Source organism: Aegilops tauschii, chromosome 2, assembly GCF_002575655.3.
Source record: "Aegilops tauschii subsp. strangulata cultivar AL8/78 chromosome 2, Aet v6.0, whole genome shotgun sequence".
Lineage (NCBI taxonomy): Eukaryota > Viridiplantae > Streptophyta > Magnoliopsida > Poales > Poaceae > Aegilops > Aegilops tauschii.
Genome location: NC_053036.3, coordinates 592,619,343 through 592,691,431, shown reverse-complemented (window position 1 = coordinate 592,691,431; position 72,089 = coordinate 592,619,343). Strand labels below are relative to the sequence as shown.

Genomic DNA, 72,089 nt, shown 5'->3' with positions numbered 1-72,089 from the left:
CCCCTCGGCTTCGGCCTGTTGGCTGGCTTCTTCTTGAATTGAGCACTTGAGGAAGCACCCGCTGGCGGCGGTGGAGTACTAGAGGAACCACCTACTGACTCAGAAGTGCGGTAACGCTTTGACTTTGAACGCCCGGGGTTGACACAGCGGACTTGCTGCTCAGGATGTTCATCACCTGGAACCAAACACACGAGCAGAAGAAACAACACGAAAGAAAAAGCATAAGCCACCAAACAAAACAACATGGATCAAAATGTGGTAGGAAATGATGGAACTGGGCATCCAGCGGTAGTACCGTGACCCTCCCACGGCAGTACCGCTCGCGCGGTAGTACCGCTCAAGATGGGCGGTAGTACAGCTTAGGGCCGCTCGCGCGGTAGTACCGCTCAAGATGGGCGGTAGTACCGCTTGAGACGGGGAACGGCGGTTCCTATTGCCGTGGACAGATCCGGCACTACTGGGGATGCCAAATTCAAAAATAAGCCTACCAAACATCAATCCAAAGAGTCTAGTTGCCTTCTCCAACCTACTCAAGCCTAGATTTAGCCAAAAATCGAGAGATGCAACCACTATTGCCCCTAAAACACTAGATCTAAAATCTAGACAAGAAGAGAGGAGGAACGGGGGCAATACCGGCATCCATGGCAAGAGGACGAGGTGGGGATCGACTCCACCGAAGGAAATGGAGAGGGACGGCCCGGAGATGGAGGCCCGCCGGAGCCTTCCCGCGGCGAGACGACGCTGGAGAGATGAAGAGGAATGAGGGGGCGAAGCGAATGGGTATGGGGGAGATGGAACCTCCCCCTGCCTCGACATAACCCCTGGTCCCGCCCCTCAGCGGTAGTACCGCGCTGATGGGCGGTAGTACCGCTTATCAACATAAGCGGTAGTACCGCGCACCACCAGCGGTAGTATCGCCCAGCATGACTCATAACTAGACACAAACACTCGGCTCAAAAAGAAGGGAAAAACGACGGCAAGAAGAAGAAACTAAGATCCAGCAAGGAACACTAGCAAGAGGACAGGAAGCACACCTCTTCAAGAGAGGGGCGATGGCCGAGGCCACCTATGTTTGAGTCAAGAGGTATGGCGCCGCGAAGATTTTAACCTTGGGCCCATGACCAAAACTCGTCTTTTAAGCACAAGTACCATCAAAAATGGCTAATGTGAAAGAGTTTGATTAGTTTATGCATTATAGGGAGAGGGAAAGCTCATTGAGAGAACAACACTCCCCCTACGTCCATGCCTACACCTAGACAAGAAAGCATGATGAATATGGTGGGGTGTGCAAAGGTTCAAACCACATTGCTCGAATCAATGATATTTAGCTCATGCCTTAACTCGCGAAATCTTGCTTCATCCAAGGGCTTCGTGAAAATATCTGCGAGGTTATCATGAGTGTTGACATACTTGAGCTTGATCTCCTTTCGCCTAATGTGATCCCGGATGAAGTGATACCGAGTCTCAATATGCTTTGTCTTGAAGTGTTGCACCGGGTTGAGAGAGATCTTGATGGCACTTTCATTGTCACACCAAAGAGGCACTTCGTCACAAGTGACACCGTAATCCTTTAAAGTTTGCCTCATCCAAAGAAGTTGAGCACGACAACTACCGGCAGCCACATACTCTGCTTCGGTGGACGAGAGAGACACACAACTTTGCTTCTTCTAAGACCAACTCACTAAAGAGCAACCAAGTAATTGGCACCCTCCGGAGGTGGACTTCCTATCCACTTTGTCTCCCGCCCAATCTGAATCTGTATAACCCAAAAGATCGAAGTTGGCTCCTCTTGGGTACCATAAGCCAAAGTTTGGGGTATGAGCCAAATATCGAAAGATTCGCTTGACCGCCACAAAGTGGCTTTCCTTAGGTGCGGCTTGAAAACATGCACAAATTCCCACACTCAACATGATATCTGGTCTAGATGCACAAAGGTAAAGCAAGGATCCAATCATGGAGCGATATACCTTTTGATCCACCGATTTACCATTGGGATCAATGTCAAGTTGGCATTTGGCGGGCATTGGGGTGGAGGCCGGCTTGACATCACTTAACTTGAATCTCTTGAGCATGTCTTGAGTGTATTTGGCTTGGTTGATGAAGGTTCCTTCTCTTCTTTGCTTGATTTCGAACCCGAGAAAGAACTTCAACTCTCCCATCATAGACATCTTGAACTTTGAGGTCATGAGAGCGGCAAATTCTTCATTGAAAGCTTTGTTAGGGGAACCAAAAATAATATCATCAACATATAGTTGGCACACAAACAACTCCCCTTTGACCTTCTTAGTAAAAAGAGTGGGGTCGATTTTCCCGATTTCGAACCCACGATCTTGTAACAACTCCGTAAGATGCTCATACCACGCACGTGGGGCTTGTTTAAGGCCATAGAGCGCCTTGTGGAGTTGGTACACATGATCGGGGAAATAGGGATCTTCGAACCCGGGGGGGTTGTTTGACATACACCCTCATTTATGGGACCATTAAGAAAAGCATTCTTCACATCCATTTGTTGCAACGTGAAATTATGATGAGAAGCATAAGCAATCAACAAACGAATAGATTCAAGGCGAGCAACGGGAGCAAAGGTTTCACCGTAGTCGATCCCCTCAACTTGGGAGTAGCCTTGTGCCACCAAACGAGCCTTGTTGCGAACAATGATCCCATGAGCATCTTGCTTGTTCTTGAATATCCACTTGGTTCCAATGACATTATGATTCCCGGTTGGCCTTGGAACTAATTTCCACACTTGGTTATGCTCGAAGTTGTTGAGTTCTTCATGCATGGCATTGAGCCAATCCGGGTCCTCGAGCGCCTCATAAACCTTTTGGGGTTCGACACAAGAAACAAACGCATGATGTTCACAATAGTTTGCTAATTGTCTACGAGTGCTTACCCCCTTTCTTAGGCTTCCAACCACATTCTCCATGAGATGACCTTTGGTGGTGAGCTTGGAAGCGATCTTCGCGTCACGACGCTCTAATTCCTCCTCGGATGAGAAAAGAGGAGGGGTAACTTGATCATCTTGAGCGCCGTCTTGAGCTTGTTCTTGATCTTGAGCTTGCTCGTGATCTTGAACTTGCTCGAAGGGGAGAACTTGACCTTGGGCATCATTTGGTGGTTCACCACCATCTTGAGGTTGAACTTGCCCTTGATCTTGTTCATGAGGTTGAGGGCCTTCACTTTGTTCTTCGGAAGCGTGTGGGTCTTGGGTTGGTGATGGCTCCACTTGAGTGGCGCATTGTCCTTCTCCTTCGGCCACAAGGGGTTCCTCAATGGGTAGGATATGACCAACACCCATTCTTCTTATGGCTTGGGGAGGAATTTCATCACCTACATCACAAGTACCGCTTTGCTCCACTTGGGAGCCGTTATTCTCATCAAACTCCACGTTACACGTCTCCTCAATAAGTCCCGTGGACTTATTGAGAACACGGTAAGCATGGGAGTTTGTAGCATAACCAACAAACATGCCCTCATGAGCTCTAGCCTCAAATTTAGACAAACGAACGCCTTTCTTGAGAATGAAACACTTACACCCGAACACCCGAAAGTACTTGAGGTTGGGCTTGTTACCGGTGAGTATCTCATATGGAGTCTTGTTCAAGCCTTTGCGGAGATAGAGCCGATTTGATGCATGACACGCGGTGTTGATGGCTTCGGCCCAAAAGTTGTATGGAGACTTTAACTCCGCCATCATGGTCCTTGCCGCATCCATCAACGTCTGGTTCTTCCTCTCCGCAATACCATTTTGTTGAGGGGTGTATGGTGCGGAATATTGATGCTTGATCCCCTCATCACTAAGAAACTCATCCAAGGTGTAGTTCTTGAACTCGGTGCCGTTGTCACTCCTTATTGTCAAGATCTTTGCAATGTGTTGACGTTGAGCTTCATTTGCAAAGTCGATGACGGTTTGTTGGGTCTCGCTCTTCCTCTTGAAGAAATATACCCAAGTGTATCTTGAATAGTCATCCACAATCACCAAGCAATACTTTCTACCTCCAAGACTATCAAAGGATGGAGGCCCAAAGAGATCGATGTGAAGGAGCTCCAAGGGTCTCTTCGAGTAGATGATAGTCGTGGGAGGGTGAGCCTTCTCATGAAGCTTTCCTTCGATACAAGCACTGCAAGCACGATCTTTGGAAAAACTAACATTTGTTAGTCCACGGACATGGTCCCCCTTGAGAAGACTTTGCAAAGATCTCATAATGACATGGTCTAGACGGCGATGCCAAAGCCAACCCACGTCAACTTTAGCCATTAGGCACGTCGCGGTCTTAGTGGGTCGCTCCGAAAAGTTAATCACATAGAGACCGTTCTCGACATGCCCAACAAAGGCTACTTTAAGAGTCTTGCTCCACAAGAGGGCCACGGTATCAATATCAAAGAATGTGGCAAAACCCATGAGTGCAAGTTGACGAACGGAAAGTAAATTGTATGCAAGGGACTCAACAAGCATGACTTTCTCGATCGTGAGATCATGAGAAATGACAACCTTGCCAAGTCCCAATACCTTAGAAGATGAGGCATCACCCCACTCAACATTGGTGGGCATAGATGGAATCTTGTGAACGTCCACCACCAAGTCCTTGCTTCCGGTCATATGATTTGTAGCTCCACTATCGAGCAACCATGATCCCCCACCGGAAGCAAACACCTACAAGAGATCAATGCTTGGATTTAGGTACCCATGTTGTAATGGGTCCTTTGATGTTAGTGACAAGGGTCTTAGGAACCCAAATAGACCATTCAATGTACTCATAAGGAGAACCAACAAATTTGGCATAAACATGCCCATCACTAGCACGACACAACACATAAGAAGGGTTAAAGTCGCCGGATTTGTTGGAAGGGGTGGCATTGCCCTTCTTGACACCACCACCCTTCGCATTGTTCTTCTTCTCCTTGGGAGCACCCTTTGTTGGAAGGTTTGCTTGAGAGGAGGAGGTCGTTTGGTCTTGTCATTCTTCTTCTTGTTCTTGGGCTTGGGTGCGAACCCAATCCCCTCCTTGGCTACAACTTCCTTTTGATTCCTCAAAAGGTCGTTGAGGTTCTTCTCACCTTGTATGCATGACACAAGGCCTTTCTCAAGTTGCTCCTTTAACTTAGCATTCTCCTCAATAAGATGCACATGCTCACAACACAGGTTAGTGGCATTTGCATTATCAATTAAAACCATATGAGGAAAGGTGGCTTTCTCCTTAGTTAGCTTCACTTGAAGTTGATCATGAGACTCTTTAAGATTAGCATGAGTACCCTTCAAGACCTTGTGAGCCTTGTCAAGTATATCAAACTCCTCCTTGAGTCTAGCAAGATCAATCCCAAGTTTGGCTTTCTCGGAGTTTAGCACACGAGATACAACAAGAGCATGATCAAGATCTTTCTTTAGTTTAGCATGATCATCGTTGTATGACTCCTCAAGAGCCAAACGAAGACCACGCTCTTCCTCAAGAGCATTGGAAAGATCCGAAATCTCATTAGAGATGGTATCTTCGTGAGCCTCGATCATGTCATTGGCTTCACCAAGTTGTTCCAAGAGAGCAACAAAGTGCTTCTTGGATTTACCCTTGAGTTTACCCATAAAGGATTCAAACTCATTTTCCTCCACAATAGATCCCTCATGTTCATCAATGCAATCCGTTAACGAAGGATTATTAATGATGGTAGTTTTGATGTTGGGGGTTACCTTGTTGGTGGCTTTAGCCATGAGGCACTTGGCGGTGATGTTCTCATTGGGTGAGTCAAAGAGAGACACCCGTGGAGTTGATGCAATGGCAACGGAGGCCATGGCAACCGACTCACCATCTTCATCATCATCATCATCCTCATTGTACTCTTCTTGTACCACCAACGCCTTGGGAGGAGTCCTCTTGGTGAAGTTGTTCTTGTTGGGGAAAGACTTGGCCTTGTCCTTTCAGATGAGCTTGCCACCATTGTCTTCCCTCTTCTCATACGGGCACTCCGCAACAAAGTGACTCACATTGCCACAATTAAAGCAAGTCCTCACACGTTGCTTGCCCTTGGCGCCACTTGAATTGTTCTTGTTGATGTTGGGCCTTGAGTTCTTCTTGCTCCAAAATTGCCTTGAAGCAAGAGCCATGTGTTCATGGTAGGCATACTTTGTATCTTCGAGGTTGCTCTCCTCTTCTTCCTCTTCGTCCTCTTCCTCCACACTAACCTTGGCCTTCAAAGCAAGGTTGGGCTTCTTTGCTCTTTTTGAGCAATGCACCGCATTGTCGGCGGTCTTGTCCAAGATGCTCATAGCCACAAACTCATCCAACACTTCACTTGAGGACAAGGTGTGGAAGTCCGGTCGTTGACGAATGACGGAGGACATGGCCTTGTGGTAAGGCATCATTGCCTTGAGAAACTTGCGCTTGATCCAATTGTCATCCGTGTCCTTGCTCCCATGATCTCGGAGAGAGACGGCGAGTTTGGTTACTCTTCGACAAAGCTCACGAGGTTCTTCATCTTCTTTCATTGCAAACTCGTTGGCTTCATCTTGCACCACTTCATAGTTGGAGCGTTGAATGCTTGCGCTTCCCTGGTAGAGGGAAACGACTTGGTGCCAAGCATCTTTGGCCATGGCGTAGGGGCGGAGGTGAGGAAGATCTTCGGGTGGAATTGCATCTTGAATGATGAAGAGAGCATTCTCATTGAATTGATTGTCCGCGGCTTCTCTAGGTGTAAAGTTGCTTCGGTCATGCGGATTGAAACCTTCTTCAATGATTCTCCAAAGATTAGTATTCACATGATTCAAATGATGCTTAAAGCGATAAACCCAAGAATCAAAATCCTCAGTTTTTACAATCTTAGGGGGAGGACCGACATGATTCAAATGAGTAGAAGGAATCAGTCCACCATAGACAGGTGGAGGTTCCACATGGGCAAAGATGCCGGTGCCGATCTTACCACTAGTAGAGGGAGCTTTTTCCCTAGTAGCTTCCCCCTTGTCGGAGTTAGCATCCGTCACCTTGTTAGTGGGATCACCCACTTTCAACGGTGCGGTAGATAGTTTAAGCCCTTCAATGAATTTATTAAACATGCTTTCAACCTCGCCCGTCATGGAGGTTTTCAATGTGTCTGAAGCCACATTGAATTCCTCGCGAGAGATCGCGGTTCCCCCATCGGCCGTAGACGAGGACGGATTCACACCGGAGTGCTCCTCCCCACCGTCTACGGTGTCAACCATACTATTCGGACGACAAAGTCCTTAATAAAGAGAAGAGGCTATGATACCAATTGAAAGGATCAATATAGTTGACTAGAGGGGGGTGAATAGGCAACTAACAATTTTTAGCTTTTCTTTACCAAATTACACTTTGCATCAAAGTAGGTTGTCTAGATATGCAACTAGGTGAGCAACCTATATGATGCAATCAACAACAAGCACACAAGCAAGCAAGGGATACAACACAAATAAGCTTGCACAAGTAAAGGCACGAGATAACCAAGAGTGGAGCCGGTGAAGACGAGGATGTGTTACCGAAGTTCCTTCCTTTTGAAGGGAAGTACGTCTCTGTTGGAGCGGTGTAGAGGCACAATGCTCCCCAAGAAGCCACTAGGGCCACCGTATTCTCCTCACGCACTCACACAATGCGAGGTGCCGTGATTCCACTATTGGTGCCCTTGAAGGCGGCGACCGGACCTTTACAAACAAGGTTGGGGCAATCTCCACAACTTAATTGGAGGCTCCCAACAACACCACGAAGCTTCACCACAATGGACTATGGCTCCGCAGTGACCTCAACCGTCTAGGGTGCTCAAACACCCAAGAGTAACAAGATCCGCTAGGGATTAGTGGGGGGAATCAAATTTCTCTTGGTGGAAGTGTAGATCGGTGCCTTCTCAACCAATCCCGAGCAAATCAACAAGTTTGATTGGCTAGGGAGAGAGATCGGGCAAAAATGGAGCTTGGAGCAACAATGGAGCTTTTGGGGGAAGAGGTGAGTCAACTTTGGGGGAGAAGATCCCCTTTTATAGTGGGGGGAACAATCCAACCGTTACCCACCAAAGCAGACCCGTAGAGAGCGGTACTACCACAGGGGCAGCGGTACTACCGCTGGCCCCAAGCGGTACTACCGCTCCCCCTCGCGGTACTACCGCTGGACCCAAAGCGGTACTACCATGGTGGTAAGGGTGGTACTACCGCCTAAGAGCGGTACCGCCGCCTCTACTACCGCAACTAGTACCGCAAAACCCGACACGAGAAAAGAACCCTCGAGTCGAGGCGGTAGTAGCACATAGCTGCAGCGGTACTACGGCTGAGAGCCCCAAGCGGTACTACCGCTTGTGGAGCGGTACTGCCGCTTGTAGCACTCAAGCGGTACTACCGCTGTGGCCCGCGGTACTACCGCTGGGACCAGAAGAAGCACAAACAAAAGGGGAATGATCTCTCCATTGAGGCGGAAAGGCTCGGAGGGTGTGCAAGGGATGTGTACGTGTTGATTCCACCCTAGCCAAACCAAAGCGGACCCCCTCTTGATAGTACGGTGACTCCTACGAAACTAGTCCACCAAACTGAATCGAAAGGACTACATCGTCTTCGCTTCAAACTCCGAGGGGAGGGAATCGTCTCGTGCCAAAGGATGAATATCTGAAAAACTCAACGCACACGATTAGTCCGCAAAAGCATTGTCATCAATCACCAAAACATCTTAGGGATAAATATGCCCTTACACCTGTTTCGAGTTGCAAATATTAGCAACCGAACCAGTATCAAATACCGAAGGGCTACTGCGAGTATTAGTAAGGTACACATCAATAACATGTATATCACATATACCTTTGTTCACCTTGCCATCCTTCTTATCCGCCAAATACTTGGGGCAGTTCCGCTTCCAGTGACCAGTCCCTTTGCAGTAGAAGCACTCAGTCTCAGGCTTAGGTCCAGACTTGGGTTTCTTCTCCTGAGCAGCAACTTGTTTGCTTTTCTTCTTGAAGTTCCCCTTCTTCTTCCCTTTACCCTTTTTCTTGAAACTGGTGGTCTTGTTGACCATCAACACTTGATGCTCCTTCTTGATTTCTACCTCCGCAGTTTTTAGCATCGCGAAGAGCTCGGGAATTGTCTTATCCATCCCTTGCATATTATAGTTCATCACAAAGCTCTTGTAGCTTGGTGGCAGTGTTTGAAGAATTCTGTCAATGACACTATCATCTGGAAGATTAACTCCCAGTTGAATCAAGTGATTATTATACCCATACATTTTGAGTATATGTTCACTGACAGAACTATTCTCCTCCATCTTACAGCTGTAGAACTTATTGAAGACTTCATATCTCCCAATCCGGGCATTTGCTTGAAATATTAACTTCAACTCCTGGAACATCTCATATGCTCCATGACGTTCAAAACGTCGTTGAAGTCCCGGTTCTAAGCCGTAAAGCATGGCACACCAAACTATCGAGTAGTCATCAGCTTTGCTCTGCCAGACGTTCTTAACGTTGTCAGTTGCATCTGCAGCAGGCCTGGCACCTAGCAGTGCTTCCATGACGTAATTCTTCTGTGCAGCAATGAGGATAATCCTCAAGTTACGGACCATGTCCGTGTAATTGCTACCATCATCTTTCAACTTTGCTTTCTCAAGGAACACATTAAAACTCAACGGAACAACAACACGGGCCATCTATGTACAACAACATAGACAAGCAAAATACTATCAGGTACTAAGTTCATGATAAATTAAAGTTCAATTAATCATATTACTTAAGAACTCCCACTTAGATAGACATCCCTCTAATCATCTAAGTGATCACGTGATCCAAATCAACTAAACCATGTCCGATCATCACGTGATATGGAGTAGTTTTCAATGGTGAACATCACTATGTTGATCATATCTACTATATGATTCACGCTCGACCTTTCGGTCTCAGTGTTCTGAGGCCATATCTGCATATGCTAGGCTCGTCAAGTTTAACCCGAGTATTCTGCGTGTGTAAAACTGGCTTACACCCGTTGTATTTGAACGTAGAGCTTATCACACCCGATCATCACGTGGTGTCTCAGCACGACGAACTTTCGCAACAGTGCATACTCAGGGAGAACACTTATACCTTGAAATTTAGTGAGAGATCATCTTATAATGCTACCGTCAATCAAAGAAGAATAAGATGCATAAATGATATACATCACATGCAATCAATATAAGTGATATGATATGGCCATCATCATCTTGTGCCTTTGATCTCCATCTCCAAAGCATCGTCATGATCACCGTCGTCACCAGCGCGACACCTTGATCTCCATCATAGCATCGCTGTCGTCTCGCCAACTATTGTTTCTGTGTCTCAGCACGACGAACTTTCGCAACAGTGCATACTCAGGGAGAACACTTATACCTTGAAATTTAGTGAGAGATCATCTTATAATGCTACCGTCAATCAAAGAAGAATAAGATGCATAAATGATATACATCACATGCAATCAATATAAGTGATATGATATGGCCGTCATCATCTTGTGCCTTTGATCTCCATCTCCAAAGCATCGTCATGATCACCATCGTCACCAGCGCGACACCTTGATCTCCATCATAGCATCGCTGTCGTCTCGCCAACTATTGTTTCTACAACTATCGCTACCGCTTAGTGATAAAGTAAAAACAATTACAGGGCGATTGCATTGCATACAATAAAGCGACAACCATATGGCTCCTGCCAGTTGCCGATAACTCCGTTACAAAACATGATCATCTCATACAATAAAATTTAGCATCATGTCTTGACCATATCACATCACAACATGCCCTGCAAAAACAAGTTAGACGTCCTCTACTTTGTTGTTGCAAGTTTTACGTGGCTGCTACGGGCTAAGCAAGAACCGTTCTTACCTACGCATAAAAACCACAATGATATTTTGTCAAGTTAGTGCTATTTTAACCTTCAACAAGGACCGGGCGTAGTCACACTCGGTTCAACTAAAGTTGGAGAAACTGACACCCGCCAGCCACCTGTGTGCTAAGCACGTCAGTAGAACCAGTCTCGCGTAAGCGTATGCGTAATGTCGGTCCGGGCCGCTTCATCCAACAATACCGCTGAACCAAAGTATGACATGCTGGTAAGCAGTATGACTAGTATCGCCCACAACTCACTTGTGTTCTACTCGTGCATATAACATCTACGCATAAACCTGGCTCGGATGCCACTGTTGGGGAACGTAGTAATTTCAAAAAAATTCCTACGCACACGCAAGATCATGGTGATGCATAGCAATGAGATGGGAGAGTCACTAGTAAAAAAAGACACATCCGTGACATTTTGGGCCGAACGATTTTTTTTTCTGTCATACATATGACACTTCTATGACGATAATTGTGACAAAACCCGGTATCATCATAGATGTGGTGGGCTCCTACTTCTATGACAAAAAATCATGATAGAAAATGGGCTTTTCGTCCTAGGCGGGCCGGAGACGCAGCTGCATGACATTCTTTGGGCTGTCCATGACGGAAAAAGCCGTGGTAGAAGCGAGGGGGAGGAAAATTTCGGGGAGTTCCCGGTTACGGTGGGAGGTCGGGGGCCGAGCGATGCGCGTTTCTCTCGTACACGTACGCGCGTGTGTGCGAGGCGTTGGCTCTAACTGAACCCGAGCGAGGCGTTGGGCTCTAACTGAACCCGAGCGATTGCACTGCAGGCTACGCGTTACTGAACCCGAGCGATGGATCGATGGCTGTTAACTGAACCCGATCGAGCGATTCCTTCGCTACTGCTGCTAACTGAAGCCGATCGATGCTGCCTCTAGGATGAACAGTGAGTGTTGCGGGGGTTGGATGAACAGTGAGCGGTGGCGTTGCCTCTGGATGAACAGGACCCCGTGGTGTGGTGGAGGGCTGGATGAACAGTAGACGGTGGAGGGGTGCCCGTGGAGGGGTGGTTGAACAGGACCCCGTGGTGTGGAGGGCTGGACGAACAGTAGACGGTGGAGGGGTGCCCGTGGAGGGGTGGTTGAACAGGACCCCGTGGTGTGGAGGGCTGCATGAACAGTAGACGGTGGAGGGATGCCCGTGGAGGGGTGGTTGAATAGTAGCCGGTGAAGTAGCGCGCGGTGGAGGGTGGATGAACAGTAGCCCGTGGAGGCTGGAGGAGGTCGACGGTAGCCCGTGGAGGCTGGAGGAGGTCGATGGTGGAGATGAACAGTATCCCATGGAGTCCCGTTTTGCGGTACGCCACACCCCCCCGATGAATAGGACCCCCGTTTCGACCGTAGGAGGTCCGTTTCGTCCCTTTTTGCGATACGCCACACCCCTCCCGATCAACAGGACCCCCGTTTCGACCGTAGGAGGTCCGTTTCGTCCGTTTTGCGGTACGCCACACCCCTCCTAATCAACAGGACCCCCGTTTCGACCGTAGGAGGTCCGTTTCCTCTGTTTTGCGGTACGCCAGACCCCTCCCGATCAACAGGACCCCGTTCTGAACGTAGGAGGTCCGTTTCCTCTGTTGTGCGGTACGCCAGGCCTCGTTTCCATCGCCCGTTCCGTCCAAGCCCTCCCGATGAACACGACCACGCATTCCGTTCTGACCCAGCCGGTTGGGTCCCAGGCGTTCCGTTGCCTCCCAATGAACACGACGCATTCCGTTGCCTCCCCATGAACACGACGCATTCCGTTGCCTCCCCATGAACACGAAGCATTCCGTTGCCTCCCCATGAACACGACGCATTCCGTTGCCTCCCCATGAACATGACGACGACGTTGTTTCTCCGTTCCGACCCAGCCATGTACACGAGCCCTGGCCGTACGTATGCGCGAGTAGGCGTTCGAGACCCCGCTCGTATGTACACATACGTGGCCGTATTTTCTTTCTTGCACCCTAGCCGCTGTACGTACGTGTACATGCTACGTGCGCGCCTCTACTACGACACGTACGCGCCTCTACTACGACACGTGCGCGCCTCTACATCGACCAGTATATATGTACGTACACGTTCGCGACCAGAATGACAACGCTACATACGCTTCGACCAGGTGGGTCCCGACTGTCAGGCACTTCCTTGCCTGCGAAGATGTAGCTGGTGGGTCTCAGCAGTCAGGGGGGCGAATCTTTTTTTTTTTGCCCGGACGCACTTCCTTGCGTGCGAAGATGTAGCTGGTGGGTCCCAGCAGTCAGGGGGAAACGTTTTTTTCGTGAAATACAGTGGCCCGTCCGGTGGGTCCCAGCTGTCAGGTGGAGGAATCATTATTTTCCGCGTAATAAGGAGGCACTTCCTTGCTGCGGCCGTGGACCCAGCTGTCAGCCTCTCCACGTACAGTCCACGTCCGATGGAAGTCGTTCCTTGACCACGTTGACCACGCCGCGCCGAGAGCACCAGGGCGATGGATGACGGCAAGGCCTAGGAAGGGGACGACGGGGAGCCGGGGAAGACGCTGCAGTGGAAGCCCGCGCGGAGAGGAGTACGAGGGTTCACTGGTTTGGCTGCAGTGTGAGGCTGCCGTCGCCGCAGGGCCTGGCTAGCGGTGGGAATAGTAGGGGGCGGTGAGGCCTCCGCGGCAGCACAGCCGGCCACGGGAGGCAGGAGCATGCGGCACGACCGGCGCTGCTTTGGGCGGCTGGAGCAAGAAGACCAGAGGTTGAAGAAGCACTACGGCCGTTGGATGGACATCGTACGGTCACTGGAGCTAGAATCGTTCATATTGACTAAAGTTGACAAAGGCCCCTGTCCCAGTCAACTTAGTAGGCCCACAAGTCAGCCTCCCACCATGGTGGGTCCCAGCTAGCAAGGGGAGTATTCATTTTTTTTTTGTGCGTAATAAGGAGGCACTTCCGGTGGGTCCGAGCTGACAGTGGGGGGAACGTTTTTTCGCGAAATACGCTGGCCCGTCCGGTGGGTCCCAGCAGTCAGGGGGAAACGTTTTTTTCGCAAAATAAGGTGGCCCGTCCGGTGGGTCCCTGCTGTCAGGTGGAGGAATAATTATTTTGCGCGTAATAAGGAGGCACTTCCTTGCGGCCGCCTGGACCCAGCTGTCAGCCTCTCCATATACAGTACTCTTCTGATGGTAGTTGGTCGTTGACCACGTTGACCACGCCGCGCCGAGAGCACCAGGGCGGTGGTCTGGATGACGGCGAGGCCTAGGAAGGGGACGACGCGGAGCCGGGGAAGACACAGCAGTGGAAGCCCGCGCGGAGAGGATTACGAGGGTTCACTGGTTCGGCTGCGGTGTGAAGCTGCCGTCGCCGCAGAATAACAGGGGGTGTGGGTGAGTAGAGGGATGGCCTGGCCAGCGGTGGGAGTAGTACGGGGCGGTGAGGCCTCCGCGGCATCACAGCCAGCCACGGGAGGCAGGAGCACGCGACACGACCGGCGCTGCTTTGGGCGGCTGGAGCAAGAAGACCAGAGGTTGAAGAAGCACTACGGCCGTTGGATGGACATCGTACGATCACTGCAGCTAGAATCGTTTATATTGACTAAGTTGACAAAGCCCTTGGTATGCGTCAACTTAGTAGGCCCACAGCTCGGATTTGGCAGAGAACATATAGCCCATTTGCGATTTGTAAGAATGTACAGCCCATTTTTAAATTCTAATGGAATTTACTACAGCCCATTTACAGTTTGTTAAAAGTACAGCCCAACTTCTAGCTAGGACAACGATTAATAATTTCAAACAACCGCTCAAAACAGAATTCAAAAAACATTCCCACATTTTGATGGGATCCGAAATATTTTTATCCGAAATTTCTAGTCAGGTTAAATATAATTTCAAAATAAAGTTGTATTACGTTAAAATCCAACGAAATATTGCGCGCGCAACAAGTAATGAAATTAAAATTTTCAAATTCCAAAAATAATATATTTTTCAAACTAATTACGTGTTTGGTGCATAGTAACTGTCCAGTTATTATAATTACATCCCATTTATTATTTCTTAAAGTCCATTTTCTTGTTAAGCCTAATGCATACCTCCTAGGAAAGTTTGCAGCCCAGCGGGGCGGAGAATAACAAGTTGACCCGGATATTGTGTACAACTGTCGGCCCAGTTGCATTGCTGATGTTGAAAAAAAGGCCTGTGTAGTACAGTACAACCTAACATGGTTACTCAGCCCACATTCAGCGACACCGGAAAGGCCCAAACAAGGCTTCTGTACAACTTTTTGAAGTCACTGAGCTCAATTAATAACTTAAGAAAAAAGTTAGATTACAGTGGAACCTAATTAAAAGCTGTCACGAGCAAATAAATAATTCAACGGGTCCCACTTGTGCGTGTGTGTGTGTGTGAGAGAGAGAGAGATAGAGAGAGAGACCCATCGGTCGATGCTCGTAAATACATCATTCAGCCATATGCATTGCTGATGCTCAGTAAAAACTTATATAGTTGACACAATCATATAGAACATCATAGCACACTGAACTTGCATACAAAAATTTCACGCAGGCGGAACAATCAGGATGGAAGCAGTGGATCACTACGGGAAGGGCTATGTTGAAACCAACGAAGTCGTACATAACGGTTCATCGTCTTTATCAATGATGGGGAAATATCTTGAATGTTGTGCAAAGAAAACAGACAGACAACACAATAAGTTCTGCTAGCACATTAAGTTGATGTACAGCCCTTTCTAAAAAAAGTTCAGGTACAAAATTAGAACAGGTCACAATCAAATGTACTGGCATATCAGTGCTTCACACCCATAGCTCGGATTTAACTAGTATCTGACAAGATTCAGTTGTTACCTCAAATTAGAGCACATCCAGGCAGCCAGCCTTGCCTCTTCTCCCAAAGAAGCAGTGGCCTCCGCCGCACGATGGAGTAGGCCATGTGCCATCCATCGTTCCGAGCAACACGGGGAAAATCTGACGTTGACTCCTGTAATGGATGTCGTCGACGGACCCTGGCACCATCGGCGGCAGGACTTCGATTGATGGATTGACCACTTCTTCAGGACCCTGGCACCAGCTGATGGCAGGACCCTGGCATCAGCGGCGGCGGCAAGAAACAACATTGATATGTCCTTGTTGGAACTGGGAGGAAAATACAGGGAAATGTATACTGGGTTCGAAAATATAGAAGTGCCATGCATGGTTATACTCATGTTATCTCGCAATCGATTCTTCACAGGAAAGTAGCATGTCATGCATGTTATGTACTCCCTCTGTTCCCAAATATTTGTCTTTCTAGGCATTTCAAATAGACACAACATACGGATGTATGTAGACATATTTTAGAGTGTAGATTCACTCATTTTGCTCCGTATGTAGTCACTTGTTAAAATCTCTAGAAAGACAAATATTTGGGAACGGAGGGAGTAATCATGTTCTGTCCTCACAAACAAATTCTTCAAGGTAAATAACAGACCATGCATTGTTATATACTCGTGTTCTGTGGGCAAATTTTTTGTGAGGATATTATTCTAGCCATTGATTGCTGAAGGGCGAATATAGGTATGTACACATGGTAAGCATTGCAGGATTTCACTACTTCCAAATATAGAGTTCTCCATATGCACATTTACTTCCCTAATGTATGGTTAGATGAAACCAATAGTGTGGTGCATGTTTCTACATCATGAAAATGAGGAAACTAACATGGCCATTGATACACACTCATATTTAGTAGTAGTATATAGATTACTGTAAAATAAGGATAATATCCATATATTCCTAACCGTTTGATTATTCAGGGTACAAATTGGTTGTAATGACATGGTCACAATCGCATGAATTAACTCATTCCAAATATAGCTGATTTACGTCATCTCTAATACATTGCCATAGTTCTACTCAAATTCTGCTCAAACAGGGATATCCAATCATCACAAAAAGTTCAAACAGTGTCATGGTGTCATCATTAACATGAGACGGAAACAACTTACACGCGTCGTCCCAGCAATACGTGGTGCCATCTGCTTTGTCGATCGCGTAGATGATGCCATTATGTTCAATAGCATCACAGAAGTGTGTATCAGCTTTGACGATGATCCACTGCGAGCCGAGTTGTCTCTAGCTACAGAAGGCACCGGCGTAAAGATAGGCGAGTCCGCGGTCGAATAAGGCAATTAGCTTGAAGTCTGCGTAATTCGCATGTCGTGTGGGCACTTGGAAGATTACAATCTTCTGCAAAACAAGGTCTATCCAACTGACGTAGTAATCTAGATGACTTGGACCGCGATGGTAATACTCTATATAATCCAACGGAGGAAGGATAATCTCATGGGAGGCCTGGAAGTTCACGAGCACCAACTTTTTACCGTCTTCTCTGAAGGCAGCCATCCAATGGGAGTTCATGCCGACCCAGTGCATACCTGCCAAGAAGTTTTGGGCGGTGGTGATCGGATCGATGTCGAGGGAATTGATGTACGGCGACCCACTACATACCTGCAAAGAAGTTTTGGCTAATGGAGATCGTATTGAAGTCGAGGGGCATCATGCACGCCTCCGTATCATGGTGAGCCAATCTCGCAAGACCAGATAGCAGCAAGCAGGGTGTCTTGAAAAGCTTAGGCCTCGCTTCGATGATGGCCATGTGCATGTCCCTCGAGCATACACGAACAACAGAGGTCGAGGATGTCACTGGGTAGATTGCTCCAATCGCGGATCATATGGATGCTGCGCGGTTCGCGTTCGGCCATGGTGGAGTTTGGAAGGGGGCTTGATTTACGGGGGAGAAGGATGTCGGTGCTGGAGCGGCTAGCGAGGGAATAGTGGTACTGGTGAAAGATCGTGGATGTCGCCTAGAGGGGGGGTGAATAGGCGCTTTAAAATAATTACGGTTTAGGCTTGAACAAATGCGGAATAAACCTAGCGGTTAATTTGACAAGCACAAAACCTACAACAACTAGGCTCACGTATGTGCACCAACAACTTATGCTAAGCAAGATAAACAACTAAGTGATAGCAAGATATATGACAAGAAACAATATGGCTATCACAAAGTAACATGCATAAGTAAGGGTTCAGGTAAGAGATAACCGAGGCACCCGGAGACGATGATGTATCCCGAAGTTCACACCCTTGCGGATGGTAATCTCCGTTTGGAGCGGTGTGGAGGCACAATGCTCCCCAAGCCACTAGGGCCACCGTAATCTCCTCACGCCCTCGCACAATGCAAGATGTCGTGATTCCACTAAGGGACCCTTGAGGGCGGTCACCGAACCCGTACAAATGGCAACCCTTGGGGGCGGTCACCGAACCCGTACACTTTGGCAACCTTTGGGGGCGGTCACCGGTACCCGTCAAATTGCTCGGGGCGATCTCCACAACCTAATTGGAGACCCCGACGCTTGCCCGGAGCTTTACACCACAATGATTGAGCTCCGAACACCACCAACCGTCTAGAGCGCCCAAGCACCCAAGAGGAACAAGCTCAAGGGCACCAAGCACCCAAGAGTAATAAGCTTCTCAACTTGTAACTTCCACGTATCACCGTGGAGAACTCAAACCGATGCACCAAATGCAATGGCAAGGGCACACGGAGTGCCCAAGTCCTTCTCTCTCAAATCCCACCGAAGCAACTAATGCTAGGGAGGAAAAAGAGAGGAAGAACAAGAAGGAGAACACCAAGAACTCAAAGATCTAGATCCAAGGGGTTCCCCTCACCTAGAGGAGAAAGTGATTGGTGGAAATGTGGATCTAGATCTCCTCTCTCTTTTCCCTCAAAAACTAGCAAGAATCCATGGAGGGATTGAGAGTTAGCAAGCTCGAACAAGGTCAACAATGGGGGAAGAACACGAGCTCAAAGGATAAGGTTCATTGGGGAAGAAGACCCCCTTTTATAGGAGCTCCCGAATCCAACCGTTATGTGCTCAGTCCGCGCACGAGCGGTACTACCGCTCAGGGGAGCGGTACTACCGCCCGGGCGATAGAACATAGAGAGCGGAGCAAAACAGAGGGCGAGGCAGAGCCGAATGAGCGGCACTACCGCTAGAGCCAGCGGTACTACCGTTGGCCGCAGCGGTACTGCCGCGTGGCCCAACGGTACTAGGGCGGTGGTAGACGCGGTACTACCGCACATGAGCGGTACTACCGCTCCTACTGCTGCTACTACTGCCGCTGAATCCGACACGAGAAAACCACATCTCGAGTCGAGGCGGTACCAGCGCGGAACCGGAGCCGTACTACCGCTTATGGCCATAGGCGGTACTACCGCTGTGGGACGGCGGTACTACCGCTTGTGGCGATACGCGGTACTGCCGCTCCGGTCCAGCGGTACTACCGCTGGCGCCAACCTTATGCCAAGTCCACGAAAACAAGTACACTCCAAGGAAGACCAGAACTGCCATAACTTCTGCAAATGAGCTCCGAATTGAGCAAACTCAAGCTTGTTGGATAGAGGAAGACGAGTAGCATCAAAACAGCGAGTGAACTCTTATAGTAAGAAGAGGCAGGGGAGGTATGCCAACAAATAGAGGAGTGAAACCTCCAACCGAGAAGAACCGGCATAACCTCCAACATCGAAAACATCATAGAAGATGCGAGTGAACTCCGTTTTCGATGAACTCGAGCTTGTCATCAAGATGACCATAAGCTCCAAAACTCACAAAGAGAAGAACCAAACAAGAACCAATAAAGATGATGCAAGGATGCAATGGTTTGAGCTCTCTATGAACGATACGATCAAGCTACTCATCGAGAGCCCCCCTTGATAGTACTGTAGGAGATATGCCCTAGAGGCAATAATAAATGTTATTGATTATCTCCCTGTTCATAATTATGTTTATGTTCCATGCTATAACTGCTGTGGTTCCCGAGCCCGTATATCCATAAAGGCTCTGGGGAGAACCCATATGCCCGTGTGGAATAATAAACGGTAAAATGTATTCCTAGTCGTGCCTCTAAGACTAGCTCAAGTGTCGCATGATGATTATGTTTTCCCAATCATGGGCATGTCTATGCCAAGAAATTTTGAGGGCACAATGTCAGGAAGGACATTTGTGTTGAATCGACCCGAATTGATGTTATGCTATGAGATACATTCGTCACAAGTTAATGGTTTATAACACAGAGATAGTTAATGTTTGCATAATTCCTTAGACCATGAGAGTATCGAGTTTCTTCATGCTTGCTTCATGAACTTTGGGGTTTGTTAAACGTCATCCGTAACTGGATGGCTATTACGGCGGCTTACGAGTTCATGGGAAAGTATGTTAAGTGACTTGATAGCTCGAGATTGGGATTTGCTCCTCCGACGATGGAGAGATATACTCGGGCCCTCTCGGTGTTACGGTGTCCATCATCGTCTGGCCAGACACTTTGTGATTTGATCACGGGGATGCCGGAACACGAAACGAGAAAAGAGAACAAAACCGGTAACGAGGTAACTAGCATAGTGGACAAGTTGTTGATCCACGGGAATGCCAGCATGTCTCACCTCGGGTATTTGTAACATATCGCGAAGCAACATGAATAGCACACGGCAACTAGAGGTTCACTCGAATATTTATTCGTGTGGGTATAGGAGTCAATATGGGTGTCCACGGCTCCGATGTTGATCATTGATCGGAAGGGGTTCCGGGTCATGTCTATACTTCACCGAACCTATAGGGTCACACACTTAAGGGTCATCTATCTGCTGAATACTAGATAGGGAGTCTGAGAGAAAATCACCGAAAAAGTTTCGGACACCGAAAAGTTTCGGACAGCAGAAAAGTTCCGCAGAGAGAGGTCACCGGATGAGTTTCGGTGAAACCGAAAAAGTTGTTTTGGGGTATGCCATTAAGTCAAAATGGTTTCGGCACATGCCTGATAATTCTTGGAGGGTGCCAGAATCATTCTCGAAACTTTTTGGAATTTTCAGAAATAAAAATCGAAAATGTTTCGGAGCTGCCGGTACCGCTTTGGCTGTTTTTCGCAGATGAAATTCACTAATCTGAAATTGTTTCAGAACGAATCCAAAATCATTTTAGTGGGTACTGGAATTATTCTAAGACCCACAGAAATATTTTCGGATTTAGTGGACGCGAAAAATTGTCTTCATGAATAGTGAAAACGCATTCTTGTTTTGCTTTTCACAGATGAAAATCACTAAACCGAAATTGTTTCGGAAGGCGTTGAAAATTATTTTAGTGGGTACTGGAAATGTTCTGAGCCCACATAAATATTTTCAGTTCGAACGGACGCTGAAAAATGTCGTCATGAATAGTGAAAGTGCTTTTTTCTTGGCTTCTTGGAGAAGCCACCTTGAGGGCCTTTTTGGTATTTCCCCCCTTGGCTTCTTGGAGAAGCCACCCTTGGGCTTGGCCTATAAATAAGGGTGGAGGGGGCTGCCTAAAGGATCATCCCTTCTCACATACAAGTGCCATGCATGATCTGGCTTCTCTCTCCCTCCCAGCGAAATAGTTTCGTAGAGCCGAAAGGTTGTCTGGGTTCCGGTGGGAACTAGTTCTGGACGGCGAAGCCCTGCCGGATAGATGACACCGTATGTGTGCAACTCTGTAGAGAGATCGTAGTTTCGGTCTTAGTTCGTGAGTGCCTCCCGAAGGGCTGTCCGTGTGACCGTCCGAGTTTCGAAGGTCCTCCCGAAGGGCTGTCCGAGTGACCGTTTGAGTTTCGAAGGTCCACCCGAAGGGCTGTCCGCGACACCGTCCGGGGGCTGTTCGACCGCCTCCCGGAGGGCTGTCTGAGGAGCAGATGAGGGTATACATCCTCGCGGTTGGGAGGTTGTAAATCCTAGCTGCGGGGATCTGCACCGCCGATCGTCATCGACTCTACTTCCCGCTGCGCTACGAGTCGGTAATGAAAAAGATCAAACCTTGTATGCAGTCTTCATAGTGGTCCTGGGCTGGTGTGTAGGTCGGAATTTTTTTGTTTTCTGCTGCGTTACCCTTTAGTGGCATCAAGAGCCGTGCTATGCGTAGATGCAGGTTGCGATCTAGAATACATAGAGATGTATTGGTATTGCATAATATAATTACGTAGTAGATGAGATCTATTGCTGAAAATTATTTATGCGGGTGATAGATGAAATCTGTTACCCGATGTTCTTGTTGCTTCCCTAGAATTTGCGTTTGCTCAATCTCGAGACAGCATGGTGGAATTTGACAAAGTTCTGGCAATCCGTGATCCTGATTGATCATGGAAGTGCTATCAGTTCTTTGGGTTCTGCCGTAGTCAAAAGAAAGATGAAATTCGCAGACGACAGGGCAATGCAGATATAATCTGCACGGGGGTCATGCGTATGATGAAGTTTAGTATGGGGTTCGAGATTTTATTGTCTCGTGCTTAATACACCCTACAAAGTTAATCTAGCAACATGAACTATCATACTTGATGATGAACGTTGGTCGGTGCGGTTTAAGTCAAAACCTTAGAAGCCACGTAAAATAAATTTTGCATAAACCGATTTGAGGCGTCTAACTTGGTTTTGCAGGATGTGCATGTGATGTGGTACAGCAGTGCTCATACTAATTAGATTATGTATGAGATGACTATATGATGTAATTTGATTAACATGACCTGCGTGTCATGATTCGGCATGATGGCTGGAGCCATATGATTGCACTTTAATGACCTGCGTGTCAACCTTAAGTAATGCATTAATTTTATACACTATGGAGATAGAAATATTATCTGGTGCATCGACAAGGTGGTGGCAATCTTCGCGAAGGTGAACACCAACACGAATGCCGAAGATGAAGAAATGAAATACTTCTCCATCAGAAAGGGCTATACCATATCATGCTATTATGAATTGCCTGAGATGTTTATCCCTTATGATGCACCCTTCTTGATTGCGCGGTAGTCGCTTTTTATTAGGGTGATCTCTCACAAAAATACCAAGTAGTTAGTGTTCTCCAAGTGTAGCACCGTCACGGCACCTATCTTTTCGGGGTGCGCCGTGCCACACGGGTACGAACGATTAGAGAAGTGTGAGGCGGGTGAGTTGAGACCTCGCAGCGAGATCACTTGGTTGTCTTGACGTTCAGGCATGACCGTCATGAGCTCGGAACACACGCATTGAAAGATGAGCAAGAGTCACATAGAGATGTGATTGGCAAGTTGGCCTACCGGTTGAGATTTTTTCGTCACCAGTGGTGTCACACCAATGGCGAACAATTGAAATGTGGGTCTTGTATCACTCACAATCAATTTTGAGAGATATTGATTTGAGTGGGAGCGCATTGTTGAATTAACATGTTTAATTCTTAGTGCAACTAATTTTGAACACTGTCTAAGTGTGGTTTGTATAATAGTTGTAGAATAATGGCTCGCATTTCCACCTTCCCTATTAAAATTGAATAGCTGTTAAATATCTGGTTAAAACTTTACGGTTGGTAACGTAATGTGAGGATCGTCCTTAAGAGTGCCGAGAAGGACTTTGTCCTATCGCATGCTTTCGGTATTATCCCGCTAATGCTATGGATCATGCGACTCTCGTCCTTCGATCCAAAAGCTATAATTCCGTTTCAGTCAAGTGCAATATGTTTGCTTCCATGAGACCCGAACTTCGAAAGTTTGGATAGTTATGTGATATTCATGGAATCTGAAAATCTTTTTCAGAAATAGACAAAAGCTAAAAGATATGATATATCCAAAGCAATGTTTGTTTGCAAACTATTAGTAAAAGTGTTTACTATGCATTAGACTGGTAAAAGAGGGATCCAGGAGAACGCCTGCCATATGATGAAAGGTGAATAAAACAACAACTTAAAGAGAAAGGAAGTGTCCGAAGGGTGTTAGTAAGACTTTCACGCCTAGGAAGTCCGGGGCTAATGCCACTCTTAAGTTGGGTGCTTCTTCTGAGCGTAGGAGAAATACTAAAAGTTAAACTGTTAGAAGTATAAAGGCAAAAGGAAAGAAGACTGGAATATCCAGCTCATGTATGAATGTCATACAAGTTTTTGATGTATAGAAGGCTGGTCAAAGATATAGTTCTTGCGAATTATGGTTAAACATGTTAATCACTAATTCTTGGGTATTGTGAGTTAATCACAAAAATGCCCACTCGATTGCATTCTGTTGCAACTCGATGTAAGAACTACTATGGCCTGAAAGACTAGCCAGGAATGAGGTTGAGATACACACATGGAACATAGTAAATGTTACTATACCTTCCATCGGTGTATTACCCATGTATTTACTTTCATAATTCATTTTAGAGTTTCACACTCTAGCCCTTTGCATAAGGTATCTTGCAAGAAGGTTGTTCATAAGAGAACTTTTCATGTTCGGTGTTATGAATAACATAAGGGCCATACTTTCATTATGAATGAGATGTATGTTATGAATATTGATTAATACATTACCTCTGGGTTTACCTTCATAATTCATTTTAGAGTTTCATACACTCTAGCCATTGCACAATGTTTGATGCAAGAGGGTTGTTCAGAAAAGAACAATTGTTGTTCAGAATTATGAATAACATAAGGGCCATACTTCCATCATTGATGGGACGTATGTTATGAATATTGATGGTAATATGGTACATCCATAAACACTGACGCTGAATGTCGCAAGACTAAAAGAATACCACACAAGTGTGGCACTGCATTTGGTCACATTGGAGAAACCCGCATGGAAAATTCCATTATGATGGATTTTGAAGTCGTTTGAATTTGAATCATCTGACGCCTTGCAACTTTCCTCTGAAAAGTGAAGAGACTGAAATACCGTACACAGGCCATATGGAACGAGCAACAAAGCTTATTGGTGATCATACATTTGATGTATGTAGTTCAATAAATATTGTTGCAAGTAGTGGATTTATCTATCTTCCGAAATGACTCAAGTAGATATGTTGATATTTACTTGATGAGACGTAAGTCTGGATCTTTTGAAATCATTCGAAAGGTTTTCAAAAATGAAGTAGAAGTTATTGTAACAAGAAAATTATGTTTCTACAATTCGATTGCAGAAAGGAAAGTTTGAGTTACAAGTTTAGCGAATGTCTAATGAGTTGTGAAAGGGGTTTCATAAACTTGCACCTCCCGGAACACCACTTCAAGTGGAAAGTCCGTGAAGATGTAATCGAACCATTTATGACATGGTAAGATCAAAGATGACATAAATAAATTTGCCATTATCCCTTTTAAAGAGTGATGCTTTAGAGACTACGACTTTTACACTGAAAAGAGCTTCATCAGGTCTGTTGAAATGAAGCCATGGTATGGTACGCCCAACCATGTTGTATCTTTTCTTAACATTTGGAATATGGGGCTTGTGTAAAAGGTTACAAACCTATTCCAAATCAGACAAGTGCTGCTTTGTAGGTTATCCCAAGTCATTGGGTATTCCTCCCTCACTATACCGAGGCAAATAGGTTTGCCACAAAGAACGGTATGCTTTTAAAGAGAATGGTTCTTTCTAAAAGGTGAGTGGGAGAATAGTGCAACTCGACGAGATAAACAATATCTTCATCAGATCAAAGGAAAGAGACCTTGGAAGAAATTCCAGAGTTTCCTACTGCGACTGATACGGAAGTCTCTACAATAAAATGTATGGACTTCGGTCGAACTTGCAGCTGAACCACGTAGGCAAAGCTCTTGCAAACCTCTCAGGTGCGCAAACGAGATATTGTTGTTAGACAACAATATACCTACGATACACAAGGAAGCGTTGATGGGCCCTGACTCCGGAATTGGCTAAATGCCAATACAACCCGAGTTAGTTTCCATATAAGTGATTCAAGATTAAAGCATTGATACACCTTTCGAAAGACTTAGAGTCTAACGAATATTTATGGAACTTAAAACTGATATGGATAAAAAAAAATTATCCATAAAGCTCGACTTGTTGAAATAACAAGTTCAAGGAGTTGACTACAATGAGGTGGTTTCACCGTAGCGATGCTTAAAGTCGGTTCGGGTTGAACTAGCAATTAATACATATTTCAATCATGAGATATGAAACATGGATGATAAAAGGATTTCCATCTGATGGAAATGAAAGCTAGGACTTGTATATGATACAGTCCAAAGTAATTTGTCGATCCAGAGGATGCTAGTAGGTATGCAAACTTCACAGTTCCAGCAATGGACAGAAGAGAGCAAAATGGAGTTGGAATCTTCGTGTTTTGATGAAATGGTCAAAGGGGTTTTGACTTCATCAATGGGTAACGAAGATGCTTATAATTCAAGAAAGTAAGTGGGAGCGTAATAATATTTCTAAAAACCTTATGTGCTTGGCACATTGGTAATTGGAAATAAATTTCTTGACACGAATTAGGACTTCATTTGAAAATAGTTTTTCGATGAAGTGCTTAGGCTAAATAGCCTCAATATTAGGCATGATGATCTATGGAGATAGATTTACCTAATGGGGCTAAGCAATGAATACATATTGACAATATGCTAAAACCTTTTAGCATTTAAAACGCCAAGGAGTGATTCTTGCCGAAGTCACATGGAAAGAGTTTTTGCAAGACTCGGTGTCCCAAAACACTGATGAGTAAAATACATGATGGAGATTCCACACACTCTTGTGTTTGGATTAATCATGTATTCCATGGTATGTAAAACAACCAGATATGTCCGATACTCCCAAGGTGTTGCGAGTATGGATACCAAAGTGATCAAATTACCGATCATGGGACAACAGTGAAAGATGTCACCGAGTACTAGAGTAAGTACTGATGACATGGTTTTCTCGCAAGTAGAGATCATGAAGAGTTCGTTGTAAAATGTTACATCGATACAGTCTTCATCTTTTCTCCATGCGATTTTCGATTTAAATTAAGGGTTTTGTGTAACACACAATGTGGTGGCACGGTTAGTTGGAATTGGTTCAAACTAGTTACTGTGGAGAATTCTATAACAAGGGCTAAGTATGTTGACGCTTTAGAAGCGACAAAGAAGATGTTGAATCATGTAGTTCATTCATGAACTTAGTATAGTTCCAAGATGGCTTTTGACAATGGGACACTACTGCAGGTAGTTGCTCCATAACTCAGTCTGAGGAATCTAGGTTCGACCTGTGATTCACATACATACAAAGCCAAGTCCACACAAAATATGAATTTTGTGAAAACGTGAAAACGCGAGGACATGCAAAGATACACACGGAACTGAAGTCGTCAGATCCGTTGGACATCAGGCTATACCACAAGCGAAGCATATTTACACCGGTGTGCCACAGGTGTGAAGTGCATTAGCATAAGCTAGATTATTGTCTCTAGTGCAAGTGGGAGTCTGTAGGAGATATGCCCTAGAGGCAATAATAAATGTTATTGATTATCTCCCTCTTCATAATTATGTTTATGTTCCATGCTATAACTGCTGTGGTTCCCGAGCCCGTATATCCATAAAGGCTCTGGGGAGAACCCATATGCACGTGTGGAATAATAAATGGTAAAATGTATTCCTAGTCGTGCCTCTAAGACTTGCTCAAGTGTTGCATGATGATTATGTTTTCCCAATCATGGTCATGTCTATGCCAAGCAATTTTGAGGGCACAATGTTAGGAAGGACATTTGTGTTGAATCGACCCGAATTGATGTTATGCTATGAGATACATTCGTCACAAGTTAATGGTTTATAACATAGAGATAGTTAATGTTTGCATAATTCCTTAGACCATGAGAGTATCGAGTTTCTTCATGCTTGCTTCATGAACTTTGGGGTTTGTTAAACGTCATCCGTAACTGGATGGCTATTACGGCGGCTTACGGGTTCATGGGAAAGTATGTTAAGTGACTTGATAGCTCGAGATTGGGATTTGCTCCTCCGACGATGGAGAGATATACTCGGGCCCTCTCGGTGGTACGGTGTCCATCATCGTCTGGCCAGACACTTTGTGATTTGATCACGGGGATGCCGGAACACGAAACAAGAAAAGAGAACAAAACCGGTAACGAGGTAACTAGCATAGTGGACAAGTTGATGATCCACGGGAATGCCAACATGTCTCACCTCGGGTATTTGTAACATATCGCGAAGCAACGGGAATAGCACACGGCAACTGGAGGTTCACTCGAATATTTATTCGTGTGGGTATAGGGGTCAATATGGGTGTCCACGGCTCCGATGTTGATCATTGATCGGAAGGGGTTCCGGGTCATGTCTATACTTCACCGAACCTATAGGGTCACACGCTTAAGGGTCATCTATTTGCTGAATACTAGATAGGGAGTCTGAGAGAAAATCACCGAAAAAGTTTCGGACACCGAAAAGTTTCGGACACCGAAAAGTTTCGGACACCGAAAAGTTTCGAACAGCGGAAAAGTTCCGCAGAGAGAGGTCACCGGATGAGTTTCGGTGAAACCGGAAAAGTTGTTTCGGGGTATGCCATTAAGTCAAAATGGTTTCGGCACATGCCTGATAATTCTTAGAGGGTGCCAGAATCATTCTGGAAACTTTTTGGAATTTTCAGAAATAAAAACCGAAAATGTTTCGGAGCTGCCGGTACCGCTTTGGCTGTTTTTCGCAGATAAAATTCACTAATCTGAAACTGTTTCAGAACGAATCCAAAATCATTTTAGTGGGTACTGGAATTATTCTAAGACCCACAGAAATATTTTCGGATTTAGTGGACGCGAAAAATTGTCTTCATGAATAGTGAAAACGCATTCTTGTTTTGCTTTTCGCAGATGAAAATCACTAAACCGAAATTGTTTCGGAACGCATTGAAAATTATTTTAGTGGGTACTGGAAATGTTCTAAGCCCACATAAATATTTTCAGTTCGAACGGACGCTGAAAAATGTCGTCATGAATAGTGCAAGTGCTTTTTGCTTGGCTTCTTGGAGAAGCCACCTTGAGGGCCTTTTTGGTATTTCCCCCTTGGCTTCTTGGAGAAGCCACCCTTGGGCTTGGCCTATAAATAAGGGTGGAGGGGGCTGCCTAAAGGATCATCCCTTCTCACATACAAGTGCCATGCATGATCTGGCTTCTCTCTCCCTCCCAGCGAAATAGTTTCGTAGAGCCGAAAGGTTGTCTGGGTTCCGGTGGGAACTAGTTCTGGACGGCGAAGCCCTGCCGGATAGATGACACCGTATGTGTGCAACTCTGTAGAGAGATCGTAGTTTCGGTCTTAGTTCGTGAGTGCCTCCCGAAGGGCTGTCCGTGTGACCGTCCGAGTTTCGAAGGTCCTCCCGAAGGGCTGTCCGAGTGACCGTTCGAATTTCGAAGGTCCACCCGAAGGGCTGTCCGCGACACCGTCCGGGGGGCTGTTCGACCGCCTCCCGGAGGGCTGTTTGAGGAGTAGATGAGGGTATACATCCTCGCGGTTGGGAGGTTGTAAATCCTAGCTGCGGGGATCTGCACCGCCGATCCTCATCGACTCTACTTCCCGCTGCGCTACGAGTCGGTAATGAAAAAGATCAAACCTTGTATGCAGTCTTCATAGTGGTCCTGGGCTGGTGCGTAGGTCGGATTTTTTTTGTTTTCTGCTGCGTTACCCTACAAGTACGGCAATCGATCCTATACCCGGTCTCCCAACTACCATCATGAGACCGGTAAAATAGAAAACCTATCAAGAGCAAACCTTTGCCTTGCACATGGTCCACTTGAGCTAGATGATGACGATCTTGACTCCCTAAAGATGGACCACCTTTCTTGATTGCGTTGGCTCGATGAAGACTAGTTGATTGCTCCCCCATACTCCACTATGGGTGAGCCACCCTTCCGCACATCTTCACAAGTCCATTGTCACCACAATGGCTTCAAGCATTTGATCTCTTCATGATGCTTTACTTGAACTTGCCCGCTTCACTTGAACTTGCACACCGCAACCTAACCCCACAAAGAACTCTCACAAAGACCATGGGTTAGTACACAAAGCGTAATTGACAATGCTTACCATACCATGGGATCGCTTGATCCCTCGGTACATCTTGTGCGCTTTGTGTGTTGATCAACTTGATTCACTCTTGACTTAGTCTTGATCAACCTTGAATCTTTCCAACTCTCTTCATTTGGATGATGTCTTGAAGGTAAACATGAATGATCACACAATCTTCTTCTTCAAGACATGCTTGCAATAAGCTCAACTCTCACATGACCAATCTTTGGATAATTCCTTAATAACACCTTGGTCACCACATAAACTCCTTGAAACCAACACATGGACTTCAAGAAATGCCTATGGACAAATCCTTCAAATATAACTCAAGGCAACCATTAGTCCATAGAGATTGTCATCAATTACCAAAACCAAACATGGGGGCACCGCATATTCTTTCAACTGGGGGAGGCGAGTGAGGCGACGGTACACGGGGGCACAGTGAGATGGAGACGGAGACGGAGAAGGGGATGGAGATGGAGTGGTGCTATGGGAGCGGAGAGGGAGATGAGGCGAGGCGCCAATGTGCTGTACAACGGCGGTGATAGACTGCACAATGCACAGGGTGAGGCTGACTTTGGTAACCCGAACACGCCGCCTGGACTAGTGTCAGGCGCAGGGTGTTGTCACTTCACTGTGAGGACCGGATGAATAGTATTTTGACCATCAAGTGTACCACAGTTGTACTACTACTACTACTAGTAGGAACATGAGTACTCCAGTATTGTATAGCGGAAATAGGTCTCCCGTGCTAGCATGCCTGTTCACTTCATCGTTCAGGTATCATCCATATTGCGAGCAGAACCAAATTCTCGTGCATGCCCAATCAACGCCCTGTCGTGATGCATGCAGTGGTCGTTCTGGTGCATCAAGGACGGCATGCAGATCGTTCCACACTTGAGAAGAGGAAAATGGAAAGGTAGAACGCGGCAGCAGAGGAAGAGAACACTGGCTAACGAGGCTGGGAGGGGATCGAGCAGGAAGTTAATGCTCCACGCCAAAAGGTTTTGGGAAAACCTGATTTTCATAAGGTGACTTATACTCACCTAAACGGAGGGAGTATTCCTTAACCAGAGAATGTTGTGTCTCCCACTCACGCGCCCAAAAAAAAACTACGACACATTTTTTTTATCTGTTTGCATAGGTCCCACCTATCAGGAAGGATGGGCACGTACACGAATAGGTACGACTCATCAGTGTACCCGCATAGCCTTTTCGTTTAGTCTACCTAGCCGTCTAATCAACTGCGTGCACGCCACTTCTCCCATTTACTTCTCCATCGGGAACCGATTCTCCTCGGCTTCTTCACCTCCCCTTCGTCTTCATTTGCATCCAAACCCCACTGCGTTCACATTGTTTTAACCTCTTTAAATAATCATCTACTACTTCAGTTAGACTAGCCATCTAATCCTAATTCTCCAAACCATAGCCCTCCGTTCCAGCGGTTCCAAATGGCGAAAGAGATTGAGATGCAGGTTTTTCGCGTCCAACATGTCCTCGTCGAAGGCTCGATGCGCATAGTTGCCACCGTCACCGTCCACCCAAGGGTTGTTCGGCAGTGGATCAACAATGTATCCAACTCCCTCGAAAAGGTAGAGACGAGGGGTCATCGGTCTCGACGCAGAGTACACGGAGCGTGCCCCTGGGAAGATCCAGCGCGCCGCCATCCTTCAGCTGTGCCTCGAAGATGATGTTTTGGTGTACCACATCATACACTCGCCCTCCATACCAGGTGAGCTTCACGATTTCTTGTCTCGGGAGGATGTATACTTCTGTGGGGCAGCCATCGAAGGGGACAAACAGAAGCTGGAGCCGTACAACCTTGATTTGAAAAGCATCGCTAACCTACAAACCAGAATCAAAATTCCTGTAGAAGATTGTGATAAACAGACACCATCCCTATTCGACGTAGCAAATTTTGTGCTCGGTACAAATCTTCAGAAGGGTGACGAGACGGTGGCATTAAGGTCGTCTGGATGGGAGAATTATCCCTTGACGTACGAGCGGATAAAATATGCTGCCCTCGATGCCCGTGTGAGTTTCGAGATAGCTGCAAGGTCCAAAGAGCTTGTTGTGAAGCCATATCCCACAGAGAATGAGAACAAGAAGAAGAAGAAGAAGAAGAAGAAGAAGAAGAAGAAGAAGAAGAAGAAAAGGTTGCACCAGCAGGAGGGCATTATGGATGGATGAACTATTTCCTCTCTTGTAAAAAAAATTATTCCCTCTCGGTGTATATTGATATAGATGGACTATTTCGATGGTGTGCATGTCTTTGGAACAGAGTAGTAGCGTGGGTCTGCTTGACTATAAGGAACTATTTATCTGCATATATAGCTTTCTCTGCTACTCCTTCCAGTGATCGGTATGCAGTGCATGTGTCCGTAGACATGACAGCTTGTCCATGGAAGTTCAACTACGGCGACCATCACGTTTCATCTCGCGATTCCCACGACGCCTCTCCAACCCATGGCACCACGCCCCCCGACGTGCGCCTCACCCCTCTCAGCCGCACCGCCCCTCTGCCTTTGTGTGCATGACATGTAGGCCACCTAAAATGCGGCGAGCATCAAGTTTCTACCACAGCCACCCGCGATTCCCACGACGCCGCTCGAACCCATGAAACCACACGTCCCCCGACCTGCGGCTCACCCCTCTTGGCCCCACTGCCCTTCTGCCTACGGGAGCATTACATGTGGACCAGTCACCTATCGGGTCCACATGTTATTGACTCAAAGGTAGGTGTAGTAAGGCGCTGAAGCTCAGTCCCGACGGCCCTGAGAGGGAAATGTAACTCCTGCACCAGGGCTTGTGGTGCTCCCGCAGCACGAACTCGTGCCAAACTCGAGATTTGTTTCTTTACTATACATGCACGCAACGATTTAATGGACATTGTAATCTCAACATGTGATGGGGAGCTCTAAATTTGAATTTGAAACTTATAAAACGAAAAGATTCAAAACAAATAAACTGGAAGAGAGGGAGTATATCGTAGGATGTGTCCCATACAAAATAAGTCCCCTGGTTTGTCACCGCGAAGATGCGGTTAGAAAGGAGCACAACGTCTTCCTACTCGTACGGCAACAAATCGGCCGCAGACAGCATGGTCCGCCTTTGACCGCCATGTGCAAGGTTCGTGCTATCTTATTCAATCTCACCGTGGTTCCATCGTACCAATTCATGCGGTGGCCCGTTGCATGGCTGATCCCAATGTTGGACAAAGGTTCTACGGGAACGGTGTCACCGTTGTAAATGTTGTGCAAATTGATGTTGGTACCCTCCCGTACATATGCAGGCCAATCTCCACTCGCACCGAGCCTAACCTGTGAAACAGTGGGTAGGGGGAGAATTAGAAAATGGACACGGAAGTAGTCTTTAGAATGCATTTACTACATGATCGAACTCATCTTACCTGCTCATCGGAGGAAATCCGAGTGCCCCTCAACGTCGGCATCTCAAGGGGCGTCAACTTGCAACTACGGCCACGCTGCGCTGGAGAGACCCCCAAGGAAACATCCTCGTGCGTTCCACGGAACATCAAGATGCATTTGTATGAGTAGTTTATCTTGTGAGAGAAAAGGATGAACGAGGGAAGGCCTCTAGAGATAGAGATGGACACTACTACTACCAATGTGCTGGCCCGTGCGTTGCAATGGATCCAAAGTAGTAGAATAATACTTGTTCACGTGCTTGAAATATAAACACTCTAGTTTTGATATACATGTGTCAGCAGACATGACAGCTTGTCCATGGAAGTTGAACCACGGCGACCATCACATTTCTTGTTTCTACCACTGCCACACCCACACGTGATTCCCACGACGCCGCTCCAACCCACGGCACGACGTCCCCCGACGTGGACATGGATCCTCTGACGTGGCTATCACTGCCTTGCCCTGCCTTTCCTTCGCTGACAGGTGGGACCCACGCTTATGGGTCCCACATGTATGTGACAGAATGGTAGGATTGTTCGCGTCAGGGGATCCTCATCCCCCCGACGTGCCCCTCATCCCTCTCGGCCCCACCGCTCCTCTGCCTTTGTGTGCATGACATGCGGGCCAGCTGAACTGCGGCGACCATCAACTTTCTACCACAGACACACCCGATTGGACGTGGTTTGCCTGCTCCGCTGCTGTGCTCCGATCTGTACTCCCGCACCATCGAATTTTCATCCAGCGGCTGTGACACATTTCGTCCCGGGCATCAATCCTCAGCTGGAGTACTTATGTACTATAGGTAGTACCCGCCGGTGTGGCCATCTACGCCTCATAACGCCCCGACGCCCAGTTGTGGCACCCTCGCCACAACCACGCCACCACCGGCCGGTTCATCTCGAACGAGTGAGTCGCGAACCATGCCACCACCATGAGAATGACATGTGGGCCAGCCGCATTTAAGGTCCGCATGTCATTGACTCATAGGCCGGGCACTAATCCACTGAAGTTCGGTCCCATGGGCCCCGAGAGGGAAATGTAACTCCTGCGGCAGGCCTTGTGGTGCTCCCGCAGTATGAGCTCGTGCCAAAACTGGAATTTGTTTCTTACTACTACCAACTAGTACTAGTAAGGTACACGTGCATTGCACGCATGAGATTCTGGTGGTTTGTGCATTATGCTTCTACATGTGGAGCTTTCTGGATTCTAACATGTGGCAAAATCTGGTGGAATGTAAGGTTAGGCAAGTTTGATTAACTTAGGTGAGTGTTTGGTTCAAGCCACACCTTAGGCAAGCCACACTAAGGCCCCACATGACATACACACAAAAAATGTGGCAAGATTCCCTTAGGCTTGCCAACTTGTGGCTCTCATTTTGAAGAACTAATAACTTTGCCTAAGCTTAGTTGTGGCAAAGTTAGTCATGAATTAAGTTCAACCATGGAGTCTTCTAGATTATACATGTGGCAGAATCTGGTGGATGATATCCAACGGCCAGTAGTGCTCGGATTTGCCATCTTTGTACCGTCGGATTGGCTTCATCCAACGACCAACTTTCAAAGTTTTTCACACACTATATAGGGGGTATAGATATAGATGTGCCGGTCCGTTGCAATGGATGGATCCAAAGTATATCTATTTAGTGGAGTGCACTCTAAACACATTATCTATTTATTTTTCTCTAACCTTCCGTAGCCATGCAACCAAGCCACATAAGCTTCATGGGTGCCCCCCACATCATATTATTCATACTACGTTGATTGAAAAAAAAGATAAATCACCCAAAACAAGATCTTCCCGTTTTTTGTTCCTACGATGTTGTGCCATGCACGTACCTACTAGTTGTATAGTGGTAGTACTAGTAATATAGTATTAGGAGTACAAACTTGGTACTAGTAGGAGTAGTACTAGTACGGAATGCTCCTACTCTATCAACGAGCCCCGTTTGACACCAAATTTCTTGGCTTCCGTGCTACAGCTAGATCTTCCCCTCGTTTCTGTTTTCCAACCCGGCGGCGGGCGGGGTGTCGGTTTGCTCAACGGCGGTCCCACATGAAAGTGAAAATGCTAGGCAACACGCCTTCCCTAAGCTATGTGTCGTGCCGGACGGGCCGTGTTGTACTCCCGATTCCCGGGCGTGTGGGGGTGCGACGCGAACGAGAATGCAACAGCACAATAAGAATTAAGGCCACGATGATGCGATCGCAGTGGTGGTTACAGAAGGCAAGAAGAAAGATGGATCCACGAACGTACGACCTCCTCCTCCTCAACTTAGTGCGCCGGGCCACCGACCGGCGGCTAAGGAGCGGCGGCTTTTGTGGCGAGGTCGAGGTGCTTCTCAGCAAAGGCATCCAAGGCTTCTAGCCGGTTGAGGAAGGCCAACGTCGTAGCATCCTCACTGGCCTTGTAGATACCTATGTACACGATTTGCTCGTACACGTGGATGTGTAGGTCGACGAATTCTTGCAGGGCGAGGTGCCTCGCGGCGAGCGCGACCTCCAGGTGGACATTCTTCGTGGCGTCGGCGGGCAGTCGCAGGGCCACCAGTTCTTGAAAGAGGTTCCGGCCATGGAGGCCGATTAGGGTGGCAGGCAATGAGGATCTCGGGCACGCGGGCTGGAGGAGTACGGTGATGTCGTCCGCGAGCTTCTTGAGGACGGTTAACTTGTTGCTGGTGGCAACGATCATCTGGTCCAACTGAGAGTCGTAGTTGGCATCGACGGCGGCCATCCACCAGCCAGTCTCCAACACTGTCTGGAGATGATCCTCGGCGCCATGCCGCAGGCCGACGTCGTGGACCATCTGGCGCAGCCGCTGGCCGCTCACGCGCATCGCCGCCATGGGTCTGGAGTGAGATCTTTTGCGCTTAGTGTAGGTGCTTAGGCAAATGCTTAGGTGCGTACGATGTGGTAGATGCATTGGAATGGAGGGGCGCCTTTATATGAGGGTAATGAGGGCAAACTGCATTGCATTCACATCGTGCAGCCTCTTTTCCCAGACCTCCTCCCATTACTTCCCTCATGCATTAATTGAAGGAGGATGCATCGGCCGTTCAACATATCGGGAACCGCTACTCCCTCCCTCGTCTGCATTAAAGCCGTATCGGGAACTGCGCCGCCCACTGTCAAATCGAATACTCCCTCCGTCTAGGTGAGTATTAAGTCATCTTACGAAAACCAAATAGTAAACGCATAGGCGTGGTGCATTAACTCTCACGTTGTTTCTTATTTTTTGACATAAATAGAGGAATCAACCAAGAAGAGATGTGGGGCTTGTATGCTTTTAATGACTTGAGACTATCAAACATGACATGCAGTGGTCAGTTCGTTGCACAAGAACAAATACAACCCACGTCAGCACACACACATCTTATATAGCATCACATCCAATGGCTATAAAAGATGAATGAGACCAAATTATATCTCATCTAGATGAGTTCTAGCAAAAATGTATTAATAATACTTAGTACTCCTGCGCCATGTATCATATATTAGTATCATGTAGTAATTTATTTATTGCCATGTATGACACATAGTACTCAACTCTCTCTCTCTTTCTTCATTTAATTCTATGACACCTCATCAAAATTGCTAAGGCTAGTACCATTACAAACAGCCTTAGAAAATACTAAACATTAAGTTCTCTCGTTTTCCTCTCCACCTTGGTCACCTAGACGGAGGGAGTATACTACGCGGGCTTTTCCTGCACGGTAGGCGGGGCAGTTCCGCCTAGTCGGTTCGACAGAGATGCGAGAAGACGAGGGAGTAGGCTGCTGCAAACGTAGGGCTGTGTGATTTCACAGCGAGTTACTGCTGGACAGGTGGGCCCCCGTGATTTGACTTGCCATTATCATTTTAACTGCGGCGCTACGACCGGCGTGAGTCTCCCGATTCCTGACCACCTCCATACAGGTGCCTCTCCCAATGCTCCACCATGTAGTAGAGGCTGGCTCTTGCATGAGAGCCCACTTCTCCACTTTTTCCTTGCCTCTCTTTCCTCCACATATGCAAAAATGCCATGTAAAGCGCACTATTGTACTTACTTGCTCCTACAGGTGCTTAAGCTTGCCACATAGGCATAAAGTCTGATGTGGCAAGTTAATCAAGAAGAGAGAGACTAGTTTGGTGACCCAAGGAAGAAACGGTGCTAAGCGCGTGTACCTAGGTGAAAAGACAATTTTGAGTCTATAGCTAATTAAATGAAGCAAACTTAGCAACACCATTTCATTGGAAGAGGTCACTCCTTGGCAAATGCAATAAATACTTGTACTCCCTGTGTCCCATAATATAAGAACGTTTTTGGCACTACACTAGTGTCAAAAATGTTCTTATATTATGGGACGGAGGGAGTACGAAGAAAGAGATAGAGAGAAGTAAAAAAATACACTTATAGCCAACCTTATAGCCAAAACCTTGTTGTAGTATGAGTGACTAAGTGATGACTATGTATGACATGCCAACATCAGATAGCCTAATGCACTGTGCTAAATCTCCAAGGGCGCGACCGCACGAGCGACGCGACAGTCGTGGTAGGCGTGACCACGATACGGGCTGCTGGCAGCCCTTGGATCTAAGATCAAACGGACGCATGCTAAGTTGCTGAAAATTTGTAGAATAACCCTCCAGGATAGGATATTCACCCATAGGTCTAGAATCACGCCATGCAACCGTTCGATCTCAGATCCAAGGGCTCTCGGAAGCCCGTATCATGGTAGAATGGAAAGCCACTACCCTGCCGTTCGCACGCTGGCAGTTCGCCCCTACTCGTCCCCGCACGTCCTTCAATACTACGGCGGTTCGCTCCTAGTCGTCCCATCCATTCACATTACGGCAGTTCCACTAATCCTAACCCTCCTCCCAAATCCATGGTGTCCCAAATCTCCCCGATCGGCGGTGAGTACAAGGTCAGAACCATCATCGGCGATGAGTTCGACGTCATCTACACCCGTTCTTCCGCAACGGTGAAAGGATGCCTTTCTCGCTTCAGACGCATGTTCGAAGACTCAGATGATGAGTGGGTCGCTGGGCTAGATGTTGAGTACACCACAGTCCTGGGACGAGAGAAGGATCTAAAGGACGAAGAGAGGAAGAAGCCCACCGTGATCCAGGTTTGCGTGCATGACTTATGCTTGGTCTACCACATATTCCATGCCGACGTTGAGTGCCAGGATTTTAAGGACTTCCTCGAGAGCAACCTAGTCAAATTCGTTACTGTAGACTTTGGTAACGACAAAGAAGTCCTGCGTCGGATAGGCCTCGTTGTAGGCAACACCTTCGACCTCCAGAAGAATCGGCTGGTGTCCTCTCGTCAGCCTTCAATGCTGACCCTGGCAGGAGCCATGGTTCATCCTTCGTACGGTAAACTGGAGAAACCTCCATACACGTTTCATCGTCATGCATGGCAGTGGAATGTACTAGATATATACCACATCCACTACGCTGCAATGGATGCCTACCTTTGCTTCAATATCTACAAGGGTTGGATGAAGAGCAACAGCCAAGTGTGCGGTTCAAGCAAAGAAGTATCGGCCAAGAGGAAGAGGGACAAGGACGAAGTCGAGGACGTAGACGAGGACTCCGAGTAAGGTGGCAGTGACGTTGCTCATGGTGGTTCTAATGCAGTGTCTACCGGAATAGTTGCAAAGTTTAATTTCAGGTGTGCTTAATTTAATTTGAGGGGTGTGTTGTGCTGAGCCCCCAGCAGAACTATGTTATGTTTCTTCTTATTACTTTAACTCTTCAGTACGTACATACTAGTATTTCTTACATTTCATCTTTTAGTTGGTATAGTACTACCACTCGTTTCTTCACATTATATACGTACAATATATATGGCCAACATCATATAGCCAGCAGTTTAGTTGTCAAAGAATTTCAGGGTGCTTAGTTTTGTCAAAGAATTCCAGGGTGCTTAGTTTTATTTGAGGGGTGGGTTGTGCCCTTGTGCTGGACACCATTATTGTGACAAGCCTTTTTAATAGTACTATATGCATAATTTGGCGACGAGCGCTCTCTATATGTACCACCTTTTTTTAATTTCAAGTTTTGCTACATGGCGCAATCCATCGATACTACTACTGTACAAAAGTGGAGTATATACATTTTTTAAAAGGCTAGAGGGCGGGGCAGTCTAGCTCGGTCGGTTTCACGAGAGGCGAGGGCCTTTGTGATTTGACGGCTCATTACTGCTGTCAAATCGAATAGTACTGTGCCGCCCGCTGCACGCCCGGCGCCTCCATTAAACCCCTCCGTTAAACCCGCATGCAAACCGAGAATCCTACTCCTGCCACACGTCCGTTCATGAGCGGGCCGGAATTAAACGCAACACCGGTCGAGCTCCTCCCGTCCGCCCTCAGTTTAAACGAGGCCAGACGCCGGCCAAGCTCCTACCGTCCGCCCTCTATTTACACGAGGCCAGACAGACAGCGGGCAAGAATCGCACCCCTCCGCCGCTCCCCCATATCCTCCTTCACCATTTTCTCCACTCTTCCGATGGCTCCCGATGAGCCGTTCTCCGGCATATTACCCGGCTGGGTGGCCCGCCGAGCCCTCCGGATACGGGCGAGGCCGCTCGGTGCTTCACCAACCTCGCTTGGCCCGACGGAGCCAGTTGCCGCCCCAAGCAGGCGCGTGGTTCAGCAACTTGCCGCTCCAATTCAGCTCGATGAGGAGTGGCGAGTTGCTCCACGCCGGCACGGCAGCTAGCACGCCGGTACGGGCGCCGTCGCTGTCGCGTCGTACCGCGCCACCAGTGTCTGCGGTGGCCGCGCCTCCCGTGTCTGTGGGCGCGCCTCCCGTGGCTGCGGCAGCGCCATGCAGGCAGAGACAGAAGCCGGTGCGTGGAGAGCGACGAGTCGGTGGCCAGCTTCTCCGTGTCCGCCGCCATCATCGAGGAGAAGTAGAACACGGGAGGCTGCCGCCACTTGGGACCCATGAAGGCCACCGCCGAGGCGACGACCGCGGATTCAGGTGGTTTCTTTGCTGCTTCATCTCTTCCGAGGACCTTCGTCGACCCCGCAAGTGTCTGACGGACATGAGGAAGACAAAGGGATCCACGGGCGGCCATTTAGAACTAAAATAAGTCTAGATACATCCATTTCTAGGACAAGTATTTCCGGACGGAGGGAGTATTAATTATACAAGAGAGCCAGATTGGCACCTCTTAGTTCATGTAAATGTAATGAAATCCATCATGTTTATATGAAGATCCGGCTTTTTTATACGAAATCCTTCATGCTTATATGAAATCAGTCCGTGTTTGCACGAATTTCATCTGGTTGGTTAGAGTTGTAAAAATGTATGCCGCTGGCGTTTGATGTCGTCCTCCGCTTAAGGAAGCGGGAGGAAATTTGCCGGCTGCCGTTGGAGATGCTCTTTATGCTGGAAATAATAGAGTGACATCCAATCCATTTGAGTTAATTGCATGTATGATTGTCCCTCTATAAAAAGTTAATTGCATGTACAGTGTACACGTGACTTGCAGGGTGGCTACAGCTTCGTATAGAAAGTTAAAAAGAAACAAGTCCATCCTTAATCTTGTATTCTAAGTACTCTGTGGGTTCCACTGTCAGTACAGTAGCGAAATAAGTATATATTAAATAAGTAGAGTAATATATAATATAAAAATATAAAGTTAAAAGACAGAATTCGAACTCATGTCATCGCGTTGCGAGCATCCGGCGCTAACCAGCCCAGCACATTTTTGTTGTAGACCATGCTGGAGATATATCTCCATGTCTACTCTTGTATATACTCCATTTGTTCCTAAATATTTGTCTTTTTCAGATTTTAAATGGACTACCACATACGGATGTGTATGTAGACATATTTTAGAGTGTAGATTCACTCATTTTGCTCCGTATGTCTTTTCAGGAAGGGTTCAGATTTGTCCTTGATTTATTTATGAGGTATCCAGATGGCACTGCACTGCCAAGAAAAGAGGGTAACATCAAAATTATGGACTACTTTTTTGAGTATGTTGGTAAGGTCCGGTCATAGTCACTTGTTGAAATCTCTAAAAAAACAAATACTCCCTCCGTCCGAAAATACTTGTCATCAAAATGGATAAAAGGAAATGTATCTAGACGTACTTTAGTTTTAGATACATCTCTTTTTATCCATTTTGATGACAAGTATTTTCGGACGGAGGGAGTAGAAAACAGAGTTGGTGATGATGGTGTGCGTGCCATCCTGCAATATAGGCCGTCGGATTTATATCTAACGGATAGGAAAGAAACTATGGCAATTTTGCAAAAATATACCCACACGTCTCTCCACATTCGCAAATAAGGCCTTCCCTCGTTCAACCTTTTCTCTCACAAGATAAACTACTCATACAAATGCATCTTGATGTTCCGTGCAACGTACGGGCAGCTAGCTAATTTCTTTTAAAATAGTTGCTGCGATAATTGGGTTGAAGTGATATATTTTATGTCTGCCCCGAATGATTTCAGATTCACTAGTAGTAACAAAGAAAAGGTTGCCTTGTTAATTAACAGAAAACAGGGTGAAAACTATCACATGAGGCCGGTAAAAACAAGGCACACTGGGTTCAGCGTCATCGTCACTACAGCTGTGCGCGCGCGAGAAGTCTACATATCGAGGGGGCTACCGAGCGAGGCACCGAGACACAATGTTTGAGAGAGAAACCAATTGACAGATTATGATCAGATCGAGTTGTCACCCTTCTGCTGTCATTGTTGGGGGGGGGGGGGGGAGGGAGAGAAAGACGTATCGAGAGTGCGCGCGGTAGGCACAGAGGCACAACTAGCGAGGGTGTGTGTGTTTGAAAGAGGAGTAGATAGATTATTATCAAGATCGATGTACCACCCTACTCCTTCGGTGCCGGGTAGTGTGTGTGTGTATGTTTGAGAGAGAAGCCAGTCGATAGATTAGTATCAAGATCGAGGTGTCACCCTACTCCTTCGGTGTTGGGAAGTGTGGGTGTGTGTGGGGGGGCAGTGACACTCACATATCTCTACTCTTATAAAAAAACAGAGTTGGTGATGATGGTGTTCCTGCCATCTTGCAATATAGGCCATCCGATTTATATCCGACGGACAGGAAGGAAACTATGACAATTTTGCAAAAAGATACCCACACCCCTCTCCGCATTTGCAAATAAGGCATTCCCTCGTTCATCCTTTTCTCCCACAAGATAAACTTCTCATACAAATGCATCTTGATGTTCCGTGCAACGCATGGGCATCTTGCTAGTAGGGAGAAGGAGTTTGTGTGACACATATCTAGCTATATTAAGGGATAGGTAGATAGCATATGTGTGAGAGACATTATTATAATTTGAGACATTAGTGGCTGTGGGTGGGCGGAATTAAAGGGGTGGGCGTGTTAGACATAGAGAGCGTGTGTGTTTCTGTGTGAGAGACTTGTAGGACGGGGTAGAAAGACGAATTTAACCCTGACGGAGGGAGAGAAATACACGAAGTGCGCGTGTGTGATTCCGATGCCCACAGGGAAATGAGATATGTATGCGTGTGAGAGAGATTGCACAATTCATTCACGTATCACTATCTAGCGATCGTGGACATGCATCGCTTGAACATAAGTCAATATCTACTTCGTATCATGGCCAAAGGTACAATATCGATTCAACGCTATAAAGATTGGACACTCACATATCACATTTTTTCTATTTAAATAAACCTTTTCAGTTGTGCATGCCAAAGTTACAGTGATGTTTCTTCAAACAACCAATGTAGCTATCATGTATATGCACCATTGTTACTCTTGCATTCAAATTCATTAGTCTTGGATGATTTAAGTTTCTATTTTGAAGTAATATATGTAATATTCATATATGAATTCAAAGGGTACACAATTTATGAAATGGAGGCTATGTAATCATATGAGGTAACACTTTTAAGTAGCTGACTACAATATCCATTTCTTTTTGTGCGCCTCTACACTAACACGTCAATGCATTATGTTTAAAGTAAATAACCAATGGCACTAAATTATCTATTTACACGAGAAATACATAGGCTGAGCGTTTGATCCTTTTTTTTGTGAACGCGCCACTACACCCGTACGATTGGCCGCGCCCGTGTGAACGTCCAAGTTATCGGCGCATCATCCCGAGATATTGTCTTTTTTCTGGGGTGGACTTCACACCAGTTATTAACTGCTGACGCGTGCCCCGTGTACACAGTCTAGCATGACCTTCCTGCTAGCACGGTCCAAAATTAGTTGAAACTGGATACGAACGATCCCGCGGGCGGCAAAATCTCCCGCCACCTTAGTCTTTAGCATGCGAAATCCCCCTTTTGTCCTTGGTGCACGGAGACCAACAGTTACAATACCACCCTCATCTACATGATAGGTCGGGGCTGCTTTGGTAACTTCTAGTTCCCCCACTACACGGCACCCCCATTTCCTCTCCCCCTCCCGCAAAAACGACTAACTCCACAGCACCAGAGCATCTTACATCACGCCGTCCGTACTTCATCGCCCTTTCTCCCCTCCCCTCTCGAAACCCTAGACTGCTCATCCACCGGCGTACCATAGCCCATTGACTGCCAGCGGCGTCCACCTCGCCGGATCTACTTCTGCGGCCGCATCTACCCCTCCCACCTCCCCTAGAAACAAGTAGACTGCTCATCCACCACTGTACCACAGCCCATTCAGTGCCGACCTTGTCCACGGCGCCGGATCTGCTTCGCCGGTACTCTCGTCAACCGCCGCGCATCTGCAGCGGCTCATTCGTACTCCCCACCGAAGACGCTTCGTCCACACCCCCCGGAGCCGCCCCACCGACGCCCCCGTCGACGGCCTCTGATCCTCTTCGCCGACACCTTCCTCAACCCTACCGGAGCCGCTTCGCCGACACCTTCCTCAACCCTACCGGAGCCGCTTCGCCGACACCATCGTCAACCCTACCGGAGTAGCTTCGCCTATACCATTCTCAACCCTACCGGGGCCGCTTTGCCAACTCACAAGTCCACGGCCTCAGATCCTCTTCCTCGCACCCTCATCCAACCTACCGGAGCAGCTTCTGACACCCCGCCCACGGCCGCAGATCCGCATCGTCGACACCACCCTTAACCCAACCACCAGAGCAGCTTCTGACGCCCCGTCCACGGCCGCAGATCCGCATCGTCGACACCATCCTTAACCCAACCACCGGAGCAGCTTTTGACGCCCCGTCCACGGCCGCAGATCCGCATCGTCAACACCATCCTTAACCCAACCACCGGAGCAGCTTCTGACGCCCCGTCCACGGCCGCAGATCCGCGTCGTCGACACCATCCTTAACCCAACCACGGGAGCAGCTTCACCTACGCCCTCGTCCACGGCCACAGATAAGCTTCGCCCACACCGTAGTCCACCCTACCGGAGCCGCTCCACAAACACCCTACTCGACGGTTCTAGATCTACTTACCGGACCCCGACAGCCAGTGCAGCGTCATCACCCTCGACGTTTCTAACCTGATTCCCACCGTCTGGAGAGATGCCAAGCACCCGCCACGGCCTAGGTACTTGTCACCTTTAAACCCGTCCAGCATCACCTGCCCGATGTACTTCAAATATACTAACCGGTCGCTGTTACCTGTTATGCAGCTGGCAAAAACTACAAGGACGATGTTTCTTCTGGATCTAACAGCTTGGCCAACCAAGATCCTGGACTGAGGCATTGCTATGATCTTGTAAGCGCGTCTCTCTCTCTCTTGTATTGTTCTGTGCCTGCCAGCGTGCTTTGCTAGGATTTTCGACCAGTAATCCCTTTGTGCAGACAATGATTTCTACTACTGGCTGCTAAATTAGATATGTAGATGTCATACATGATACTACCTCGTACCTCCATTCCTAAATATAAGCCTTTCTAGAGATTCCACTATAGGCTACATACGGAGCAAAATGAGTGAATCTACACTCGAAAATGCATCTATATACATCTGTATGTGGTCCATACTGGAATCTCTACAAAGACATATATTTAGGAACAGGGGCAGTACATTACACAAAATCGTAGGTGGCATGTAGGAATTCCAGTGCACTACATTAGGCTCCCTTAGAGTGCCTGCTAGTCCAGCATACAGAGTCATGGCTAGTTTATGGTACGCACACAATCGTTAATTGGTGGTTTAAATATGCGCAAGGGACATGCAATGTAGTATCATGTAGAGATGTCTGAAATTAGCCGTGTCAACTTGCAGATAGGGTTACACAATGAAAAAGTAAAAGATGTATGTGGCAATTTCATGGAACATCGCAAAAAAAATAAGAGGCAGCGGTGAGCCTATACAGTGTGCTATGGTACGTCACTCCTCCATTGCAATCATCGTGACATGTTATTTGTATGCCAGTTCTATTAGCCAAGTTTCTTAGGGACAGTTATTACGAGTTATCCTAAGAAAATAAGCACCTGTGAATATAAGCTCCATGTAATAAGCCAACTAGTTCTTTTCATTGCGTTTTCAGCTTATCTTTGGTATGATCAGTGGAAAGTCTAGATTGCATTATATTTTTTTTCATTTTGCTGCCCATATGGAAAGTAATTTGACTTGCAAACATCACAAACTGAACCCAGTGCAGTAATTAATATGATAGAAAAACAGACCATCACTATTTGCTCAAAATGCAAATACAAAGATACCATCTACTTGGCACAATCTACTGTGGTCAATGTTTTCCATAGAGATCCCATTGCCTAATTTAAACGAAGAACGCATGACCCACATTTAAATGAAGAACAATTATTTATTGAAATTCGATGGTCCAAGTGGCTGGTTATTATCATATAGCAGCACCACCTGAAAGCATCATATAGCAGCAGCAGCAGCTCATAGCAACTCATCATACAGCAGCAACAGTCTGCAATTCATCATATACCAGCAGCAGCTCATAGCAATTCATCATATAGCAGCAGCAGGAGCAGCTCATAGCAATTCATCATATAGCAGCAGCAGGAGCAGCTCATAGCAATTCATCATATAGCAGCAGCAGGAGCAGCTTGTAGCAACTCATCATATAGCAGCAGCAGCTCATAGCAATTCATCATATAGCAGCAGCAGCTCATAGCAACTCATCATACAGCAACAACAGCTCATAGCAATTCATCATATAGCAGCAGCAGGAGCAGCTCATAGCAATGCATCATATAGCAGCAGCAGAAGCAGCTCATAGCAATTCATCGTATAGTGGATCAGAATGAAAATTTGGCAAAAAATCAGAGGAGATCCTCACCTTGTTGGATGAGCTCATCCTTCAACAGCACCTCAAGGCCATGGCCTGGGAGGAGGGGAGGGGGAATAAGGTGCCTTCTGCCGCAGTGTGGCATCAGCCATAGTTGTGCAGCGCTCGCCGGAGTAGTGCGTTGGACGAACCACAGTGGAGCAGCTGTTGGAGACCACGAGAATGAGGGGCGGCGCCAGAGGGAGGAGCAGCCAGGGAGATTTGCCCCTACCCGCCGGCCATGTAGCCTAGCTGGACATAGCATCGTCGAGGACCAGGCCAGATGGGACCAGTGGCGACGGCTCGCTGGAGGAACCCTAGTGCTGCAGGCAGGGGATCGTGGTAGAGGGAAAGGGGAGAGGAGATGCAAGTGGGCAGGGCAATGAATGCTTGCGTGTTTGTTTTTACTTGAGGGTCAGGTGTGACATGGGCGTCAGCAGTTGCATTTTGAGTGTAATATAGGCAGACAACAGAGTCATTTCACTATTCCCCTTCCCTTCAATTTTTAGTGAGGTTCTACCCGAAACACCCCCCTCCAAAGCGAAATTAGTTAAGCCCAAGCCCATAACTCAAAAATGAATTCTTTACATCTTTTATGGCTTATTTTGACAATATGCCCTGAAAAGGCGGAATCGAACTGGCCCTTAACCTGCAATTCAATTGTGCGTGCAATGATGAATCACTCCTGCCTGCTATCTGTACATTTAGGCATCATCATACATGCCATAACCTAATACATGTGCATTCCATTGTAGAATCTGGAATATGCAATGTCTATGTTAGTTCATACGTTGCACATGATGTTTAAATGCCCCTTAAATCTGGTCAGTCAAGTGATGGTCTTTAAGCCTCCTTCTTTGCTTCTTTTCTTGATATGTAAGATTTGCTCACACATCTGTTCAATTGCTTGTTTGCATCAGCCAGCCATACTAGGACTGTTTGCTTTGATTACTTGCTGTTCTTGACCTAACACTCTAACAGAGCTTGTCAACGATTTAAACACTAAGGGCTGCTGTAGTGGGGCCTTGTCTAACTCATAGGTGACATAAATGTTTGGCTGTACACTACAGTAGGCTCTCCAAGAGTACCTGGAGATCCAGTTCGAAGGTATGCCTAGTTTTTACATAGTGCAGACATAGTAAATGCTCATTTCATTGTGTGCAAATGCAAGAGATGCGGCATGTTTCATTATGTGGTGTTGTTTTGTTATAATCTCATCCTTTTGTGTTCACAGACTGGAAAGTATGCATATTTATCTTCCAAGGAGACGAGTAACTAGTTTGTGTCACCTTGCAGAGGGGGTGCAATGAAGATAAGATTGAGGATTTCCAAGTACAAGATGTTAGGAAGGAGCCTTGCAAGAGAAGTAGGAGCTGCGCTGAGCCTCTTCAACCTGCTAAGGTAAGTCACTGTATGCAACTCAACAGTTCAATTCCTTGTTTGTTTCAGGCATAGTTAATTTTCTCTTTTCAATTGCTTTATTTGTCCTCAGTTAATGAGATGCCCAAATAATCATGCCTGAATTGTTCGGTACTTGTATCACTATTAGTTGACATAATTAAAGGCCTTACCATTTAGTTACTTTGCCGAAGTGTGCCTAAAGCTTTGAAGTCTATTTACCAACTATTATTGCATGAGGCTCACAATCTAGTTTATACTACGCTAATGATTGCATAGTTTTGCCTGCTATAGTATGTTTGTATGAAACCCTCTGCTGTTCATTATGCTCCCTAAGACTTTAATTGAGGCACAGAATGGCCAACTGCTTGCTTACTTATACGCAACGTGCTGTCTAAATTTGTAACTTGTCTGTGTTTTTGATTGGGCCCCAACATCATGCTCCTCTGGTGAGCTAAGAGGGATTTCTGTATGCAGGCTGCACAGACTATCTTTTTTATAATTTTTAAAATATCACCTGCTTATGCTTCATGACGTGTAACATTTTTTTGAAAGTGACGTGTAACATTATTGTTAGTCCTGTTTTGCCATGTAGTACAAAATAGTGTCTTGTTCGCTTCACTGTTGTAACTATATTTTTGCCCTAGTAATGTGTACTTACAGAAACATTTCAGGATGAAGTGACATCAACACAAAGATCTGCGAGCAGTGCGGCATGGCCGTTACCGAATGATTATGGATTGGAATTGGAATGTGCTGATGTTCTCGAGCATCAACTAGAGGTGGCAAGACAACGTGTACATGATTGTCAACGTATAATCAACAAGTTGAGACTAGACATGCAGGTATTACAGGAGTCAACAAAATGAAACAAGACACTGAGGTAACCATGAAGGAATTGGAGATTTTGCAGACTGAAATTTGTGCTACCTGAATCCGGCCAATCCTATTTTCTGAAGAGATTATAGTTCAAATGGAGTTAAGTTGATGCGCGTCCATGATGTATGAGCTGTATTTGCCCAGTGTATGTAATTTGCTGTTTGTGTATGCTTTATTATCACCTGTGCCGAACCATAATGCCCAGTGGGTATAATCGGCTGTAATTTCTTTATTGTATAGTGTAGGATTATTCTACCTTTCTATGCCTTGATCTCTTTGTTGTATAGTGTATGCTTTTTAGAGGTGATAGTATTGAGTAGGATAATTCTTTGAATATGCTATATCGTTCAAACGGGGGCCAACTCGCCCGACCATGGCCTTTCACGGGCCGTCGGATCCATGGGCCTTGTACGTCTCGTAGGATCCATGGGCCTTCTACGTCTCGTAGGATCCATGGGCCTTGTACGTCTCGTAGGATCCATGGGCCTTCTACGTCTCATAGGATCCATGGGCCTTCTACGTCTCGTAGGATCCATGGGCCGCCGTCTCATTTATGGGTCTTGTACGGGCCTTTAATGGGCCGTAGACGGGCCTTTAATGGAAATCATATGTTTTATGGGCTGACCATAACGGGCCGTTAATAGGCCGTATTTGGTGATGCTATGAAAATGGCCCAACAGACTAACGGTCCACAAACGGGCCGACTGTAACGACGGGCTGAATTTGGCCCACAAGCAGAAAATGACAGTAACGGGCCGTAAGTAACCGAATGCTGCAAATGAGCCCAAGAATAAATGGGCCCTCAGAAGGCCAAAAGTTAACTTGGGCTGGAAACGGCCCAACGGAATAACGGGCCGTTAATGGGTATAAAGTGATACACTGTTCATTACGGGCCAGTTTCACCACGGGCCGTTAATGGGTGTAAAGTAATACACTGTTCATTACGGGCCAGTTTCAGCACGGGCCGCTAATGGGCCAAGAGTTACAAAGGGCCTCATATGGGCCGAAAGACGTCATGGGCTATACATGGGCCAGAAGTGAAAATGGGATGGAATCATATTGGACGGCCCAGATGACGCTACTGGGCCTAATTCGGATAGGGCGTAACGGGCCTTGGGTTAGCGGGCTGTAAATGGGCCATATGCGAACATGCCATTAGCAGGCTTTCCATGGGCCGGCCCGCCAGCTTTTGACCAAGTCAAACGGGCCGGCCTTTTCACAGGAATGGGCCACTGTTGGGCCGTGCCACATGTCGACGTATCATAGGCGCCTTCTGTCCAGTGAGTGGATGACATCTGTCCCAACGATGAGCCGACACGTGTTTCCTCTAGCCAATGATGATTTTACACGTGGAAAATCCCCATTGGTCGGGGCTGTTAACGGGTTATCGGATCCAAAACCCGACCCGATAGCTTAACGGTGTTCCGTTACGGTGGATGCCACGTGTCGGTCACCCTTGACGAAAGCACTTCTGTGACACGCGATTTATCGTCATGGAAGTGGACACTTCCGTGATGATAATTTTGGTAATGTCATGGAACACTTCTACGACAGCACAGGTATGACTATCTTGATTCTGTCATAAATTTGTCATGGATGTACATGCATGACAAAAAACGCGACCTACTGTGACAAACACGTATCATCACGGAAGTGTATTTTTTTGTAGCGAGTGTGTCTACGTACCCTCGTAGACCGAAAGCGGAAGCGTTAAGACAACGCGGTTGATGTAGTCGTACATCTTCACGATCGACCGATCCTCAGTACCGAATGTACGGCACCTCCGTGTTCAGCACACATTCAGCTCGGTGACGTCCCGCGAACTCACGATCCAGTAGAGCTCGAAGGAGAGTTTCGTCATCATGACGGCATGATGACGATGTTGATGAAGTTACCGACGCAGGGCTTCGCCTAAGCACCGCTACGATATGACCGAGGTGGATTATGGTGGAGGGGGGCACCGCACACGGCTAAAAGATCAATGATCAATTGTTGTCTATGGGGTGCCCCCTGCCCCCGTATATAAAGGAGCTAGGGGGGAGGCGGCCGGCCAGGAGGAGGGCGCGCCAAGGGGGGAGTCCTACTCCCATCGGGAGTAGGACTCCTCCTTTCCTAGTAGGAGTAGGAGAAGGGGGAAGGAGGAGAGAGAGGGGTAGGAAAGGGGGCGCCGCCCCCCTCCTTGTCCAATTCGGACTAGAGGGGGAGGGGGGGCGCGACCTGCCCTGGCCGCCCCTCCTCTTCTCCACTAAGGCCCAATAGGCCCATTACACTCCCCGGGGGGTTCTGGGAACCCCCTGGTACTCCGGTATATGTCCGAAACCTCCCGAAACACTTCCGGTGTCCGAACATAGTTGTCCAATATATCGATCTTTATGTCTCAACCATTTCGAGACTCCTCGTCATGTCTGTGATCATATCCGGGACTCCGAACTACCTTCGGTACATCAAAACATATAAACTCATAATACCGATCGTCACAGAACTTTAAGCGTGCGGACCCTATGGGTTCGAGAACTATGTAGACATGACCGTGACACGCCTTCGGTTAATAACCAATAGTGGAACCTGGATGCTCATATTGGTTCCTACATATTCTACGAAGATCTTTACCGGTCAAACCGCATAACACCATACGTTGTTCCCTTTGTCATCGGTATGTTACTTGCCCGAGATTCGATCGTCGGTATCTCAATACCTAGCTCAATCTCGTTACCGGCAAGTCTCTTTACTCGTTCCGTAGTGCATCATCCCGTAACTAACTCATTAGTCACATTGCTTGCAAGGCTTATAGTGATGTGCATTACCAAGAGGGCCCAGAGATACCTCTTCGACAATCGGAGTGACAAATCCTAATCTTGATCTATGCCAACTCAACAAGTACCATCGGAGACACCTGTAGAGCACCTTTATAATCACCCAGTTACGTTGTGATGTTTGGTAGCACACAAAGTGTTCCTCCGGTAATCGGGAGTTGCATAATCTCATAGTCATAGGAACATGTATAAGTCATGAAGAAAGAAATAACAGTAAACTAAAACGATCAAGTGCTAAGCTAACAGAATGGGTCAAGTCAATCACATCATTCTCCTAATGATGTGATCCCGTTTATCAAATGACAACTCATGTCTATGGTTAGGAAACATAATCATCTTTGATCAACAAGCTAGTTAAGTAGAGGCATACTAGTGACACTCTGTTTGTCTATGTATTCACACATGTATTATGTTTCCGGTTAATACAATTCTAGCATGAATAATAAACATTTATCATGAAATAAGGAAATAAATAAGAACTTTATATTGCCTCTAGGGCATATTTCCTTCAAATTCAACCACACCTGGAGATTAATAATCTGCAGCAAAGCGATCAGTAGCAAAGTAGTATGATAGTTTTGATAGTAGTAGCAACAACAATTGTAACGGTAACAGTGATAGCAGTGATTTTGTAGCAAGTGCAACAGTAACAATAGCAGTAGTAACTTAGCAAGAACAATATGTAGGAAAATCGTAGGCATTGGATCGGCGATTTGTTGGATGATATTCATCATATAACAGTCATAATCTAGGGTTATACGGCACTAGATCCAGTTCATAAATATAATGTAGGCATGTATTCCGTAAATAGTCATACATGCTTATGGAAAGAACTTGCATGACATCTTTTTTCCTGCCCTCCCGTGGCAGCGGGGTCCATAAAGAAACTAAGGGATATTAAGGCCTCCTTTTAATAGAGAACCGAAACAAAGCACGAACACACGGTGAATACATGAACTCCTCAAACTACGGTCATCACCGGGAAGTGTCCCGACTATTGTCACTCCAGGGTTGCCGGATCATAACCGTAGTAAGTGACTATAACTTTCTAGAACATAGATATAATGGTGATAATATAAACGGTTCAGATCTGAAATCATGGCACCCGGGCCAAAAGTGACAAGCTTTAAGCATGGCAAAGTCATAACAACATCAATCTCAGAACATAGTGGATACTAGGGATCAAGCCCTAACAAAACTAACTCAATTACATGATGAATCTCATCCAACTCCTCACCGACCAGCGAGCCTATGAAGGAATTACTCACTCCCGGTGGGGAGTGTCATGGGATTGGCGATGGAGAAAGATTGGTGATGACGAAGATCGAAGATCCCCCTCTCCGGAGCCCCAAACGGACTCCAGATCTGGACTCTTGATGAAGAACAGGAGGCGGCGGCTCCTTCTCGTGAAACGTGATAATTCTTTCTTCCTGATTTTTTTTCTGGAAATATGTGATTTTATAGCATCGGTTTCAGGGTTTGGGGCCACTCGGTGGGGACAACCCACCTAGGCGCGCCTGGAGGGGGTGGCGCGCCCTGGTGGGTTCTGCCCACCCAGGTGCCCCCCTCGAGTAGTTCTTGGCTTCAGAAATTCTCTTTTATTGTATAAAAAAATCCTCGCAAAGTTTCGTTCCAATCCGAGAACTTTTATTTCTGCACAAAAACAACACCATGGTAGTTCTGCTGAAAACAGCGTCAGTCCGGGTTAGTTTCATTCAAATCATGCAAATTATAGTCTAAAACAAAAGAAAAAGCGTTAGGAAAAGTAGATACGACAGAGACGTATCAGTATGCGGATCATAACACGTAATAGGTGCATACAAGTTGCAAGATAGGATCAAGACCTCAAATATATTCATGAAAACGTAAAGGATTCAGATATGAAATCATGGCACTCGGACACTAGCGACAAGCATTAAACATAGCAAAGTCATAGCAACATCAATCACAAAACATAGTGGATACTAGGAATCAAGCCCTAACACATATCAAAAGTGTATCAGATTTTGTTTGAGAGTAACGTGTATCTAACAAATGTTCACCTAGTATTTGAAAAATGTACAATCTGTAATGAAAAAAGTAGACATGTGTTGAAAAAGGGGGAAATAGAAAAAAATGAAAATAAAAATCCAAAGAAAACCAGTGAATAAATGCACAAAAACCAATGAAATGAACCAAAGACACAAAGTGAAAACCGAAAAATAGTGGAGGAAAACCGGAATAAAACCCTGCAACTAGGCTGGCCCACTAAAGAGACTCCTTGAAGCGACACTATATGTTAAGGGTCGCAGCAAGTAAGATCAGAGCTCCTCCCTAGCGCCCTGTGCGGCAACTCGCTCCCAGCGTCACGCGCCATCGTCGCTTGGGCCAAATACGCGGGCTGCAAGGTAGGACGTCTCTTCCTTCAGGTTGCACATATTTTTTCAAAATTGATCACCAACCATTCACCATTTGAGTTTTTTTTTCAAAATCGATTTGAAAATTTGTAAAAAGAAACTTGGATGAAAAAAGTTCATGGGTTGCAAAAGGTTCACCAATGTGGAAAATAGTTTGAAAATTTGAAAAAAAAAGTCTGTGAATTTGAAAAAAGTTCATCAATTTTGAAAAAAATATTCATGGATTTCAAAAAAGTTCACAAATTTTTAAACAAATCCGTGTATTTGAAATGATACATGCATTGGGAAAAAAGTTCAACGATTTGAAACAAAGGTTTGTGGATTAAAAAAAATCATGGGGTTTTGTAAAAAGTGCACAACTTTGGAAAAAGGTCACAAATTAAGAAAAAGTTCATGAATTTGGAAAAAGTTTGTGAAATCAATTTTTCTTTCATTAAAAAAGGCCTTCACCTGTTCTAGGTGATATGAGGTTGTACAGGCTTTTTGAATTGAACCAACCAAAAACCAAATAAAAATGAATTTGAAAAAGGTTCGTGCATTTGATAAAAAAAGGAAAAAGGAAGGGAAAAACAAAAACAAAAACCCAAATTAAACCAAGCAAATCGGTCCGGAAAAACAAAACAGAAAAAAGAAAAATAGGACACCTGGAGCGTAGGTGCCGCTCCTATGTGATGCATTCTCATAGGCAGCCATTCGCACAAGCTGCCTGCCAATTGGGTCGGCCCATCACAACTAGGTTTGCTCCCATGTTCCAGTGTACTGTACCGACTCGGACGGGCAATGTGGCCAACAGAAAAACACTGTAGTAATGTGGTTACTGAACCAACTTTTTTGTTTCTCCTTTATTTATACCTAAAAAATATTTTTCAATCCTAGATATTTTTTGAATTCGGGAACAATATTTGAAAACGTGAATATTTTTTGAAAACATGAATATATTTTCGAATGTGAACAATATTTTGAAAATATGAACATTTTTTACAATACTAAATAAATTTTCAAATACGATTTTTAAAAACAATTCACGAATATGTTTCCAAAACATTCAAATTTAATTGAAAGCTCAATCATATTTCATTTGTGAAATAAGTTTGAGAGTGGGAGTAATTTTTTTCCCAAACATTATTTGAAAACATGGATCTGTTTGGAAAACATGAAAATATTTTGCATTTCTAACAATTTTTTAAAACGTGAAAATCTTTCAAAATCTGAACAACTTTTATAACATGAACATTTTCTAAAACTCCCAAATATGTCTCAAAAACATTCAAGTCTTATTGAAAACACCAACACATTTTGAATTTGTGAAATAAGTTTGAGAATGGAAGTATTTTTTGAAATTCCCAAACATTATTTTGAAAACATGAATATTTTTTGAAAACATGAACAATTTTTGAATTGTAAACAAAATTTTGGAAACGTGATTTTTTTTACAATACCGAACATATTTGCAGACACAAATATGTTTTTAAAAATCCCAAATATTTCTCAAAATACTTTAACATTTAATTGTAATCACAAACAAATTTTGAATTTGTGAAAAGATATTTAGAATGGGAATATTTTTTAAAATCACAGACATCTCCTTGCAAACATGAATATATTTTAAATTGTGAACAAAATTTTGAAAGTGTAAAAAAATAGTAGTAAACAAATTTGAAAATATGAACATTTTTAATTACCAATTTTCCTTAAAAAAACATTGAGATTTTATTGAAAGCACGCACGCATTTTGAATTTGTTTAATAAGTTTGAGAATGAGAATATTTTCTGAAATTCCCACACATTTCCTTGAAAAGATTAACATACTTTGGATTGTGAACAAATTTTTGAAAACCCGAACGTTATTTACAATATTGATTTTTCTTGAAAACACAAAGATTTTTTAAAATTCCCAAATATTTTGGCAATACATTAAATATTTTATTGTTAACATAAACACATTTTGAATTTGAAATGTTTTTAGAACGACAATATTTTTAAAAATTGCCAAACATTTCTTTGAAAATGTGAGCATATTTTGAAGTTTTGAACTGTGAACAAAATTTTGAAAATGAGAACAATTTTTACAATACTGAACTAATTTGAAAATATGAACATATTTTGAATTGTGAACAAAATTTTTGAAATGTGATTTTTGCAATTCTGAATCGATTTGAGAAGACAATCATTTTTTAAATTCCCAAATAATTTTAAAAAATAATAACATTTTATGGAAAACCAGAACAAATTTTGAATTTTTGAATGGGAATAATTTTTGAAATTCCCAACCATTTTTTCTAAAACATGAATCACTTTTGCCAAAATAAGTATTTTTTAATTTGTGAATAATTTTGGAAAATCCTGAACACTTTTTCAAAACACGATTTTTTAAACACAAACAATTTATGAATTCATGAAAAATATTTGAACAGGGGTTGTTTTTAAAATTCCAGCCAAAATTTCAAAACAAGAACATGATTTTGAATAATTTTATCATTTGTGTACTTTTTTATGAAATCACAAAAATTTATTAAATATGTGAATCGTAAAAAAGAGAGAGGAAACGATAAAAGAAGATTAAGAAAAACCTAGTGAAGATACGACAAAAGTGAAGAAGCCAGTGTTGGAATCTTTTAGAAGTTTCCTATAATTGGTCAGGAACATTCTTCCCAAAACCAAAACCGTGTGTAAGTTGCTACCGCTAAAATGGTCGGCTCAATATGGAATCTTTACTAGCTCGCTGCTGGTGCGTTTCAATGGCAATGTGCTGCAAAGAGCGTCATATCGGAATGTGGGTACGTAGGCGATTTAGAGCATGATTGGTTTGATGCCAAAACTAACATTTGGCAAATGCCAAATATTGGCTAGTGCTTTGGTTGGTTACCATGTTTACTTGCCAACCTCACAAAGAGTTGCTAAATTTTGGAAACTTTTGATATTGTCAATTGTTGGTTTGCCAAGTATTGACAATGCCAATTTTTTTGAGGGAATTGGCAATGCCAAATATCCTTCTCTGGCGGTGTCGAGGACAGAAAACTGGGGCAAAAACTTTGTGGGCCGATCCATGGTTATATGGCCCAGCCGACCCGTGGGTTATCCATCCATTGATCCACATAATAATGAGAAGAGAAGAAAGGGCATGACGGCTAGACCTAGATCCCCATCCGGTGATCTAAAAAAAAAAGTTCCCCGTCCCGATCTCGCCGTCGCCGCCGCCGCCACCGCCGCCGTTCGTCCAACAGCGCCAGCTTCGATTAGTCCCAAGGAGCAAGTACTGTTGCAGGTATTACTCTTTCTTTCTCTTTTCCATTTGGTATTTAAAATTGTTTCTGCAGATATTGTGGAAGAATCTTCTGTACTAATATATAATCTAATTCGTGATCTCTGTTTTGCAGGAGGAGTGGGAAGAATTAAAATGAAGGCTCGGCAGTTTCGTGAATGTGGTGATGCAGAGGTCTGGCAGAGGTAGCTTGTACACGGTGAGTCGCATCAAGCCCGGGCAGCACCTCTTCTACCCATCCACGGCGGAAGCGCGGGCAGCAGCAGCGCAACCCAAGGAGGAAAATATGACGCCGCCATCATCAGCCGTTGCCCCGAAGATGCCACCGCCCAGGCTCAGATTCCAAGCATACCGCGTAGACGGCCCAAGGCTCGATTTTTTGCCCTTCTATGGTCGAGGCAGCGGCGGCGGCGATGGTAAGATCCTCTCCATGGACTCGGCGGGCAACACCGTGCTCTGCGACGCCGGCAGCTGCTCCGTCCAGCCCGTTGCCTGCCTTAACGAACCCAAGGGGGACAGCCCCGTCTCCTTGTCTATCACTCGTGCGGACACCAGGGGCGACCAAGCTTTGTACGTCATGGATAGATTTCCCGCTGTCCGCAATCCATTCAACTTCGAAGCTCTCGTCTACGGCAAGAATTGCTGGGAGTGGCACTGGCTCCCACCGCCGCCCTACGTCAACGACCCAGCCTATAACTGCACAGCCATCCAGTCCTACATGCTGCTGGGTGATGGCTCAACCATCTGCATATCCTCTGCTGGGCCCAGCCCCATCGGCACCTACTGCTTCGACACGGTTAGCTGCACCTGGGAAAAGGCTGGCCGCTGGACCCTGCCATTCCATGGACGGGCTGAGCATGTCCCTGAGCTTTGCAACCTCTGGTTCGGTATGACTGGAGACAACAACCACAACTTGTGCGCATTGGACCTCTCCAACCTTGGCAGGGCTCCCAAGTTGCTGCATGACTGGCAGGTCCTCGACACGCCAGATGGATGGGTGCAGAAAAGGGGTAGCCTGCTATACCTTGGAGCCGGCAGGTTTTGCATCTTCAAAAAATTTGACACCGGGGAGCAAGACGCTCAGGGTAATCCTAGCAACACAGCGGCTGTGCTCACTGGTGTGGAGGTGGTCCACGAAGGATCATCTGAACTTGAAATGATCAAGCACAAGTCCTTTATCAGCTATGCCGGCATCCAGTGTGTTCTTTAAGTCACCAAGGCTACGGTTAATCCTCTCTCGAAGGCGATGGGAGGGTATTTAGGGGGGTTTTGGCTTGCAGAATGAAATCCACTCAACCTCTTGCAATCTCCATCAAACTGAACTGAACAGGCTGTAAAATTTAAGGGAGAAAATAAGCTGACAGCCTGCCCCTTTCTACTTTGCAGCAGCCAGATCAATGTGCATATAACTTGCGCTCATTCCTTCCAATATGTATTACTCTTCCAAGTTTATAAAATAGGAAAGTGGCCCGGCAGGCAACGTTCTTAACCAGTGAATTATTATTCCTCTATTATCTCTAGAACCTGGTTGAAGTATTTGCTGAGAAGCATTCAAAGATATGTTAAATCTGCTTGTCAGAGAAAAGAAGATATGACAAGGAAAAGCATTTTTTTGGCTCTTGTCCCTTTTACCAATTTTACTCGCGTACTAACTCCTCAGACCATCAGGGCACTCTCTCGCATCTATTTGTTTTCTCTAGGAGAGATGCAGTTCAATGCATCAGGGATGCAGGCGGATGTGGACATCCGCGAGCATGCTTTGTCTGCGCTGCAAAAAGCAACTAAACGGCCTTGCGGATGAGCCGCATATATGAAGCAGGCATTGCAGACTTGTCCTGCCTAGTCTCTAACTGGAGGGAATCACAACGAAGTGAATCGGTTGCCATCCGATACGGCACACGGCCAGGCAGGTGTCCTGTTCATCCCTGCGTTCTATCTTTGCCGGTGCCACCCCTGCTCCCCGCTCTTCCCAGTGTGCGCTGCCTTTCTATCTCCCCAGGCACCACCCCTGCTCCGTGCTTGAAGAAGCCGGCGGAGGAGGACAAGAATCTGGCGTGGGTAGATGAGGAGGATAAGAATCCGGTGAGAAAGGAGGTGAAGGTACATGTCTAATCCTCTCCCACCTATGCTTAGTGATTGCACATTATAGTGAATTGAAGATGAAATATCTTTGTTTGGTACTACCTTCTTATTCAATGGGTTGTGCTTAGTTCTTTCGGAGTAGTGTTGATTCTTCAATGAAGCCACTGGGGTACTTTGATGACCAAAATTGAAAATAGCCACTTTCTTAGAAACATCAGGATCAAATGAGATGTCCTAAGTGTGTTCTGTACTGGCCTTGTGACTAACGTGTAAAGCTTAGATATGCTTGTGTACTAGATGATTAAATGCTAAATGATGACCCTGATGGCTGATGGGTGATGGCTCTTTACTGTCAAGTTGAACATGTAGTACAGCCACAGCCCCTGTAAACTTGGTGCTTTGTTTCCTGAGTATGATCCATGTTTTGTGGGAACTGGAAAGTGGGATTGTGGGAAACAGGGCCAGTTTACATGGTATGTTTGCCATTCTTCCTGTAATTCCAGTTTCAGATGCTGGTGCATATATGATTTCCTCCTGCTTTGCAAGTTGCGTCACTAGTATATCCTGATTGTGGGAAACAGGGCTAGTTTACATGGTATGTTGTGTACTCATGGCTATTTGCAAATCAGGGTTGAAAAGATGGCCACCAGGATCCTGTTAGTATCATTCTGATTTTTTGCCTCTTTGCAAGTTTCATCACTAGTATACATCCTGATTAAAGTTAATGTATGTATGTATGTATGTATGTACGTATGTATGAGCTGATGTGGTTTCTTATACGCTCAGAATAAAAAATGATGCATGTAGCTGGAAATGCTTTCTTGCCTGTCAATGATTTTTTGTGGCTAAAATGATTTTTGTGCGCAGAACCAGGAGGTAGAGATGAAGATCTGTCAAGAAAAGAGGACTCCAAAATAAAGAATTCTGAATTTTCAAGGCTCAGGTCATGAGCTTATTATGCTGAAATGTTGAAGTTGGTATTGTACTTTAGCTAATCAGAATTCTTGAAGGAGCATGAGGCTCCTTTTGTATTACCATTACTCTGAATTCTTGTAGGAACCTGAAGATTATTTGCATTACTCTTAATTCTTGTAGGATTAGTGCATATCTACTGCATCGAGTCAGTACAAGCTATTATTCTGCACATGAAGATGATATTATCACTTTGGTCTGAATGTCTACATAATTTGAATGTGTCCGCATGAGCCGCACGAGCTTTACATGAGGTTGAGCTTCTGTGTTTGGAATAATTATTCACAGTGAAATCTGAACTATAGCAGTTACTCCCTACGTGTCATAATATAAGAGTGTCAAATAAGAGCGCTTTTGACACTCTTTAAGAGCGCTTTTGCCACTCTTATATTATGACACGGCGGGAGTAGTTTGCAAGATAGCATACGTATCAGGATGCCATCTTAGCGCTAGCAAAGCAGCTAAACTGGAGATGCAGACGTCCGCGTGTGCTCGCCGGGTACAGCGGGCAGTCAAAACTCATCGATGCAGGGCGCTGCTAATCCTGCGATTAATGTTGCGGACGGATGCGTTTGCCTGTATCTTTATAATTTGTAATTTTGGAATCAATCAGTCAATCTTTTTTGGGAATCATAGTGGTTGAAGATCCAAATTGAAGATCCCATTGAAGATCCAAATATTCTTGTGGCAGGTATTTCAAAATGCGGTGTTAACTAGACAAGTTATGCAACAACGCAAGTGGTCTGGTAATCCTAAATGTTCCTTTTATAAGGAGGTAAAATCTTCGCAGCACCTGTGCTTTACGTGCCGTGTTGCACGGGTGGTTTGGAGGTCGATAGGGCCTAGGGGTGATGTTGGGCACTGACTTATGTCCCAACAATCATTGGCAATATGCTATTCCCTCTGTTCCATAATGTAGTGCGCCCGTGTTTTGCGAGATTCAAGTTTGACCATAAATTAACCAACGAGACCGACTGCGGCGGGTGCAAACATTATACCACGGAATTCGTATTTTCGATATGTATTTGGTAATATAATTTTTGCTCCCGTCGCAGTCGGTCTCATTGGTTAAATTTATAATCAAATTTGGATCTCGGGAAGCGTGGCCGCACTATATTGTGAAATGGAGGGACTACAAGTTTCTCCCTGGGGGAACGATTCTATACTGTTGGTCTGATGCCGGTCACTTGGGCCGTATGGCTGGCTCGAAATCGAGCCAACTTTGAGCACAAGATTATTAAGTCTCCTTTTGAGATTTTTTTTTCTTTCTCTACCTGTTTTTTGCTCATGTATTAGGCAGGTCTTCACAAAGTGAGCGACGCGACGATTCTGCGAGGAGGAGCTGAGCTGCTGAGGAACAACACCATGAACTTGATGAGAATCTGTGCGGCATCTAGGCGCTTCATCGATGGGTGCTAGTGATGCTGCTTGGGAGTCTTCTGGACCTCTCTGCCTGAAGCTTCACGGTTGTCTTTTCTGTGGTTCTTGTGTCGGCGTGTCATTTTGTTTGCTACTTGGAACTTTGTTGTCCCTGATGCTGTAATAGGGCTAGTTTTCTGAACTTTAGTGCTGTCAGGTTTTTGCCCCATAGTATATGTTTCAACATCGGGCGGATATGGTGGGTTTCCTGGCTCTTTCCCTTCTCCTGTTACTCTCTGGACTTGATGTACTTCTGTTGTTATCAATGGAAAGAGGGTTAGCCTGATAGGGATAGCCATAATAGATAGGCCCACGAAGGGTCAATATATCGTAAAGCTTGTGATCCATACAACAGGTGGGCCCAGCCGAAATCTCAAACCAGCTTACAAGTTACTCGGACGACATCTAAGAGCATCTCCACTCGCGTCCCCACTCCAGGGCGCATTTTTTAGCGCCGGCATCGAAAAATCGGCACAGTCGCGCCCCCAGCTTCTCGATTATCGCCGGTTTGGGCCGAAATAACAGCCGGCGAACCCAAGGCGAACCCAGCGCACCGGGAGGCGCCGGCTGGAGCGAAAAGTCGCGTGGGGCCATGCTGTCGGCGACACCAGGCATATTCCCGCCGTTTTGCCCGCCTTTTCCCTCCATTTCCCCCACTGCTTCCCCCTTCTCCCCCCGCTGTTCCCGCCATTCTTCTCATCAGACCGGGCGCCACGCCGCCGAAGAAATATGTTGCCCCCTCGCGCCGCCGCCGATTCCACCTAGCCGAAGCAGAGGAAGCCGAGGGCGCCGATGGCAAGACCATCGGGCGTGTCGAACGCCGAGTGGAGGGCGGACGTTCAGCGCCGGGAGGCGGTCACCGCTAACCGGCGGAACAGGCTCATCGTCAAGAGGACCAGGGACGCGGCGGCGGCGGCGGAGCAGGCAGAGGCGTCTCGCGTGGGGATGATGAACCTGCCGCCCGGCCACTGCCCACAAGCCGCGTGGGGGAGCCAGGCGAGCGTTGCATCACCGGCCAACCTCTCGTCCCCCCCCCCCCGTTGCAATGGGGGTACGCACCCTCGCTCGGCTACTCCGACGGCGACGCACATGGCGGGTTCAACCCCAACATCAGCTTCCCGCATGGCGTGCCACCGCGTGCCTCGCCCTCTGGCCTCAATCCTAACTAGTGCACTCCCTACCCCCATTCATCGCCGGCCTCAACATTCAGTACAACTACTCGCCGCCAGCGTACTCAGCCTCGCCCGCGCCTCCTCTCGGCGCCGCAGTTCAATAACACCGACGCCGACATGGACGAGATCATCACGAGCGGCTCGATTGCCGCCGTTTCCTGCCCCGGGTTCCACGCACAAGACGACACGATGGATGTCGACATGGATGACAAGCTCAACAACGCCGTGGAGGAGGGGGAGGAGGAAGAATAGGCGGAGGAGGAGGCAAAGCCGGTGCCGACGACGAAAGGGAGAAATAAGAAGCGGTGGCCAATGCCAGGCCGGGTGAGCCTCGCGTCAAGTGGATGTCAAAGGAAGACGAGTGCCTCGCCAAAGCATGGAAGACAGTCAGCATCGAGCCGATCACCGGCTCGAACCAGAACGCCGACACGTACTGGAGATGGATCAAGATGGCGTTCGACGAGCGCAAGTTGGTCGACCCTTACTTCGCGAACATCCACATGGAGCGCGGCGACAAGGCCATGGCGAACCTGAAGGAAATATGCCCTAGAGGCAATAGTAAAGTTATTTTATATTTCCTTATTCATGATAAATGTTTATTATTCATGCTAGAATTGTATTGATCGGAAACCTAAATACATGTGTGAATACATAGACAAACAATGTGTCCCTAGTGAGCCTCTACTTGACTAGCTTGTTGATCAAAGATGGTTAAGGTTTCCTAACCATGGACATGATTTTTCATTTTATAACGGGATCACATCATTAGGAGAATGATGTGATGGACAAGACCCATCCGTTAGCTTATCATATTGATCGTTCAGTTTTATTGCTATTGCTTTCTTCATGTGAAATACATATTCCTTCGACTATGAGATTATGCAACTCCCGGATACCGGAGGAATGCCTTGTGTGCTATCAAACGCCACAACATAACTGGGTGATTATAAAGATGCTCTACAGGTATCTCCGAAGGTGTTTGTTGAGTTGGCATAGATCGAGATTAGGATTTGTCACTCCGAGTATCGGAGAGGTATGTCTGGGCCCTCTCGGTAATGCACATCATAAGAAGCCTTGCAAGCAAACTGACTAATGAGTTAGTTGCAGGATGATGTATTACGGAATGAGTAAAGAGACTTGCCAGTAATGATATTGAACTAGGTATGAAGATTCCGACGATCGAATCTCGGGCAAGTAACATATCAATGGACAAAGGGAATAACGTATGTTGTCATAACGGTTCAACCGATAAAGATCTTCATAGAATATGTAGGAGCCAATATGAGCATACAGGTTCCTCTATTGGTTATTGAACGGAGAGGTGTCTCGGTCATGTCTACATAGTTCTCGAACCCGTAGGGTCCGCACGCTTAACGCTCGATGATGACATTGTATTATATGAGTTATGTGATTTGGTGTCCGAATGTTGTTCGGAGTCCCGGATAAGATTACGTACATGATGAGGAGTCTCTAAATGGTCGAGAGGTAAAGACTGATATATAGGATGATAGTATTCGGACACCAAAAGTGTTCTGGAGTGTATCGGGTATTTATCGGAGTACCGGGAGGGTTACCGGAACCCGGGGGGGATATTGGGCCATATGGGCCATGAGAGGGGAGCACACCAGCCCACAAGGGGTGGCTCCCCCCTATGGAAGGTGGCCGAATAGGAGAAGGAGAAGAGGGGGTTCGCCCCCCTTCCTTCTCTTCTTCCCCCTTCCTTTCTTCTTTGGTGGAAAAAGGAAAGGGGGGGCGCCACTTGGGGAAACCCCAAGTAGGATTCGGATCCTACTTTGGGCGCCCCCTATCTGCCTCTCCTCCCCTCCCACCTATATATGTGTGGGGAGGGGCCGCCTAGAACACACAACATCAATTGTTAGCCGTGTGCGGCGCCCCCTCCACAGTTTACACCCCCGGTCATATTTTTGCGGTGCTTAGGTGAAGCCCTGCGAGGATCACTTCACCATCACCGTCACCACACTGTGGTGCTGACGGAACTCATTTACTACCTCGACACCTTGCTGGATCAAGAAGGCGAGGGACGTCACCGAGCTGAACGTGTGCAGAACTCGAAGGTGCCGTACGTTCGGTACTCGATCGGTGGAGTGCGAATAAAGTTCAACTACATCAACCGCGTTGTGAAACACTTCCGCTTACGGTCTACGAGGGTACGTAGATACACTCTCCCCCTCGTTGCTATGCATCTCCATGGATAGATCATTGCGTGTGCGTAGAATTTTGTTTGTTTTCCATGCAATGTTTCCCAACAGTGGCATCATGAGCCAGCTCTATGCATAGATAATATGCACGAGTAGAACACAAAGAGTTGTGGGCGGTGATAGTCATACTGCTAACCACCAACGTCTTATTTTGATTCGGCGGTATTGTGGGATGAAGCGGCCCGGACCAACCTTACATGTCCACACACATGAGACCGGTTCCACTGACAGACATGCAACTAGTTTTGCATAAAGGTGGTCGGCGGGTGTCTGTTTCTCCTACTTTAGTTGAATCGAATTTGACTACGGTCGGTCCTTGAAGAACGTTAAAACAACAAACTTGACAAAACACTGTTGTGTTTTTGTGCGTAGGTAAGAATGGTTCTTGCTAGAAGTCCGTAGCAGCCACGTAAAACTTGCAACAACAAAGTAGAGGACATCTAACTTCTTTTTGCAGGGCATGTTGTGATGTGATATGGTCAAGGCATGATGTGATATACATTATAGTATGAGATGATCATGTTTTGTAGAAGTTACCGGCAACCGGCGGGAGCCTTATGGTTGTCTCTTTATTGTATGAAATACAAATGCCATGTAATTGCTTTACTTTATCACTATGCGTTAGCGATGGTTGTAGAAGCAATAGTTGGCGAGACGACCACGACGCAAAGATGGAGATCAAGGTGTCGAGCCGGTGACAATGGAGATCATGACGATGCTTTGGAGATGAAGATCCAAAGCATAAGATGATTGCCATATCATGTCACATATTTTGATTGCATGTGATGTTTATCTTTTATGCATCTTACTTTGCTTAGTACGGTGGTAGCATTATAAGATGATACCTTAACTAAATTTCAAGGTATAACTGTTCTCCCTGAGTATGCACCGTTGCGACAGTTCGTCGTGTTGAGACACCACAGGATGATCGTGTGTGATAGACTCTATGTTCACACACAACGGGTGCAAGACAGTTTTGCACATGCGGAATACTCGGCTTAAACTTGACGAGCCTAGCATGTACAGACATGGACTCGAAACACTGGAGACCGAAAGGTCGAACGTGAATCATATAGTAGATATGATCAACATAGAGATGTTCACCATTGATGACTACCCCATCTCACATGATGATCGGACATGGGTTAGTTGATTTGGATCACGTATCATTTAGATGACTTGAGGGATGTCTATCTAAGTGGGAATTCTTAAGTAATTTGATTAATTGAACTTAATTTATCATGAACTTAGTCCTGATAGTATTTGCATATCTATGTTGTAGATCAATGGCCCGTGCCACCGTTCCCCTGAATTTTAATGCATTCCTAGAGAAAGCTAAGTTGAAAGATGATGGTAGCAACTACACGGACTGGGTCTGTAACTTGAGGATTATCCTCATTGCTGCACAGAAGAATTATGTCCTTGATGCACCGCTAGGTGAAAGGCCTACTACAGGAGCAGAAGCTGATGTTTTGAACGTCTGGCAAGCTCGAACTGATGACTACTCGATAGTTCAGTGTGCCATGCTTTACGACATAGAATCGGGACTTCAAAGATGTTTTGAACGTCATGTACCATATGAGATGTTCCAGCAGTTGAAGTTAATATTTCAAGCAAATGCCCGAGTTGAGAGATATGAAGTCTCCAACAAGTTCTATAACTGCAAGATGGAGGAGAACAGTTCTGTCTGTGAACAGATACTCAAAATGTCTAGGTATCATAAACACTTGACACAGCTAGGAGTTAATCTTCCAGATGATGTCATTTAATAAAGTTAAATGCAAACAACATCATGCTACTCATGCAGTGAAACCAAACTTGTGCATCGAGTCACTCGGACTCTCTTACCAACCGGTTGCCTCACAACCGAACAGTGCTCACGACGAAACACGAGCGGAACCATACTTGGTCCATCTGGTTACCTCGTAACCAAACCGTGATCACTTCCGGATAACATGTAATTCCACAACAGTCAGTCTCACTGACCTCATCATGATCCAACCAGTGCAATGCAATTACATTAATGTGCAAGATTTATTATTAACAGTTGATCCATGGTGTGACTTACTTACGAACTGGGCCCTTATCCACGGGCGCGGCTATCGATAGATTAATACACTCTGCAGAGGTAGCACACTTTACCCACACCACGGAATCCATGGCCTCGCACTCCCTTTCGGGTGGACCAATGGCATTCCGACATAACTCTCCCATTGCCATTACACTCTTACGGCCACTCTGACCAACTCCCCACTGGGCTTAGTCCTGGGTGACCTGGCCTACCAAAGGCAAAACTACCACCGTCGTGGCAAATATACAGTCCCAAACTGGGACTCGGTACCATAACAACAATAGGTCCACAAGGTTATGTCTGCTTACCGGGCCAGGGTAACGCATGCCCATAACCTTCCCTCGTTGGAGGCACTGACAAAAGGCATGCCAACGGACGACTAACGGCCTCCCCATAAAGGCAAATGTGGTTGCACTTGTCAGCCCGATTCAGTGGCACCATGACCCGACCAACTTTATGTTCAAGTTCAATTATCATCAGGTTTAACTTGAAATAAAATGCTCGAGTCAATATACGCCATGCTTATGCAACCATATATCATGCATCACATATCACAACGGATCAACTCCATTCAAAGTTCTACCTGCACAAACTTAACTTTCAACATTTCTGGTCCTTTCTTACTTGTTATTCATACTCATCACTTTAGTTGACATTAATCAAATAAAAATTATCTTAGCATGTATATAGGAAAAATAATACCGATAATCATATCACCATAGTCATGACAAATTTACTTAGATCAACTACTCAAGCTACATCTCACTAGTTCAAGCATTCACTTCTGTTAACTAAGCCTTTTTATCATGACAAACTAAATAACACAAGCATTATTTATTTTAATACTATATGCAATGAATATCATATAAATTCAAGTAGAAAATCATGAATATTGCAAAGACACCATGAAAATGTTGTTGTGGCTTGCCTTAGTGCAGAGGAGCTTCACACTCCTCGTAGATGCCTTCAAGACAACCTTCACCTTCTGAAATAATTCAAATGACAAAAAGAAAATATCAAGAACACTTCTGAAAATTACCAGAAATTCTAGACAGCAAGGAAAAATCCCATCTTGGGTGTGCTGCTAGGATTTTCCAGTAAGAACAGAATGCAAAAAGAATCAACTCATTTGGACTTGTGGAATAAGAGTTATAGCTGGTCAAAGTTCTGGTCAAAATTTGAACTAAATTTGAATTAAAAAGAAAAACCAGGGGGGTGACATCGAACGCGAAAACTGCCTGGGCGCCACCACTCATACCGCTTCACCCGCGGCCTGAGTGGCTGACAGTGGGCCCCGTTGGTCAGGTTGGAGGGGGACAGAGAGGGAAATAGAGCAAGACGAGGCTCCGCCGGAGCTCACGCCGGCGAGGAGGGCTCCTTGGCTAGATCCAAAGGGATAGGGTGGGAGAGGAGATCGATACGCACCTGCCCGTACCCGTAGCGTGGCTAGGGGTGGCCAAACGGGGTCGGAACAGAGCTCTCCAGCGGCGGCAGCGAGCAGGGCTCGTCGGAGTTGGCAATTCCGGCGAGGCAGGGCCGGTTCAGCAGCTCCAACGGCACCAGCTAGCACCAGTGAGCCACCACGAACACACCGGAGTGGTTGGTGGAGCTGGAGCGGCTCTGGAGAGGGAGGGGGCAGAGGACGGGGATCGCCGGCGAGCTCGGGACGGGGACGACAGCCAGAGGCTTGCCCAGCCGGGCTGCGGCTTCCTACGGGGTCGTGGAGATGTGCTGAGTGTGTGAGTGGAGAGAAATGAGCTCGTGAGGGGGCTATATATAGGCGAGGCCGAGGCGGGGATCGAGAGCTCGCCGGAGCTCTCTGGAGCGTCGCCTGGCGACAAATGGCGTCAGTGAGAGAGGGGGAAGACGCCGGAGATCACGCGGAGGCTGTAGACGAGCGGCGACGAGCACAGGAGCGCGGTACGCGACGAGCACAGGGGCACATGCGCACTGTTGCCTTGGCCGCGCCGTGCCCATGTTCGCTGCGGCGAGCTCCGGCATCGGCGAGCACCAGGGTGTAGTTATGGAGGTTCAAACGAAGATGGTGGCGCGGTTTGGCAAGGTGTGGCGGTCGGGGCAGCGAGCACGAGCTGAACAGAGTGCTCGGCGGCATCCAGAGCGCGTCGACCACATGCCAATCCCCTTGGACTCTCGTGGTCACCGCGTGAACTTTGGCATCAGGCTGAGCTAAGCTTAAACACCATGTCTGGCAGCTAGTCCTTAGTGGTTTTGGTCGTTTTGCAAAGTTGGCTGGGTCACAGGTGCATTGTGGGAGTGGCTCTCTTCCTGGCAAGTTTGTGGACATAAACTTGTGAGCTTTGCTGAGAAAAATCTAGTGAGAATTAGAGGCTGTGCTTTGGGGTTTAGTAGTCTATTAGGAAGGTAATTAAGCTCAGAAAAGATCAGCCCCAAAAGATCAAGCAAAAATATACTTGCTATACAAAGTGGTCATTCTGTCCAGAACAGAAATGATTTTCTGTAGCAAAAATATTACAAAAAGTTATGCAATATTTTTGCTTAGGAAGGTGCCCTAGGGTTCAAAGAATATTTGGGAATTTTCTCCGATATTTGTGGGCAAAGAAAATGGGGGTTGCTTTGCAGCATACTTCTCTGAAGTGCTTTTCAGGGAAGAAAATGAATATTTTTCTTTTATGAAAAATAATCCTTGGGCTTTGGTGAGAGTTTTTCAGAGAAGGCAAAGTGAGTTAGAGATGGATGGGTCACTTGGGTGAAAGTCAAGGGTAGGCCCAAGTGTTCCAGTCCATTTGAATTGATTCAAAACTCCAAATCCAAAGCAAATGCAAATGAAAGTCCGGAAAAAGAGAGAAGGCAAAAACCAGGCCGTCATAGGTAAAATGAAGTTGGGACACATGAAGTCGCATGATTGCCACATAATGTTGACACAAATCCTCCCGGTGGCCATCAGGAATCTGATGGACAAAGATATAAGAAACACACTCATTGACCTCTGTGATTTCTTCAACCAACTATGGCAGAAAGTTGTAAATCCTGAAGAGTTGGATCATATGCAAGATGATATTGCAAGAATATTTTCCAACCTAGAGATGTTTTTCCCACCGTCATTCTTTGATGTCATGGTCCATCTCACTATGCACCTTGTCGACGAGATAAAGTATTGTGGTCCTGCGTTTCTTCGCAACATGTATCCCTTCGAGCGGTCATGGGAATACTGAAGCGCTTTTGTCGGAACCGAAACCATCCAGAGGCAAGCATCCTACAAGGTTATGCCGCAGAGGAGGTGGTTGAGTTTTGCACCGAATACATGAAACAAAGACCTATAGGTTTGCTCCTCTCTCGCCACGAGGGAAGGCTGAAAGGTAAGCCGGTCCTTGCTGGCATGCAAATGGCTGCACCCGGAGAATTGGCAGAGAAAGCCCATTTGACGGTACTACTTAACAGCCCAGTTCTCATCGCTTATGCCGAAGAACACTTGGCGGAGATACGCCAAAGCTTCTTACCAATGGTGCCTTCATCAGATGTGGAGATGAAGGAGCATACTAAGAACTACACCGAATGGCGGAAGAATCGTTTGACACAAGGATCCATCAATGACATTGCTACGTGGTTGGCACAAAAGCCATCACCTACGGTGTTGACGTACCAAGCATATGACATAAATGGATACACGTTCTACACTGAGGAACGTGATCAGAAGACCCCGTATCAGAATGGCTCTTTCGAATAGAATGCATGACTGTAAATGAAGCTGATAAAAGGGTATACTATGGAACCATCAAAGAGATTTGGGAGCTTTACTATGTGAAAGTTAAGGTGGCATTATTCAGGTGCGCATGGATCCCTCTTGGTCAGGTAAGGATTGATGAGTACTGGAAAAACTATGTTAATAGGACAACGATGGCATATCACGTGGACCCATTCATTCTTGCCAGCGATGCTACCCAGATTTTCTTTGTGGAAGACCCCTTGCATAAGAACTGCCATTTAGCGATGCATGAGAAGAGAAGGGTACTCGGTGTCGACGATGTTGCCGATGAGGACGAGTATCATGAATTTGATGAGTTGCCAGCCAAGGGATCACGCACCCGTGTAACAGAGCAGCGTAAAATCATCAAAAACCCGAAGTTCATTCGGGGTCAACTTAATGATCCCAGTTCCCCCATGTACATGGGAATTAAGCCGTAAGACTAGTCTTTATGCCTACCCTACAACTTAATTCGTTCAATTTAGAACTGTCGCGTCTACTGAATTTGTGAGTTATGCCCGGTTTTCTGTTGATGTAAGAACCGTTAATATGTTGGATATGCTGTCAGCTCAGGCAATGAATATGAACTGTTTTTTGTTATTATTATTATTATTATTATTATTATTATTATTATTATTATTATTATTATTATTATTATTATTATTATTATTATTATATCATAGAGGTAGCACACTCAATTGATCTCACTACAGTATGTGTGAACAGAAATATGCAATCTGGTTTGTGAATAGCACACGGTTCGTTGATGAAAGCCGTGTGCCGACCAAACCCCGCCACCCCGCCCACGATCTGAGTCGTGCTTTCTGATTGGCCAGAACCCAAACCCCACGGATTGTACGTCTGCACCGTTGGATGCTCCCAGATCAAACGACGATCCTCATCCCTTTGGACAACACATGCAGTTCCGGTTGTAATTTTATTTTTATGCACAAAATGCATGTTAATCTCAAAAAATGTCTTAAATATAGCTAACGATACCTGAAATGCGCCAGAAAATCAAACCCGTGGTATAGTGGTGATTGCGTACCGTGGAATTTTTATGAGGCCAAACAATGAAGTCACCGTCCACAGGAGTTTGAATTGACACGTCTCCTTTTGGAAAACCATGATCCTTCATGTGAGATGCTCCGGTTTGGAAGGAGCGGTCATCAAAACTTGTGCCAAACTTTACCAATTTTTTTCCACGGGGTCGTGAGAGCACGCCACGGGCACACATCGATTTTGATGATGTCCGAACTTCATCTGAATTTCCTGTAATTAAAATACCAACTAGGCCTACGCGAGTGGCCGCACCTCGCGACCGAAATGTTTGAAACTTCTCCCCACTTCTCGAACAAACGGATGAAAACTCACAAAGTGATGCACAAATGATCTGTACACCTTCTTTGCTAGGCTGATAG

The 72,089-nt window shown here is 46.1% G+C and overlaps 1 protein-coding gene across 1 annotated transcript; it reads left to right on the top strand.

The window, feature by feature from the left end:
* Positions 1 to 56,864: 56,864 nt before the first annotated feature.
* Positions 56,865 to 60,293, top strand: LOC109747500 (uncharacterized). The gene is made up of 3 exons (XM_020306549.4): positions 56,865 to 57,012; positions 57,125 to 59,109; positions 59,959 to 60,293. Exon 2 carries the CDS (start codon positions 57,176 to 57,178, stop codon positions 58,217 to 58,219), a length of 1,044 nt encoding a protein of 347 aa, XP_020162138.1. The 5' UTR covers positions 56,865 to 57,012; positions 57,125 to 57,175; the 3' UTR covers positions 58,220 to 59,109; positions 59,959 to 60,293.
* The last annotated feature ends 11,796 nt before the right edge of the window (positions 60,294 to 72,089 follow it).

Coding starts and splice junctions, on each gene's coding strand:
- LOC109747500 (XM_020306549.4), top strand. CDS start 57,176: ATGCAGAGGTCTGGCAGAGGTAGCTTGTACACGGTGAGTCGCATCAAG.